A 70,288-nucleotide genomic window follows, 5' to 3' on the forward strand; every position below is an offset into this window, starting at 1 on the left:
ACAATGACAAAGCAGACAGGGAGTAATGATTGATCAGCAAAAGTTGGGCTTTTAATCGGTTTGTCACTGACATCCCTCCAGCGATGAGTTAAGGCAGTCAACACACAAAAAACAATCTCATATCTAAACATTGCCCAGGCATAATGGCAAATGGTGGTTGTTGTGACCAGGGTGGGAATTTCTTCCTTTTAGGGGCGAGGCCATTTGGCTTTCGGCGGCGCAAATGTTTTTAGGGCACAAGGCCACATGCCAGGGCACAAAGGCCGTTGCTCTATTGACATCGTCAAGAGTGATTTTTCTTATGTGTGTGTTAAAATGAGCCAATTACACATCCTTTGCACAGGGCAGCCTGGGCAGGCTACATTAAACTGAGACCACTGATGCTTTTAAAGCAAGCTTTTAGTAGCAGGGCACTGCCAAGGTGGCCTTAGTTATCTCAGGGCATCACGGCCAGAGGGAGGGGCACGATGGCCATGGCCTCATGACGTCTGTGTAATTTCCACCGCCTCATAATTTCAATGAGGCGGCTGTGGCTCAGGAGGTAGAGCGCGTCGTCCACTAACCAGAAGGTCGGTGGTTCGATCCCCGGGTCCTCAGCATGTCGAAGTGTCCTTGGTCACTTCCGGGGTGCATCTTCCCATTCATTTGCACACAACTGAATAATCTCAGTTATTTCCAATAAATCACTCTCTCTCTCTCTCACACACACACACACACACACACACACACACACGAGTTGGCAGCAATGTCCCAAGATACACGAACTGGGAATGGATACAGCCCCACTTTTAACGTTTCAACCAACTCCCAGAGGGTTTGGATACAGCGCCCTCTATGTGCCACATGGGGCATTACTTTAATCCATACGGTTTCTTTCAGCACTGAGAATGACGCAGGCGTTACGGTAGTCTGTCTCACATACTGAACACATACATGTGTTGCTTTGTCAAGTGTTCTTTGGCCTGCTTCCAGAGGCATTCATTCACAGCCATCTGTGAGCAGTGCAGAGGGAGGGCACTGTAACACGTTCCTGTAACTTCATTACAGAGAGTTGAACAGTGTTACCTTGTGGCTCCTTTGGCCAAACAGCAGAGAGGTTTGTGTGGACAAAGCTGGATCCTTCCTACGGTCTCATCACCTCAAAGACGATACCGTTTATACATCATAGCCGTCCATCAGATCTCATTCTGTTCTGGGCCGTGTCACTCTTGTTCACATTGTCTGGGACGTAAGCAACGAGTCAAGGCTGGTCCATTCCAACTTGGTTAGGACTAAAACGGTTTTACACCCATGTCCTGGATGTCTTCAGCTCCTCAGCATCACATCTGAGGACCCAGGTGTAACGAGGTTGTATCAACACACGCTTAAGAAAAACATTCTAAAACTACTACTACCGCATTCAGTCTGGCCCTTTCCACCTGTTGGCAGTTAAAAACTCATTTATTCAACTGACTTCAACGGTCCCAATGGTTCCAACACAGTAGGAAACGCCTACTTGTCCTCTCCTCCGGAGCGGAGTTTGTATTTCTTCAGGAACTCGGCGTGTTTCTGCCGCAGGATCTCCGTCTGCTTCTTAAAACCGTTGGCTCTGGGAACCAGCACAGACAATGCCTTCAGACCATTGACCTATATATAATGGACCAACATAGCTCATTGACTTTGACACAGCAAAATTAAGCTCACTTCCGGGTATTGTTTGATTTCGTTTGATTGGTTGAATGGATTAATGCTACACGGAAGTACGAGGAGAAGGGGCGGCTGCCCCTAGCGGCTGCCAGGGGAGTTTCCGAATTTGCTCTGTCTCGCTTATCGCCGTAATGCATTATGGGTAGTCAGCTACTGTGGCTAATGTAGCCGCTAACGCTACTTACTTTACATTGCAGTAAAACGGCACTGAATGACCAAATTGATTGAACTTTTAACCATTTCGAGAAACACTGTTTCCATACGGACCCCAAGCGTTGGTTAGTTGTTTATAACGTGACTCTATTTAAAACCTTATAACGTAGTCCGGTTTCTGTGCTGAATCCAATGGTCTGAATACAGAGAAGGCTTAAGGCTTTATCTAACGGTATAAATAACGTTAAATGGTCCGCCATGTTATGGACGTTAGATGTATGGTATCTATATAGTTACGTGTGTCTACTAACATTATTAAAATATCATAAAGTAACGCTATTTTCTGATAATTTGCTCAACTATACTTGCTACCTGATGCCTTGCGGCACATTGCTGCCTCTACCGGTCGGAAGTATTACTGTTCTTTTTATCCGATGTTTGTCGTCAATTTTCCTCGAAATGGGGCTATGATTTGGAAAACGGAGCGCGTTAGAGCATGAAAAAGACTTTAAATTGTTTTTTCAGACCATACACTAATTTGGAAAGTGTTTATTTAATACATAGACCGAGAGAGAAGTTGTCTCGTTTCCCATATAGTTGAATGGTGATGTTCCTGGGAGTGCTACACAAGCTGCGACCCCCACTGGCCATTTGGAAATAATGCAATTTCCGCATTGGCGTCAAAAATAGGCAGGCTGAAATGCCCACTGCTTCAGACTCTGCCCCATGTAGCACAACCAATCAAATATATGTTCAGGCATTGCAAAACCCAGGCAAATTGACTATGATCAACTGGCTGCACTATCTGAGGAAAGAAAACAGAAAACAACAATTGTAACTGGTTTCTTTCACACACCTGGCCCTCTCTTTGGATTCATTGTAGATTCCTGTGATGACTCGGTCTTTCTCGTCCATGAAGTTACTGTGGACATCTTCCAGTTTCCTGTGATAGTTAGAGAACTGCTTGAGTTAGACAACCTGCACAACACAACTTTGCATAACCTAAAAAAAAAGTTTTTTACACGTTTATGCAGCTGCTAAGCAGATTTTCAGATCACAAAGATCAAATATCTACAAAACAGTTGTGGAACCAAATGTGTGACAGCAGTTATAGATGGTGACAGGCCATAGGGTTGTGCCAAGGCACATGGCAGGGAGACATGTCCACAAACAACCCCCTTAATCTGGCCTAGGGCCGTGCCAGTTCGCCCCGCTCAGTGTTGCCAGGTCTGTGTGACAAAACCAGCACAATAGCCAATCAAAACCAGCCCAACGGCCAATAAAACCAGCTCAAAAACCAGCCCAATACCAGAACTCAAAATATTCATCTGCCAAACCATATAATGCTTTTAAAGTCCAACAGCACTGCTATCATTGCCAAATGTAATATCTACAAAGTAACACCATAAATGTTTAGTGTGCCAGCATTAAAAGCAGTTTTCCCTAAGCAGTTCGTTCACCTAGGTCCTAAAATGGCCTTGTGTAATTATCCCCCTTTTCCACAGAAGGGTAAAATAAAGCAGCAGATATCTGAAAGTACAAACAGAAACACAGGAGAGTCATCGCGCCCAGGGCCTTCACCTGAAGAAGACCACGTGGACTCCGATGCCGAGCACCATGGTGATGACACAGTAGACCATCAGGCGGAAATTCTTCCTCCTGGTCTTCTGCCACTCCTCCGCCGTCATCTCCTGTGCCTGGGTCTGGCGGAACTGCTCCCAGTAACGCATGCTCTCCTGGGTCTCCGCACTGACAGGGAAGGAGTGGAATAAGGACCAAGACATGGAAGGAAAGTAAAAAACAAATAGACACACAGGAAACAAGCTGTTTTTGGTTTGTGTTTGACAAGGTTTCACACCTTCTTAAACAGCAAATTCAAGAACGCATCACGGCGTAGTTTGAGACACAGTCAGATCAAGGTTAATTACGGTTTAGGGTTGGCACGATGGACGATGGCATCAACCATCGTCGATGGGCTGACCTCCATCGTCCTCTGAGCCTTCTACATCGGACCATAGTAATTACTAATTTAATTACTTTAATTCAATCCGACACAGGCTAAACAGCCTCAGCTCTGGTCACAGTTTCAGCACACACACCCCACCATCGTGATTTTTTAAATAATGAAAAATAGCAGGCTTTACACAGACAACAATTAGAAAGAGAGAGGCTTGAATGTGTGAACACTTCTCAACTGTGCTGTGTTACACCTATTTACTAATAGAGTACTGCAGGGATTATGTATTTCTGTAGGCTTACCCAGAAGTCCCTGCACTTCCTGGTTCCTATGTGTAAAAGTCAATGGCATTTCTGCATGGGAATTTCGTTTAAATGCATGAAATAAGGTCTGTGGTTAACAAAAGTTTATGAAACAGCGGACTTTGTCTCCACCGAGATAATCTTCACAAATGAGGACCACTTTTATGACTGTTGAAGCATTTTCTGAAAATTGCATAAAGAGAATAAATTTACGCTTTGATACAAGGATTTCAAGGAGCAGTGGGAAGCGTGGTTTGACTACTGTGTTTGTATCCACCTGGCTCTGTAGCTGCTATGGCTGGAGGTAGATCTGAAGGCCTGCCCTCCGCTGTAGTGATGTCGGAGTTTGAGGTCATACTCCTTCCTGCTCGGGTCCTTGCTCAGCACCCGGTATGCCTCGTTCAGCTCCACAAACTGGCTGTGTAGACCCGGGTTGGACAGGTCGCTGTCCGGGTGCAGCTGCAGCCACATGAGGAGGAGAGGCTGGGTTAGAGTGAGACTGAGATAGAACAGACATTACAGTGTATATGCACGTACACACATGCATGCTCGTTTTCTCCCTATTAAACAAACATGCGCATGCGTATGGTGTGCACACACAAACACACTCCCTCTCTGGAGGAGCTGGGGGATGAGATTAGGGATGTAACGATAACCGGTTTGAATGATAACCGTGATAAAATTCCTTACGATAACCGTACCATTTCAAATTTTCATTATCATTAAAACTGTGGTACCGTGATTACAGTGCTTTGAAAAACACGGTAAATACTGTCCATCATCAACCAAAGTTGGCAACAGTCTCCCAGATGCAAACGTGCAGCCTTAGAGAAATGATTTCAGTGAGTGTATCAATCCTTTTTGGCTCTGAGTTTTCAATATAAAACGTAAAATGATTTCAGTGAGTCTCTCAGTACTTTTTGAACATTTTCAGCAATTTTTTATGAATACCATGATAATACGATAACCGTGATAATTTTGGTCACGATAATCGTGATGTGAAATTTTCACACGGTTACATCTCTAGATGAGATGCACTTCAATAACGCCAAAACCTCAAGGTAAATATGCATGCACTTCCTTGTTAACACAGCTCACCACAACATCAAAACAAACACTCATGTCCAGGCAGCCCCAAATGAACCCCACTGCACTGTGGGAAATGTTGACAATTAGAAACTAGGCCGTGATGAAAGTTCACCCCCATGTGGCCAGAGAGAGAAACTACAGTACTAAGCGGTTGATGTAGAGTAGAAGGTCAATTTGTGTAACAGGTATTTTCTGTGAATGCACAGCTGATAGATTAGGTGTGGAGAACCCTACCTTTTTTGATTTGCGAAAAAATGCATTTTTAATTTCCTCCAAGGTGGCATTAGATTTGACTCCCAGGAGTTCGTAGTAGTTCACAGCTGTTCTGCATAGAGAAAACAAAGAACTCAGTACATGCCAGGCAGTCATGCAGAGCTGTACAAAGCTCTACCTACTAACAATCACTGACAAGTTCAACAACAAAGATGCGCTTGCTCTCTCTCACACACACACACACACACACACACACACACACACACACACACACACACACACACACACACACACACACACACACACACACACACACACACACACACACACAGTCTACCTGTGTGCTGAGCTCTGGGAGAGCAGACGCTGCCCGCTCTTATAGCACCATAGACAACTCTGGCACAGACGCAACTGGGCCTCCAACTGCATGACGGAAAATTGAAGGGCTTCCAAGCACAGGACCTGTGCCAAGAGGACAGATATGGCTGACACTAACATAGGTGCAAGGGAGACTGTAATGTGTGTAAACAAGTCTGCTGTAGTTAGATTGATAAGTGGTTCCCAAAATGGGGGTCGGGCCCCCCCGTGGGTCAAGGGACACCACTGGGTGGGTCGCAAGGTCCTCTGGCACCGTTATTTTGGGGGTCGGGGGCTGAAAAGTTTGGGAACCCTTGAGATTGATGGTGGAAAAACAACTAAGTAGGTAGAATACGTAGTAGGTAGTAAGTAGGTAGTGCTAATATTCAGATAGTGTTCCTGTCTTTACCTTTCAGTGGGTTTCCATGGGAAATGGTTGTGTCAGCACTAGCAGCTACAGTGAGAACAGTGTCCCCTCATCAAAGGACACATAACGTAACTGTGAAGCACAACAGAGGAAGCTATGAATGAAATGTTTTCAGATGGGCTTCAACACTGACCAGCCAACACAGCAGTACCTTCTAGGACTCCTCTCATTATCTGCAGAAAAACAAACCGTTACAGATGCAGGGGAACTCAAACTCCAACAACGAAGGGATGCTATGTTTGTACATGCAGCAGCAGGACATATAGTATAATATGGCCGGATTTGTCAAGTTACAAATATAATGTACAGCTCTTGTGCATTTGCAGTTTCTATTTATTTTTTAGCTCAGTGGTTAGAACACACTGTTCTGGCAGTCAAGCTAACGCTAGCCAGGTTAGCTAACTAAAGGTTAGTGGGATTTGGCAGCCACTATGTGATGATAATGTTAGATTTTGAATTTATTCAGCTAATGTTAACCAACAACTAGTTACAAGCAGAGAAGCAAAGTGACATACCAGCAGGAACTCAGGGTCGTTGTTGTTGTTGTTGTTGTTGTTGTTGTTGTTGTTGTTGCATAACACAACAAGTCCAGCCAGAGCAGTACTAGCCACTAGGCTAGCTAGTCCATGGTCCAGGTCCAGCACCGGAGTCTGTCAAGTTAACTAGAGTGATTCCGGGAACTACGGAGGCTTTCCTTCGGAATAAAAGTGCTAACTTTTCCACTCACGTGTCATTTTTCATTAGAATAATGTGTCATAGGTCATACATACTACTAGCATACACACAGTCGAAATCTTTAGTACAAGAAGAAGAAGAACCGTAGGTCAAGTTATGACTAGTCTCAACGCCAGACCATGAGAGTTCTTGAGTTCTTGACGCTGATACACTACGTTACTGCATGCTGCAGATCACCGATTCAACGTCTGGGGAGAGACTAAGTTATGACTGGAAGTGTAGTTTTTCTGTCTTGTTTTGTTGGCTTGACAGTACTGCACATTTTTGCATTTCCTGGACACAGCGTGGCAGTAATGAGCTTTATTTTGCCATCCGTCTGAAGAAGAAGAGGAGAAGAGAAACTGCATTCTTTTCTTCCTAAAACAAATATAAAATAACGTTTTTCCAGGTTCCACCAAGACTAGAAGCACTGGCAATGAATGGTAAGATAAATTAAGCTTTGGCTACTTTGTCCACCCGAAATGGTATTTCGTAGGTTTACGATAGCTCTTCCAGCAATGAGGTTTTATCTGTCTTCCGCAAGTACACGGAGGTCAGGATGCAACCTGAATATCCAACTCAACTTATTAGGTTAGTTCGTCAGTCAAACTTTGAGTTGTACATTTTGCTGTAATCAATTCACAAGCGAAAAGACCGATACATACACTGACATAACGTAAACCAACGTCGGATATTCACAAGTAACGTTATATAACCATTAACCTATATAACCATAACCATAGACTGTATATTGCTTGTTTAGTGACCTGTTAAACAGGTCCGCCGGCCCTCAGTTATGATTGGCTGAGCCGCATTAAAAGGCTTTGTAAACTCACCTGTGATTCACAAACACTGCAGCCTGGCGTTTTTTTTAATGACGTATTCAAGTAATGCCATGCTAGAATGCATGTCCTACCAATATGGGACTTTACCATATACACAGATCTCATTTGATTACAATCACCTGTTATTTTCCTGTCATGATGGGCCTGTGATGATGTAACAGAATAGGCCTACTATGACTTGCTTAACTGTCACTGCTGTTGGTATTAATTCCATTGAATGAGTGCACCCTGTTTTATGCAGACCTACAACACTGAATGGTGTCACTGTGCTGTGAAGAGATGGATGAAGAGGCCAATTGTAATCTCCAGTGTGAGATGGACCCCGAGGTGTCTGTGCTTCTGCACTGTGCAGCCTGGAGGGGGCTCCTGCAGACCCGGGTAAAAGTGGAGCTGTCTGAGAGGTAGGACCAGAAGGTAGAGGGTCCAAAATCATGGGAATGTTTAAAAAAGTAATCTGCATTTGAATCAGAATCACTTTAATTGCCAAGTACAATCAACATATTTTCTGGAGACAAACGTTTCCAGAATTCCACAGCATGTCTCCCTCTTACCCAGGTTTGACAGGCAGACAGATGCAGCTCTGGAGCGCCACATAGATGAGGTGTGGACAGAGCGGGTGTCCAGGGAGCCGTGGCTGTTCAACGGGGCTAAATTCAGGCTGCACTCTTTCAGCTTGGCCTCCTCCAAGTGTCCTCCCTCACCCGCTGTCTCCCCCAGACCCATGCCCTCATCCCAAGGCCCCTGCTTGGACCGGGATGGCCGATTACACAGCAGTCAAAGAGGGGAGGAGGGCAGCGACAATTGTCACAGAGAAAACAGAGCTGGTATCCAACAGACAGCGAGTGCATTGCTACAAGCTGCCTCCAGCTCTGGCTGCAGTGCTGATGACATTACAGCAGATCATCCTAGTCCTAAAGCTGATCCAGAGTCCAGTCCTCTACTCTCTCTGCGACTAGGCCTTACGTGCTACAAGGACTTCCTGGGCACCAACTGGTCCTGCCGAGCGACGGAGCTACGTAGGCGCGGGGAGGCGGAGTTCGGGGATCCTCTGGCGCTACTGGCCCAGCCTCTGGGGGTGGGCGGAGTCCTGTGCACACGTGACCACCAGGTGGTGCTGATCAGGAGGAGCCAGAGGGTGGCGGAGGCTGGCGGGCTGCTGGATATCCCAGGGGGGCACCCAGAACCTCAGGTGAGGGAGAAAGAGAGGAATTGAGGAGGCATCTCCCAAATCCCTAACCTTGCCTTTCATCAGTTTACTGCATGTTAAATTGCAGTGGGTGGGTTGAATAAAATGTCACCCATGTGTTCAGCGCTCTGCCCTGCCCCCCTCCCTCCCCCAGGCAGTGTGTGAGGAGCAGATCACCCTGGCCATGCTGCAGCAGAGGCAGGAGGCCGTGGTGTCCGAGCTCTTCTCCTCTGTGTGCGCCGAGATCAGAGACGAGGTGGGTTCCTCCGCAGTCCGCACAGGCAACAACAATTCTCTCCAAAAGCTAGAAAGCAGTAACCTGACGCTGCCAGATGGTTTGTTTCACATAACAACCTGGGAACTTGCTCGGGAAACTGTTTCAAAGGGGCAAGCACTTTGGTGAACCATGTGTCTATCAGCATCTATCACAGGATTGCTTCTAGCTGGCATCACACCTAAAGTCCCTCCCATAGCTGCCTCATAGGATGCCGATTGGTGCGAACAACTGGTGGTTCTGATTTTCATCCGCCATTTGTTTTCCCATACACATTTCGTAAAATGCTTATAAAATAGTTGTACTTCGTTGAACCAAACGGTTCAACTAACGCTATAATCGGGAGAGACCATAGAACATTTCACTCGGACCAAAACTAAAAAAACATCGAAAAAATATTTTCTTTAAACCCACATTTTTTTAATGTTTTGGTCCCACTGAAATGTTATGCGATCTCTCCTGTTTCTAAATATATCTGTACGTTTGGTTTGAACAAGTAAAACTATTTTTATACGCATTTTACGAAATGTGTATGGGAAAATAAATGGCGGATGAAAATCTCTGGTACAGTGCTGAAGCAGGAAGTAGGCGGTCACTTTGCCTCTCTATAGATTGAAGCATGGCAAGATGGATTTGTTGTGTGATCATGATCTTATGCAAATCCAGCTCTCTCACAAGGTTAAGAAAGCAGAGCCAAGACCTAATTCTAGTATATCAAGAGTTATGTGAGTACGAGGCTGAAAGAGTTGAACCCTTGATGGTTCACGTGTCTCCTGTCTGTGTGCAGGTGAATGTTCCTCTGAGTTTCCTTGGAGAGCCGGTCCTGATGGGTGTCGCTCTGAACCACACCAGCGCCGGCAGGCCGAGCGCCGAGTTCTACATCAGGTACTTCCTCTTCCTGTTTGAGTCAGTCAGAACAGACTGTGGCAATATTGTTGGATCTTACAGGATTCAGTGGTTTGTAAGCTGGGGTGCTTGAGGGGGTTTCTCAATAGAATGAGAGGAATAGTTTAATTTCACTATTATGGAATTCACTAGAAAATATTCCAATTGTAAGAATGGCTCTCCTAATCATAGGTTTCACTCTCACCAATATTATCTACCCACATACAGTCTAGACATACAATTCAATCAATCTTCCAATATGGAGTCCAGAGGTCATAACTGGAGCTCATATACAACCATATGGTCTATGTGTCTCCAGCTGCTCATTAATCTCAGATGAGATCAGAGAGCTGTACTGGAGAGGAGGAGCAGAGGCCCACGAGTCCACAGACATCGTCTTCCTCAGCAGAACAGTAAGGAATAAGCTTTCAACAAGTGTTACATTTATAGCAAGATCTAGATCTAAGAATTCTATCTTACAATTTAAGAAATTAAAGAAAAATATCTGAACACCTAAAAATACACGTGAAGGGGGACTAAACACCCAGATTTCTGGCAAAATGGCATTCTGCTTGATTTGAAAAAAAAGAAAAAGGAAAGAAGCAGAAGAGCGTCTCCTCTTGTCTCACTATACTCTTTGGCTGTGTTCAGACCGGAAATGGCGCTATGACACTTTTCCCCACATAGAGGAAAACAATGGGAAAAAATGTACATCAGTGTATCAGAGACAGAGTAGTTATAAATATAGGCACGTTATAAACAACTAACCAACGCTGGTGGTCTGTATGGAAAAAGCATTACTCGAAATGGTTACAAGTTATATCAATTTGGTCATTCAGTGGCATTTTACTGCCATGTAACATAACTAACATTAGCGGCTAGCATTAGCCACAGTACCGATTACCCACAATGCTTTGCGTTGTCCCAGCACCCAGGAAGGGCTTGAGCTACATTTGAATGCATAAAATAAAGCTGATCTATATAAAATTTGATTCACATTGAAGTACCCCACGTGCAAACACCACCGTGACGTAACGTGTACCAAATCGGCCATTCATTTGAGCCCCCCAAAAAAGCAGGTTTGAACCCATAGAGGGCACATTTTGGGGCGGCTTTAGCTCAGGAGGTAGAGCGGGTCGGCCAATGACGCAAGGGTTGGCGGCTCGATCCCCGCTCCCTCCCAGCTGCTGTCGTTGTGTCCTTGGGCAAGACACTTAACCCTCCTTGCTGCGTGGCAGCCTGCCGCCATCGGTGTATGAATGGGTGAATGTAGACTATCTACTGATTGTAAAGCGCTTTGGATAAAAGCGCTATATAAATGCAGGCCATTTACCATTTACCATTCACATTTGCTGCCTGAAATGATAGTTTGTACAATTGTAACAGTTTGGTCTCAAGTGTGGAGATTTTGACCAGAATCCTTTACACACCACCCCAAAAGCCACATATTGTTTAAAGCTGAAAAAAGGTGTTTTGGGGTTTAGTCCTGCTTTAAACACCTTAAAATGTAAAATACATCAATATTTGCATCGTAATGTATTTGTGTGATTTGAAGGACGTGTTGCGGCTGGACAGGAGCAGCCCTCTGTGGCCGGAGCTTTGTCCTTCAGCCAAGGGAGCAGTGCTGCTGTATCAACTAGTGATGCCTGACAGATAAGACATCCACAAACGATCTGACACTCAGGATAACACACCAGACTGCGGATCCAGATGACCAATTGTACACAAAGAAACTCTCTCATCAACAAAGCTCATGTCTTTATTACTCTTTGACCTGTACAGTAGTTCAAGGCTGTGCAAAACATTCTTCTTACATTTGTACAGTGTACACTAAAAGCTATATAAAATGTTGTAAAACTTTTGTTGAATAAAAATCCTAGAACTTGACTTTTTCTTTTGCCATTAAATTTATTCAGTACAGCAACACTGATTTAAAATTGATTGGTTCAAAGCAGGGAGTGCATAATTAAAATAACCTTCCTAACAAGTTGGTGCAATACTACTAACTTCATCAAGGTTTTGTAGTTAAACACATTCCTTGTAGATTGTAGTCTGTTGAATGTCATTTGCTGATTTAGCAGCCTGACCTCCAACTGGATACGACCAAACGAGTCGTTTGTACAAGCAGCTGAATACGACCTGAAAGCACGTTTCAACGTCAAACGTCCTCTAGCGGTCGTGTGAATAACAGCCCAGTCTCAGAGTTTGGTGAAAATAGAACCTGGAGTCGTGTGGGATTTGAACCTGTGGGATTTGAACCTGGGGCTGCTGGCTTGACAGCCACCTGTCGTAACAACTTGGCTACCAGTTTGTTGCTGTCCGTACCCCTAACCCACACCCTAATCCTATTTTTTTTTTTTAAGAAATGTCGCTTTTTCCACCTGCTTTTGGGCGGAAGTACATGGGAACGCAAATTTGGGTTCAGCATGATACTCTTCACAAACATGAATAACTTTTATGCCTTTTGAAGCGTTTTATACAAATTTAACAAAGGCTTAAAATCGCTGCACGCCTTGAGTCTCTATCCCTGAAGCCAAAGGATCAAGTTAAAAATCTTGGCGTTATTATTGATTCCGATCTCAATTTTTTTCTCCCACATTAAGTAAATCAGAAAATCAGCTTTCTATCATCTTAAAAATATAGCAAGAATTAGGGGCTACATGTCCAGACAGGATCTCGAAAAACTAATTCACGCCTTCATCTACAGTAGGTTAGACTACTGTAATAGCCTTTTCTCTGGTCTCTCCAAAAAAGAACTTTGACAACTCCAGCTCATTCAGAATGCTGCTGCTAGAGTTCTAACAAAGACTAAGAAAGCTGATCATATTACTCCAGTTCTTAAGTCCTTACACTGGTTGCCAGTGTGTCATAGAATAGATTTTAAAATACTGTTACTAGTCTACAAATCACTCAACGGCCTAGGCCCAAAATACATCGCTGAATTGCTCCCACGCTATGAACCATCGACCTCTCAGGTCAGCAGGGTCTGGCTTACTAACTGTCCCTAGGATAAAATCAAATCATGGGAAGGCCGCATTCACCCACTATGCTTCTGCTAGCTGGAACAATCTGCCTGAAGACCAGATTTGCCCCAACTTTACTTACTTTAAAAAATAGACTAAAGACGTTTATGTTTACCGTCGCTTTTAACTGCTGACAGATAGAAAATTAGTTTTATTCCTCTGTAAGTTTTCAACTATTTTTGCAACTACCGGTACTCTGTTGTGATGCTTTTAAATGTCTATTTTATCCTCTTCTTTTATTCTCTTATTTTCTTGTGTCGACCATCTTATGTGAAGCACTTTGAATTGCCTCTATCTGATTTTATGCAAACCCAATGCTGTGGCAAGTACGGGCAACAGAAGACGCAAGGTACCAAACTACAGTATAAAGTTGTTGTGAAAGCTGTTGTGAAATGTCTATTTTATCCTCTTTTTTTATTTTCTTATGTCGTCCATTTTATGTGAAGCACTTTTAACTGCCTCTGTGTATGAAATGTGCTATACAAATAACCTTGACTTGACTTATAGAAATCGCGTAAAAAACAAAAACAAAAAAAACTTGCTTACGTTCCAAAAGTCATAAACGTTATTCACGTTGTAAAAGATTATCATGCAGAACCCAGATTCGCGTTCCCATAAACTTTTGTTAACCACAGACCTTATTTTATGCATTTAAGCGAAACCCCCCATGTTAAATCCCATAGACTTTTCCACTGAAGAACCCGGAAGTATACTTCCAGACTCATTCCTGCGGCTCTCTATTGGTCGTATGAGTTAGAGGATATGTTGTGATTTAGCCAACTCTGTACAAAACAATGACCTCAATGGAGTTGGTGCCCATATAGACAGTGTGTCTTTCATCTCCATGTTAGTTCATCAGTAACCCTGATAGCTGCTGTAGTAGTAGCCCAGGTCTTGATAAGGCAAGTTCCACTGAAAAGTAAAGCATGAGACAAAAGGAGGATGAGGTTATGTTCATTACAAATCCATTTAAAACAAGGCATGTGAAGTTGAACTTTGGTATAGTCACAGCTACACTGCACTCACATATCTTGGCTGCAGGTTGAGTCTGGTTTCATTCCACCCTACAGAAACAGTCATGAAAGCCACTTCAGATAAGGTCTTAACAAGCAAACAGGTTGATTGAGGTGCTCAGACCTAGCCTGGGTAAACCCAGCCTCCACGTGACCTCTATCTATGCGCAATCAGTCACTAGTCTTTGTGACTGATAGCGCATAGATAGAGGTCACGTGGAGGCTGGGTTTACCCAGGCTAGCTCAGACCACCCAAACACTGCCTATCCATTGTTCCTACTCACCATTTTTACCATTCCATGGGTTCCTCCCAGAGGAGGGAGGGCCGTAGCGGAGGGGTCTGTTCTTATGAAGGCGGGGTTTCTTCTTCTCTGGTTTGGGGACGGGGGGCAGAAGTCTCCGTGCCTCCGCTCTGTAGTCCTGCAGGAGCACCTGTGCCTGTTCCTGAGGCAGCTCCACATACTGCAACTCCTCCAACAGCTCCCTCTGCTGCTCTGGAAGACTGCAGCTCACTGGGTAAAGAAGGGAAATCACTCCAAGTTATGGAGGCATCTTCGAATGAAAATTTAAGTCTATGAGGATTAAAGCAATGCAGCATGGAATACAATTATAGTGTGCAAAAGGGCAGGAGCATTTGAAAAGGGGATAGGAACTCCCACATCAGCAGCTTATCAGATGGTATCATTTCTCTAATATGTGTATGAGTCAGACCTTGGAGTTGATCATTTCTCTAATATGTGTGAGTCAGACCTTGGAGTTTGAGCAGGGCGGTGTCTGGGATCTGTGTCTGATGCACAGCCAGGCGTCTCTTCCACTCCTCTGCTGAGGGGAAGACCACCACCACCCGCCGCCTGAAGCCGCTGAACAGCGCCAGCTTGTGGCAGCGCGCGGAGAACAGCACATTGGACTGGAAACAGACAGACGGGAAGAGAGAAGACCATGAGAGAACTGGGGAGGCACCATAAAGACTAATGGGATTACAAAGTCCTATTGTCATGTCCAAGCACATTTTCAGTACTTCATTGACTGGTAAATTGTGACTGTGACTGAAGAATAGTAGTTATGGGGGGGGGGGGGGACATAGTTATGCTTCTTATGTGTCATGATTATAACTTTGGAGTGAATAGAAGGAGGAGGGAAATATTCAGAAATATTCCCAAAATAAGGTAAACATGGACCTGATGCAGCTGCACAACACATGGCTCTAAAATAACTCATTTGATAATTAGTTATTTTAGTTATCAAAGATACTGAAACAGCCCTCATGTCTCCATGATCCAACTTGCATTCATACAAAATGTACTATTTATCTGAACGAGTATACATCATAGATTTCACTAGATGATAACACTTTACGTACTGTAGTTAAATTAATTTTGTGTGTAATAGTGAAGTGTTACCTGGTCGAGGATGTAGTTGCCCGGAGTATGAGCAGCCATCTTGATCAGCTCAGTCAGACATTGACAGGCCTGTTGCAGCCTGCTCTCCCTCTGACCACCGCTCTGCGCACGCACGCACGCACGCGCACACACACACACACACACACACACACACACACACACACACACACACACACACACACACACAGGTCAATCACACTTGGCTGATATAACACCATCGGTCAGAAATGTAACGAGCATCATCCAGGCATCTTGAAAAGTGAGCATGTAGTGTTGCTAAACAGACTGGAGGTTTGACTGACCATCATGCAGGCGAGCAGCTCCTCGCTGCCCAGGAGCTTGAAGCGTTTCTCTGGCTGCTGCCCCATGAGCACCCTGGCCCAGTGGCTCTTCCCAGAACCAGGCAGACCCACCATCATCACCACCTACAGAGAGACAGAGAGAGGAGTGATGCTTCCATCTAGGTCACATGTCTGTTATTAGCAACAGGGTTGAAGCAAATAAATAGGCTTTCTGCACATGGAAATAGATGAAAAACCACATCCACAAGAAACAATGGAGGGAAGCTTTTAAGAATGATTAGTAGTGGGCAAGTTTTTGTTGTTCTGTTGTGTCGGCTTATGTCGGCCATTTTTCCTCCTGTCCGAAGGAGAGGAAAAAAAGCACTTGGTATTATTCAAATATACCAACTAATGGGCATACAACTGGACGGTAGTGCTGGAAAGACATTTTTCAATCAGTTTAGCTGCAGCAGTTCATAATTTCCAAAGCAGATATTAAATTGTTCTGCAATGAGACCAAACCATAATATCGGAGTGATCATGGCAAATCTACATATTTTATTCATTTATTCCACAAATTTGTTTCCATCGCTATTTATCACAATCTCTTTATAACCATATCAGTTTCAGCCACAGGAAAGCAGAAATACTTCCTTGTGATATTGAGGAAATGCAATACACACTTCTCATACAAATAATTAAAAATAAATTATTTTTTAAAACTAAAATAATTGGATGGAAACTAAGCTATTGTCACAATCTGTTCACTCTTCCCCCAGCAGCAGTGCCGTCCGTAACTCCTCTCTCTCACCTCACACTGCGCTCTGGATCTAGGGGCCAGCGCAGCGCGGAGCCTGTCCCCGGCGGGGAGGGCCACCAGTGGGATGAACCCTGGAGGGCTGGGGTACCAGGGCGCGGTCGTGGGGTCCAGCAGGAACCTGACTGAGCAGCTCTTACACAGGGCATGAGGGAAGAGAGCGCCACCCTGCAGCACCGCCGCACCCAGGATATACGCCACACCCACTACACGACCGTTCTTATGGAAGGACAGCTCAGCAGCGCCGTCTGTGGAGAAAGACTGTGGGTGTGCATGCACACACACACATACACATACACACACACACACACACACACACACACACACACACAGGGACAGTCAATGTTAAAGCCCAGAAGAATACAAAGAGAGAGGAATGGAAAAGAGGCACAAACAGGTGTCACTCACAGCATAACAACCAATGATATCACCCTCTGAGAAGGGTTCTCCAAACTCCTCCTCCTTTCCACCTGATACTTTTTTGCCGTGTCCATCATAAGCGTAAGAGACGTCGTCTTCACCTGGGGACAGGACAGATGGAGAGCCGGGGGGAGGAAACAAGCAAGTGAAAAATTAAGGACAAAATTTAAGAAATTAGAGGAAGACAGAGGAAAAGTGTGATTGAATGTAGCTATAACAAGGAAAATAGTCACATTTCCCAAAGGAATGCTATGCAGATGAACAAATAACAGTAATGAAACATGTACGTATTAACAATGCAGCAAAACAGCCTTATCCTCCTTATGTATTTTTGATGTTCTATACATTCTCTTTGAGGTGAGTGTACAGATTCAACTTGAATATATTTCCATTCAGTCAGACAACTTGGTAAAACAGAAAATGCATTTGTTTGTATGTAGTCAAGCTCTCATTTCAGCATTTTAACAAGAGCCAAATACCAAATACAAATATGACTGAGAAAACAAAAAATAGTACATTTTTAATTTTTTCTATTAACAAGAATCTTAATGGAAAGTGAATGTGTTACAAAACCCTCCAAATCCTGAAACTAATATGAAATACAATAATCCTGGTTATTAATCCTCACCCAGCAGCAGGGAGCTGTTAGCCGCTGACCAGCCTACTCTCAGGCCATAGGGCTCCAGGCCTCGACCCCCTTCCTGCTGTTCCTCCAGGTCTGCAGCCAGCAGCTTCCTCTCCAGCCTCACCTCGAAGCCCACCCTGCCCCGAAGTACCCCGTGGGTGAGCCTGCAGCCCGACCAAAGCAGGGGCGACTGGGCCCAGAAATGAGGCTGGCCGCTGGCGCCGTCAGTAGCCACCTCAAAGTGGAGGTCAGAGCCATCTGTGGAAACAAGGACACAGGGATTCAAAATGTCTGAATCGCTGATCCAGCCCGGTGCTTTTATTTTATCCTAAGAACCACTGGGACAATTCTCTTGACAAAATAAACTGAGGATAGATTAAAATAAAGCTGTAGCAGTAGATGAGGTATGTTTGATATCCCATCTTCATCAAGTTAGTGTTTGCCATAGACTTACATGGATCTAATTTGACTTTGTCTTCTTCATCCTCCTCCTCTGCCTTTTCTGGCAGAGGCTGTGGTAATTTGGCTCTGGGTGGAGAGACAGAGAGAGAGATATCAGACATTGAAAAAAGTTACTTAATACTTATCTTCTTTGTGGTTTTCTGCACTGAACCCCAGGCTTTAGGGTTATAATGGCTCCATCTGCCTGTCCCACCCACGTGCAGTAAGTACCTTTTATAGCGGATCTCCTCTTTGAACTCGTAGAAAGCCCTGCCTCTGATCCTCTCCTCCAGTGAAACAAGATTCCTGTCATCTCCTTCCTCCTCTTGCTGCCTTCCCAACTCTCCACCCTCGGCTTGGGACCCCGGGTCGTGCCCCGAAGCCGTCCGTTTGGACCCAGGGGCTTGTGCAACTTTAATGTTGTGGTGCTGCGTGTTTTCTCGGCCTGGGAGCTCGGCGCTCTCCTGTGGGCCTTTATTTACTGTCTGATGCTTGGCGATAAGCTCAGAGTCTAGCAGCGGTGTTGACACGTCATCAGTATCCGCCTCTGTCTGAGTGGCGGTGTCCGTGTACTTTCTGGTAGGTTTGCACGGTGACGTGGAGAGGTCGGCAGCTGGAGGTAGGTCACCGACTGCTGGGGAGAGAGATGAGGCGGCGGCGTCCATCTCCATCGGTATAGACGGTGTCTGTGGGCTGTCATTTGGTGTTTTGAGTCCGTCACTGTCGTCAGAAACAGGACGGTCTCCGTCCTGTGGACTTTGACTCGTTTGTATGAGCAGCCCTGCCTCAACAGCGGACCACAGCCTCCCCACCAGTTCAGTCTTCAGTCCCGCGGTGTCCAGCCCGAGTTCCCCCAGTCTGGCCCGTAGCTCCGCCACTTTACACTTTTTGATTTGCGCCAGCTTCATCTTTACGCCTTGAGTTGTATTCCGTTGTTTTTGGCTTCTGCATGCAGGCTATGCTCCAATATAAAAACAAAGGGTTGTGCAATGTGTTAAAAAAGCTGTTACTAGTTGGACCAAAAAACACAAACAAGAATTCAATATGGTGCCCTTGATTGTGATTGGTTAGCTGTTCTGCCATCACTTCTTCTGCTGCTGAAGTTTTCGGGAAATTGTACGCTTGCATGAGCCTTACTGCCACCCAGCGTTCAAACATGTTACTTCAACTTAACACACCGGATGCATGATCCCACAGGAATTGTCTCAATTTATGTATGTATGTATGTATGTATGTAGGCTATGTAGGCTATGTATTTATATGTATGTATGTATGTAGGCTATTTATGTAGGCTATTTATGTATGTATGTATGTATGTAGGCTATGTAGGCTATATATATATATTGTAGCGTATCGGGTAATTACGTGTATTGGGGTGTTTCCGTGCTTGGCTAGGAACTGATATGTGTGGGTGTGTTCCTAGGGGGAAGGGGATATATGTGACCAGCGGCCGGGGCGGAAGTCAGTCAGGCCATGTGGGCGAGCTGACCGGGTGGTTGCAGAGCTAGCAGCGAAGCTAGCTGCTAGGAGCTATATTGTGAAGACAAGAATAAAAAGCCTGTACCAACTTCAAGTCTCCAGTTCCTTGGACGAATACCCGATTCGTTACAATATATATATATATATATATATATATATATATATATATATATGAGACAACTGCTCCAGTGATGATGAATGGCAGCTGAGGATGATGGCACAAATGTGAGTAATGACGTAGTAGCAAGGGCTCTATATACCACCACCACCGCTTAGGTGATTGGCTCAGCAGATTAGGAGAGACAGATGTCCTTAGCTGATTGGATATTGGGAAATGGAGAAGGGGCAGTTGTGATGTCACTAGTGATGTCACTCGAGCAATTGTGATGTCACCAGTGATGTCACTCGAGCAATTGTGATGTCATCAGTGATGTCACTCAAGCAATTGTGATGTCATCAGTGATGTCACTAAGGAGTTACACACCCTGAATGACGAGGGGCATGTATGCATGGGTTGCTTTAAACCAGTGGTAGCCAACACGGTGCCCGCGGGCGACCAGGCGCCCGCGGGGTGGCGCTGTGGCGCCCGCAGGCCACGTTCAGAAAAATGTAAAAAAAAAAAATTTTTTTTTTTTTTTTTTTACACAAACAAGACAAAACAGACAAACAGGCTCAGACACAGGGGAAAGAAAGGAAAAACAAAACAAAAAACAAAAAAATATATAATCAGAAAAATTTCTTTTTTATTTGTTTTTCTCCTCCCTTCCCACAATAACACACAAATGTAGAAAATAATTGGTTTAACAATGCATATGTTTTAAAAACGTTTATTGTCCGTCTATAATTTATTGTCCGTTTATAATTAATTATTGATTCACTATTTTGATCCGCCTGGGCTGGGGTCAAAGTTTAGTTTTACGTTACATCACTACGTCATTCACTCTGCGACAGTGCGACTGCCAGCTGCCAATGATTATATCAGTTGGCTAAGCTAAATGATGGAAAGCAAGAACAATGGCAGAAAAGCGAAAGAAAAAAGATTACCAATTTCACGAGGAGTGGGAGGAAGAGTTATTCTTCACAACAGTGAAAGAAAAGAGTGTATGTCTCGATTAAATGCATAATACTCATTATTTAAAGGTATATCGAGCAAATTTCAACAGGTAGCCCCCCACATGACTCTCTACCCTTCAGGTAGCCCTCGACCTCAAAAAGGTTGGTGACCCCTGCTTTAAACTATGCTGTAGAGGTTTAGTCTTCCATGATTGAAATTCAGTCAAAGACCACACTTCAATCATGAGAGACTCGTAGGAAGTTTTAACAAGCTTTATTGAACAAATAACCAGTTTAAGTGTGGCGTATGGCTCCATGATATGATGACGCTCCTCTTGAGATGAGAGGGGGGGCATCAGTGACGTATAGGATAGATAATCCCCCAAATATATATATATATATATATATACATTATATATGTCCTTTTGCAAAGCAAATTGTCCCCTAATCTAGAAAATACATTATTTTACATGTAATGTGATACTAATTGTGTGCATAATAATTAATTTGATTTATGTGTCCGCCCTAGTGCCACCGTTGGCCCGACCGTGTATGCCCAACATTTATACAACATCAGTCAACTTTTGCCAAACTCGTGCCACCCTCGGCCCAACCATGTACAGTATATCCAACCATTTATACAGCTCATCCAGCCAACTTTTGCCAACCTCGTGCCAACGTTGGCCCAACTACGTTTTCAGCTGCCGACCAATGCCAACCATTGCCAATCTATTGCCAACGTTGTGCCAACGTGTCATTGCTATCTGGGATGTATGTATGTATATTGTTGTATTGTTGTTGAGTACATGTAGAGTAAATGTACAAAAACAGTAAATGCTCCCTAAAACCTTATCGGTCTATCAACACAGTCACATCAAATTCTAAACTTCGAACAGGAGAACTAATTCACAATCAATATGTAATTGAATGTACCCACAAATGTAGGTCTATTTCTCCCATATTTTTTGTACGTGGTAGGTAGGACACTAAAAAAAAAGACTATTCTTTCACGATTGGAAGGTTTTTTATTGGAGAGACAAATGCAAAAACGGGAATATAAATTAGCACAAAACAGGCATAAGTGGTAAAAAAAAGCAACAGTCAGTCATAATACAAAAATATTTCATAAATTATATTTCATTTCAATTCAATGATAATACTGTCTCATCTCTCTTTACTTCAGATTATTTTTGCTCCGCCATCTGTGTATCATTACAACTGCTTGGGTCAAAGGTTAAGAACAACCTTTTGGCTCAGCAAAGTTAGGATTGCTCCCCTTATATTCCCCATCTTTTGACCCTTTTTGGCTCAGCGCAAATCTGTCTCAATATGACAACTATCCACTGCATGGGACAAATACACAGACTGTCCATAACCACGCTGCATGGGACAAATCCTACACAGACTATACATGGCTAATTTCTAAGTCGATTTGTCTGCTTCATGGGATGCCTTGAGAGCAGTTGCATCCACACACATGGCTTCATCATGAGAATCTTCACAAGAGAGGAGGCAGTGATTTCCATTGAAGCCATGCTCACACAGTGAGCCTGTTTCAGCTACATAGTGGCTCAGTCACACTCTTACCACATGCGTCACAATGACAGCACCTCAGTGCTACATCTGAATGTTAAGATAGTAAACAAAGGTGTTTTCTCCCAGACGACAGGCTTCCAGTGTACAACTGTGCCAAATGTCAAAACCCAGCAGAACAATGTACAACCATGCATATGAAAGTGATTCAACAATGACTATAGCAAAATCACCACGTGTACAGCAGCAACCTGAGGCCACTGGCAGCATGTGATGTCGTCAATGATGTGAATAACACATTGCACAAGAATGACAATGTCAGGTTCAAATCACAAGGATCAGCTTCTGAATAACACTGTGGTCGTTAGATCACTGAATACGATTGTTTCAACTATTCTGTTTTGTGTTTCTTCCGTCTGTTAAATCCCTTTTGACCTGAAGAAGAATCTGTTTTTCCGTCACAGTTTAGGAGCTGGGTGTTTGGTGAGATGCAGGGTGAACTGGGAAGGCAGTACCATGTCATTTTTGGGGCGGGAGGTTTGACCTTGATCAGACCTGATCTGGTCTTATATGATATTGCAATAATGTTTCAATAATAACATGCCATTATATAGTAAGTATTATGTCCTGGACCATACTGAGATGTCTATACTCTACAAGCAGTGGTAAGAAACTTATTTCACATTATGATGAGAGCAAAAATCACTTTGGGGTTTCAAAGAGATAATTTAGATTGTATCTCATATTATATCACTGCCTAATTCCTTTTTAGTCCTGGCTCAGTTACTCACTGAAATCCTTTAGTTTCTATTATTTGTTTTAGTCCAGTGGTTCTCAAATGTTTTCACATGAAGGACCCCTAAACATGCTTTTAGATGTTTTATTACATAAAGTGTATAAAACCCATGACCAAAATAGTCATTGTGTTACTTATGAATGGAATTATAGCGAAAATAATTACCCCCCTTTTGGCTGGGGACCCCCTGGAACCCCTGGGGGTCCCCGGACCCCCATTTGAGAACCACTGCTTTAGTCTATCTGCTGGAGTGCATAATTGGTAGTTTAAACGTTTGAGGCAATTTATGTTCCAGTCTAAATCTATCCATTTCTGATAATTGTTATATCCTTTTTAAAACAGTTGTTGAAACCAGCGCTGTTCTAAGTAGCATAATGAGGAGACATCGGATCAGATTAAGATGGTGGGAGTCGCCGGGGGGTGTGGAGGTGTGGGGGAGCCGTCGGAGGGCGTGTGTCCCAGGAGCAGCTCTTTCTCCCGGGGCAGGCATGGCCCGCTGATGTGCTGGCTGTGGGAGTGGTAGAGCCGCAGGAAGGACAGGATGGACTGGGCCAGCCACAGAACCGTCACACACCACAGAGACGCCTGGGGGCACAGACACAGTCAGACACAATGTCACGGGGGCGTCTGGATAATGGAGAGGTAAAAGCACTGTCAGGTGAAAAGAAACAGCTGGCGACTACTCCACATGAATCGGAGGAAGCACGTGCTAGTCTACTCTCTACCCAGATCAGCGGAGGGTGTGGAGCAATGACAGCAAGGGGAATTGCGCAAGTACAATTGGGGAGAAAATGAGAGAACAATCGGGAAAAATATAAAAAAAAAACACACACGGACACACACAAAGGCTCTTAAGCCATCTTGTTTCCCTCTGTACACGAAGCAGTCATAGTGAAATGTGTATTAATTTTTGTGCAGAATAGAAAAGTAATATCTAGATATATATCTCTATATGTATGTGTGTGTGTGTGTGTCTGTGTGTATAAATTTAACATTTTCTCTATGGATAGTTTACAGCAAATAAATTGAGTGCTACTTTACAAGTAGATATTGAAGTGAAGTCAGCAGAGTTAAGCACAGGATAAACTACATTGAGTCAGTCATTATTACAAAAAAAAGCCCTTACAAGGTGAGTCAAGACCCCGACGCAAAGCAAAGAGGCTTATTTTGACTCGCTGTACATTATCCCACTTATTACATGGCTACTTGCCAAAGACATCTCGTTTGGCACAAAATATTGATTTCAAATTACTCTCAAGCTTCTGCCATAAAACTAGTCCTGCAGGACCATCTGCAGTATTGATGGTGTAATGCATTTTTGCCACAAAGATTCACGAGTTGTTGGACCGGACTTCTTGACTGCAGAGTGATATGATTCAGTATTATTCAGAAATAACAAACCACAGAATGCATTCATTGGTCAATCTGAATTGAGTATTTAGCAAGCCAAATTAATGAGGGGAAATAACATGAATGAATTAGGGGCGTGTGTGTGTGTGTGTGTGTGTTTATGCATGCATACAGTACTTCTGAGCATGTACACTTATGTTTATATATCACATATCAGCCCCACCTGTGCCAGGGTGAGCTCTGTGTAGAAGGAGGAGCTGTCCACATCCAGGTAAAGCGGGACAGACTGCGACTCAGCACAGCTAAACACACAGACAGACATAAAGGGACGAGGTAAGCTACATGAGCAGAGAACACAGACAAGCTAACACTATGTAACACTCTGTAACACTGTTGAAGAATGTTCTGAAACAGCAAGAGGTATTCAGTAGCTAGCTATCATGGGCAACAATGTGTTCCACCTCTCTGTGCTGCTGCGTCCTTTTAGAAGAACAATATCAATATTGGACCAGCTGCTCCCTACTGTTTTGGTTCTCAGTGGCTGATAAACAGAAAGACAGACAGGTTCTGGATACAATATGGCTCTCATTCAAAAAGCCAATAATGGAACTGAGAGTGAGATAATAACAACATAATGATGTTAGACCATATTGATTACTGTAAGGAAATGGTGCATAGAAACCTCTCTGGGACTTAGAGTATATCCACCGGTCAGTCTGATGAAAGGAAGGTGGGGGTTACAGTAGGGCTGGGCGATAATTCAATATTATTGCTTATCGTCTTTCACTGGAATCATATTGTGATGATATGGTGATTTTGGGATATCGAAATTGAAGATAACAAGCAAATTTTACTCACTTTGCTTTGACAAAATGAAATATAGGAAAAACACACAATGTGTGGACCAAAACAGCTCAGCAGGCACAGTAGAATATCAAAAATTGAAGAAAGGAGCTGTTAGGAATTTAAATGACGAAATTGAATTGGAAGTAATTGTACCTGTGTACTACAAAGAGTTTAACAAACCGAGTACATCTTCATGAAGGTGATACGGTACAGATGTACTCTGTTAAACTCTTTGTAGTACACAGGTACAATTACTTCCAATTAAATTTTGTCATTTAAATTCCTAACAGCTCCTTTCTTCAATTTTTGATACAAAATGAAATATGAAACATTTTCTATGGAATATTATTTTAATATTTCTATTTCTATATTTTTGTTTGACATCACACCTAACATTACCATTCAGTTCAACTGGATTTAACCAGATTTAGCATACGTGAGCCATATTGTGATATGTATCGATAAAAAAAATATATTTGTTATTATCGTGATATTGATTTCAACCATATCGCCCCACCCCAAGTTACAGCCACCACCACTACATCATAATGGAAGGTTTAGCAGCAGGCGACCTACCTGTATGGGCGCGTGTTGTCATCGGTGACGGTGTCACACCAGGAGGCCAGGCCCAGGGACAGGGTGACACTGGCCCCCACAGACAGGAACAGCACACACAGACTCAGCAGCACCGTCAGGAAGGACGAGAACAGGGTGCTGCACACATGAAAAGCATCCACCAATGGCCATTTGTTATGTATAGTATGTATATAGCCTACTGTATGTGGGCAGACAGACAGCTGTAGAGTGCAAACCATGATTACAACTCATACTCTGGCTAAGACTATGCTGCAGAGAAGGACATAATTTCCATGTTCAATTGATGAGGTATTTAAGTGCAGTGTTCATGCCTAAACACAGCAGTACTCAAGATAGATGTGTAGAATAGAAATAGTGAAAATACACTTCACTCAGATAGATTATAGAGATGAGTTTCAAAATAAAATAAAAAGTTGGTCAAAAAAGTAGTTTGACATTCATTCTAAATCTATTTTGAGTGGCCAAAAATATATTTGGACATGCTTTCAGAAGATACAACATAGCATATTTCCAGTGTCCACCTTTGTTAAACGTTACTGGCACTGCTTACGTTGCAACTTGCGACTACTAGCCTACTGTTATGTTATCATTACGTAGTTGCAGGGTTGTAACAGCATAGGCAGATTTTTAAATATTATCACATTTTTGGCGTTTCCAATGTTAATTTCATGATAAATGTGTGTGTTGCTGGTTGTGGCCAGCTGCAGTGCTTACTCGTCGTGCCGCCCATGCAGATAGAAGAGGCACCTCCAGCCCTGCGCGGCCCCGTACAGGACCGTGAAGATACCGACGAAGGTGGCGAACTGGCAGGCTGCCGGCGGCCCCCACTGCTTCACCACCAGGTGGGACACGTCTCCCGGCTGATCCGTCAGCTCGCTCCGGTTCTCGGTCCTCCAGTAGCCGGTGGAGAAGAGGGCGCAGCGGCCTTTGAAAGCGGACCCGTTGAGAGCCAGCGGGACGACCACCAGTAACCCCGCCAGGACCGACAGGGTGTGGGCGGCGCAGTGAGCCAGCAACAGCCGCCGGTCGAGCTCCATGTCTGAAGTCAAATAGTTGGGTGAACACAAAAACTAAACTGCATATACGATCCTAAAGCATTATTAAAACGCCTCTGTTTATTTACAAAATAACGGTTCGCCGTGCCGCTGGGTATTTAAAGAAAAGGCGGAGACCGAGAGTCATGCTCCGCATTCCGAGAGAGTGGTTATACAACGGCCCAGGCTACTGGGTGCGTCCAAAGAGCAGAAGGAGCGAGAGCTCTCACTCTGACACAGACACAATGTCCTGTCCGGGACACACAAAATGAGTCTGCCTCACTCAACACACACACACACACACACACACGTCCCTAATTCATTCATGTTATTTCCCCTTATTTAACTGACGTCATTTGGGCAACTGACGTCACGGTGACGTCATAGAGAAGGTGACGTCGGAGATGGTGACATCATTTAGTATATAATATATATATATATATATATATATATATATAGGTTCAAGTATACATACTACCGCATGCGCTGGGACGCGTCATCAGTGATGTTAACTGGGGTCGTGGCGTGTTTCGGGTCTGTCAACATCATACACCCTCGCCCAGTAGACCCAGCCGAGGCCGATTACGACCCCGACCCGCGTCCCAGAAGCAGCCACTCACGGATCAGCCTTCCTACTCTGTCTGCAACGTTGCCCGTGGAATATATATATATATATATATATATATATATATATACACACACACACACACACACACGTGTGTATATACTTTACTATACTATATACTATTAGTGCATTCCTTTATAACTGGGGACTGGTAATCTTACGACTTCAAAGGTCATGAGCTGGGCGGTGACATCATCAGAGCTGGTATTTCCCATTCCAAACTCGTAGGAGTCTCAGCAGCCCCAACCTCAAAAATCCAAGATGGCTGCGCCACGCAACAACAGTAGTAGTAATCGTAGTAATATTGTGTAGCACTTCTGTTTTGTTTTTTGTCTCATTAAATCAGCTGTACACACAGCACTGCCTAACTTCTATCTGTGTGGACATGAGGCTGCAGTGTTTGTATGCGCAAAATGCCGCGAAATGCCATGTTGTCAATTGTTATTGCTAACAATGGCTAACAATGGCTAGCCTGGCTAGCGACTGGATCTGACCAATCAACAGTGAACTTCCCAGCTCAAGTTTTTTGCAAATGGAACGCTAACAAAACGGATGTGATGTCATTTAGCCTCCACATCCCAGTTATTTTGCGATAAAGGAACGCACGATATATATATAACTGAGTATGTCATCTTCCTGAACATACAATCTTTGGCACTACAAATCCCCCTAGTAGTGACGCATGTGTACTGTTTTGAAGCCAACTGTTCTATTTTTATGCATTATGACATGTGTTCAAAGAGCCTGATCAAACATTAGCCCTGATCACATAAACTATAATAAAGATACCCTACTGTCCATTTCTCAGGGGGGGGGGGGGGGGGGGGGTCGGCAGTGGAGCACGGTACTTCCTGCGTGCAACCGAGGTGTGTACCACTGAACCCATTCCGGCGGAAGTTGGGCTCACTCACGGCCTTGTTGTAGTAGCAGCCACAAAAGAAATGGCGAGCGGTATCGGGAGTGAGTAATATTTCCTAATTCTCGATTTTGTCTATAATAGCGTCGAAAATGAACACTAAACGATCGCAAGACATTACAGATACATTCCTTTTGGTTCGAGTCAGTAGCGTATCTGCTTGCTTGATAAAAATGCTGCAGTGTGTTGCTGCGTGTGTCTCATGAATGTGTCCCCCCTCACAAGAGCTAACGTTAGCCAACGCTACTAGGCTGCTATCAAATATTAAATTGTATGTTACTGGTGCACACAATCAATAAAAGCTGACGTATAGTTGTTTCATCTTGTACTTACTGGAGTAAACGTGTTTGTGATCATGTCTTACAAAAAGGCGAATAACGTTAAACCCACCAACGTTAGCTTTTACTGACTAAATAATGTTAGCTGGTGAACTACCTGCTCACTCAGTGTTGTTTACATTTACAAATCATATCATTTGGGTTTTATGGGGATATAGTCCAGTGGCTTAATGCTCATATTCAAGCTTACCGTTACGGAGCGGATAAAAGCACCACATTTTCCATGAGGCTTCCTGAGGGCCCACTTAAGGATTTTAGAGTAGGAGCCCAACCAGAAATTTTGAAAATCTCCATACAGAGCACCATATTCTCTTGCTCAACATGTATGAAAAAATGTGACGTTTTCTTGAGTCTTAAGAAGAACATTGATGGTAAAATGCTCTTTTTAGGCCACTGAATAAGCTGAATCTGCTTTCATTTGTACACAGACTAGTAGACCTTCCAAATGTAAGTGTAAAAGTGTAAAATAGAGTGCCATGACACCTGGTGCACCTTCCATAAGTCCTGTACAGTATAGACGGAATTATGAACAAAAAGGAGAAAAACATTTCCTATGTTAATATCACAAGTTTTCTCTATTTTCTTTTTGGCTTTAGACTTAAACATCAAGTTGCTCACATAGCCCTACCTAATTACAGAGTTCATATTTTGTATGCACAAAAAGGATCTGTCATATCGATAAGTCATGTGATATTAAGGGCTAGTCATGTTGTATCTTTTTTCTTCTTCTTTATTATTATTATTGTTTTAGCTTGCGACATAAAATCCAATCAATACCAATTAAAGAAACTAGCAATTTAAGAAATTAACAGTTTGATTATAAAAATAATTGAGATAGAACAAAATGTTTTAGCCTATCTAATACAGACACGGCCCACAGAGAGAAGAACTTTCCTCTATACATGTATGTAGAAGTACTGGAAGAACTTGCCCCTCTCTTCTTTGCATTGGACCATGTGAGCTATTCAAGATGGATGTCTGTCCATATCAGGGACATGAAGTCTTTGCCCAACACTATCAAGGATGAGTTTGAGAAATGTTCACACTGGGTTCTTTCAAAGACGTACAACAAGTTCTCTGTGATCCCTTTTGACCAAGCTCATGAACAGGAGAACTAGGGATGGGCATTTCTAGCAAAAACACTATTCGAAATTCGCTGGCCAAATTCGAATTTAATTCGAATTTCGAAAATAAATAAATAAATGTAAAAAAAAAAAAAATTTTTTTTACATTTTTAATTTTTTTTACATTGACATTTTCGAAAATAAAAAACAGTTTTGACAATCATGAGTGGTTGTGGTTCATTAAATATTTAGTAGGCTCAGGTCTGAGTGCCAAAGGGGTGCCAAAGTCACCCCCTCTCCCTCTTCATGGGATTTCATCCGCCATTCATTTTTCCATAAACCTTGCTTAAAATGCTTATAGCGATTTGACTATACCGGTACTTAGAATCAGGGGAGACAATGCAACATTTCACTCAAAAAAAAAAAAAAAAAAAAAAAATTTTTTTTTTTCGAATTTCGAATTTCAATAATAAAAGTCGACCTTGATAATAACAACGATTATTCGAAAATTCGAAGTTCGATGCCCATCCCTAAGGAGAACAAGATCGTGAAAGGTTCAGGTGGTGCAGTTGGCCTCACAGAAAACCCAAATGCTTTCAGACGATGGATGCTCTCGGGACCAGATATGGGAAGATTGTTGAAGGAATTTGAAGAGGAATATCTCCCTGGAGACGACATGGAAGATCCCAAGAATTTCCAGCACCATGAGCAGGGTGTTTCAGCACAGAAGAGGTTTCAGAGACATGTTGTCAGCCTGTCTGAAATTATTAAAAGCATGGGGAATCCTTTCTTGGACGATTTCAAAGATCTAGTAACTCTTGACAGTCGCAACTGCACAGATGAATCAGTTGTAAATACAGTGCAAATCTTGGAGTACACGGGCAAGAGACAATACGAGGAGTTTGTCAAGAATGTGCTTGATGAGCGCACCCACTCCATCCATGATCCAATCAAGAGGAATTCATTTGCACTCTTCAGGCAACCTCGACGAAAGACAATGCCTAAACATGGGAAGAAGATCAAAGTCCTTCAAAACAATGTGGCACTCTTTGGGCAGCTATACATTGCTATGCAGAGCCGTGAGAGTGACTTGGATGAATTCTTTGCACATGAGGTACAGTCCTTCCCTCCTTCCCTCTCAGATTTTGGCAAGCTTCACCTGCCAGGCACACAATCTGACCTACTGCAATGTCTTGACCAGCCTGGGCAATCAGAGCCACCCTCAAGCTATGACTGCAAAATTCTGGATGGAGCAGTTATTGCAGCAGGGGGGTTCCTCCGTATATAACCCCCCCACTAAAAACATGCAGAAGATCAGATCGTCATCGTCATCCGACCAGTGATGACAACATCCGAAGTCGGTCCCCGGGCGCTGTAAGAGAAAGCGACCACTGCTCCTGGCCTGCCCCAGGAGGAAAGGACAAAGCCGGGATGGGTTAAATGCAGAGGACAAATTTCACCGGCCACCGTCAGCATGTGTGTGTTGTGGCCCTCCGTGCATGTGTTGTAGTGTGTTGTGTGACAATAAAGACGGGCTGCTGTCTGAAAATCGTTTTTATTGTCCACTGCCTGCCCACTATTAGAGTCAGCACGTTTGATGAGTATGCAGATGGAGTTTTCATCCCCTATCTGCAGAAGCAGCTGCAGCACCAAGCGGTTGGATGTGTATGGGACACATACATCCCAAGCAGTTTGAAGGAGTCCACCCGTGAAAAGAGAGGACAAGGTGTTCGCAGGAAAGTGTCTGGTCAGACAAAGCTACCAGGCAAATGGATGGATTTTCTTCGTGACCCAATAAATAGGACGGAACTGTTTGCCTTTTTGACATCCAGGATTGAAGAGTTCAACTGGCCACCAGACAAAGCTTTATATGTCACATCAGGGCAAACTGTGTCATCTTTTGGTTCCAGTAGCACCATGAACAGTTGCAATCATGAGGAGGCAGACACCAGGATTGTGGTTCATGTACAGCATGCACTGGAGCAAGGAGCAAAAAGTGTCCTTGTGCGTACTGTGAACACTGATGTCATCATGGTCCTTGCAGGCGTATTTAATGATTTAGTTGTGATTCAACCTTTGACTGACATCTGGGTCATGGGCCACAAATACAGATTTGACCACATAAACAAGATATTTGAAAATCTAGGGGAGCCAAAATCTCGAGCACTGCCTATGTTTCATGCATATTCAGGTTGTGACACAACATCTGCCTTCAATGGTAAGGGTAAGAAGTCAGCTTGGCGGGCCTGGCAGGCCTATGATGATGCAACAGAAATATTTGTTACCGTAGTCTGGCCAAACATCCCTTCCAGCTGCTGGATGTTGACTGTCAGCAGTTCCAGCAGTTCGAGAGACTTACTGTTATCCTGTATGACAAATCCAGTCCTTTGACCTCCATCAACCAGAAGAGAAAATAACTCTTCTGTCATGAGAATCGGGCAATGGAGAAACTGCCACCCACCCAGGATGCGCTACTTCAACATATTCGACGGGCAGTGTATCAAGCAGGCATCTGGGCGACCAGCACACAAACACAGCAAGTGCTTCCTTCCCCACAGGACTATGGATGGACCAAGGAGGAATTGGGGTTGTGGGTGCCAGTTTGGTCAACAATCCCAGAGGTCTCCAGAGCATGCAGAGAGCTGATCAAATGCTCTTGTAAAGGGGACTGTTCACACTGCAAATGTGGCAAAGCCAATTTGGACTGCTCCAAATAGATATCTGCACAGCAAAATAGCACAGCAACAGGTATGACAATTATCTCATATAGAAAGTAGAAATTTTGTCATTTATTGTAAATATGTTTATTTTCACTGGCCTAATGATGTTAACTTTGAAATACTTTCCTTACACCTTATGATGCAGGTCCAAAAAAACACCCAACGCGCTTCAGCCAAGCTTGGAATAGAAGAGGAGTCCTGGTGCTCAACAGTGAGGAAAGACTCTGAGGAAGACAGTTCACCTGTCAAAACATCAGTCAGACCCTTTTTCCCCTAATAAAAAAGAACGTGCAGACCTAAGAGTGCTCCAGTTTTCCTTACTTCGGGTAGTCTATGCCCAGGTAAAACCTTTTTTCTACCTTATGATGCATATTCATTTACACTTTAATCATGTCTAAGTAGATATAGGATACATGTATATCAAAATTAGCAATTTTGGAAATAATCTGAAATTTGATTATGCCTAGGGACTTGAATATAGCAGTCGTTTTTCACTTATTTTATTGATATTGATGGTGTTGCGATTTCATATTTTGCATGGCCATTTTCTCAGGGCTCCTACTCTAAAATTGTATAATAGACCCTCAGGAAGCCTCATGCAAAATTTGGTGCTTTTATCCACCCGGTAACGGTAATTTCACTAAGCCACCTGACTAATAGGGGAGTCCAAAATTTTCTGACCAAAATCTGAAACCAGACAACCAATGATGCATCAATTGTTTCTCCGTGAATGGAAGATTTATCTGAATTTGTACAATGACAGTTTTCAATCCTTCACTTGACTACGACCACCCCTTGGAAAAAAAAAAAAAGATTTGAAGCACACTAATAAACTGATCATTGTCTGAGTTGTAAACAGCATAGTAGTCCGCTGCAGGATATGGAAACACACGCGCACACACACACACACACACACACACACACACACACAGCAATTATACTTTAGTGGGATTTTTTTCCCGACAGAAATCTTTTATATAAAAATGTGAAGTGATTTTTAATGGGGTCTGTACTCTGTACCAAACACGCATGTTCCCTTACATCTGGAGAATATAATTTGTAGGCCGGGGTATCTCTATAGCACCAGCACAATCAATGCTTGATTTAATATGTATAAATGTAATTGGATAAAAGCTGTTATCGGATTATGAGATTTTCATTCAGATTCAGTGAATGGTCCACTGCCTCAATGTCCACACTCACGGACTTGCGGCGCACTTACTAAAGTGCATGAATCAGATTACTTGATTATTCCCAGTTAGCAGATTACTGTGTGCATGTAAATGCACTCATTGAAAAAACGCAGTGATGTCTCATAATTGTTTTAACACATGTGGTAATTGGTTCTGTGACTGAGGTTTGCTATTATCATGTGTGAACAGGAATTGCTCTATATCTCTATGTTAGAGGGTAAGTGACTCAAGTGAGGGGGATACTGTTTGCTCAATGAATGTGAGGGAAAAGACTGAAATGCATGTTACTTTTCTTTTGCAATGAAATTAAGTTAGTTGTGCCTAAAAGTGCAAATAACTTGCTGGTGTACACACTACAGCCAATTGCAGCAGGGAATAGCACACACAACTCCTGGTTTTTAAGCAGCTTAATAGGTGCAGGTTGCAGGAAGATCACAGTTACAGAGGTAGGCAACAGCACTCGCATTAGAAGTATAGTTCTTGAAGTTTTACTACATGTTCTTAATAAATATGTTCTGTACAACAGACGTGTTTCAGCCTTAAGCCATCATCAGTGTAACCACACTGATGATGGCTTAAGGCTGAAACGCGTCTGTTTTTGCCCTACATGTATTAAAACTTCAAGAACTATACTTGTAATGCGAGTGCTGTTGCCTACCTCTATTCTGGTGTATGCAGCCAACCACCTATGCTTAAAGTAAAAGAGTTCAGTTCGCCAGTAAATGGCCAAGACTAACTAGACACACTGTCAGGGAGTTCCCCAAACTTCTGAGTAGCCAGACAGCTAGAAAAAGTAGATAAGATGTTTGCTTGATGCCATCGTCCATCGTGCCAACCCGAGTTCTGTCTGTATATTCATTCATGCATTTTTCCTCTTTAAAGAACACAAGATACTGAATGTGGGGCCGACGGAGCCATGGTCAGTCAGGGAGAAACTGTGCCTGGCCTCCTCTGTCATGAGGAGCGGCGACCAAAACTGGTAAAGTGGAAACCTACTCAAAAATACCTGACATTTATCATTCATCCCATAGGGGCCACTATGCCAGAGTACTGCCCGGCATTTTTTGCTTCCTATGTTCTGTACAAAACCATGGCTTTCTCCCTTCTGTCTCCCATTGCTTGGCCCCGGCTGGGTGAATGAGTTCCTACATGGATTTACTCTGATTCTTTTCTTAACGTGTTAGGCAGACCTTGATATGATAATGTCTTCTTTGTGTATTGATTGTGAGGAATCTCTCTGTCTTCCAGGGTGTCTGTAAGCAGAGCCATCAAGCCTTTCTGCGAGCCCGGCCGTCCACCTGACTGGTTCTCACAGAAGGTGAGAGAGCAAGTGGACTATCATATTTATTTTCTCTCTTTCTCTCTCTTGTTCACCACCACTTCAAAGTCAATTGTCCCATTAAGCCATGTGGATTGGATGCTAATTGTTGAGCTAGTAGCTGTGACTTACTACAAATTCTCTCTCCGTCTTCTACAGCATTGTGCCTCTCAGTACTCTGAGCTGCTGGAAGCCACAGAAGCCCCTAAGTCAGTATTTCAGCATACACACTTTGTTGCAACACCATAAGAATGCGTTGTATTTTTTGGGTTGTTACTATGAGTGTTTTGTGAATAGATCAGCCACCAGACATTAAGTGTGCGTGTGTCCCATGCTCCAGGCGTAAGCGCGGCGAGAAGGGCGAAGTGGTAGAGACCATTGAAGATGTGATCGTTCGTAGACTGACTGCTGAGAGGATAGAGGAGCTGAAAAAACTACTGCGAGACACACAAGAGAAGTACAGGTACGCACACGCACACACACACACACACACACACACACACACACACAAAGAAAGAGCTTTGAGGACTGTGAGACATGACCTTTAACCCCCATGCTTCCCGGCTTCACAGGAAGTTGAAGAAGGAGGTGGATCTGATTCAGACGGGTCACATGGACTCCCAGCTGAAGGAGCTGTGGGCAGATATCGCACTGTAAGACTTCGCTTTTTCTGTTTGATCATATAATTATTCTATTACAGTTACTGCATGACAAATGATTGTCAAACCAAGAAAGTGACCGTTTTTGAATACAAAACATCAGCATACAAAGCCCCCCCACACACACGTGTAATCTGACAAATTTGAAGTCTCCTGGAATACATTTTATTTTGTCTGTTCATACATTTTTACTAGGGCTGTCAATCGATTAAAATATTTAATCGCGATTAATCGCATGATTGTCCATAGTTAATTGTGATTAATCGCAAATTAATCGCATTTTTTTTAATCTGTTCTAAATCTACCTTAAACCGATATTTTTCAAGTTTTTAATACTCTTATCAACATGGGAGTAGACGAATATGCTTGCTTTATGCTGATATGTTTATTATTATTGGAACAATGACAAATACTGTCCAGAGTATTCTTCAGAATAACCTCAAGGGTGTGCATGCTGAACCATACTGTATAGTGAAGTAGAAGCATATAGGCTACTGTAGTAAGCTGCATAATTAGCCTACTGGTTCATCTGAAGAAAAGAGCACAGGAGCAGCTGTGTGCCAGCTCTCTCCCCCCCTCTCTTTCTCTCTCCATCTCTCCCTGACTCTGGTCTGATCGCCCTCCCTCCCTGTCTGTCTGTCTGTCTGGCTCACTTTCTCTGCCTCTCTCCCCCCCGCGCTCCGTTGCGCTGATGCGCCCTCTCTCTCACCCAAAATGTGGGACATTTTCTCAATTTTAAGCTGAACTTGCCAACATTATACCCATTTTCTTCCTCCTTTTCTGCTCACGGGGGTTTCTTTCTGCTTGCTATCAACCACTATCAACGTTACTGCTTCCTGATTTCCCAAACTACGGGTCGGACCAAGGCTCAAACTTCAAAGAAAGTGCATGCGTTAACACATTGAGTGCCAAGGACGTCTGTGGACGTCCTAAAAAAAAGTAACGAGAAGTGCCAAGGACGTCTGTGGACGTCCTAAAATCATAATTCATATTATTCCATAATTCTGCTGTTTAAGGTCGTACCCAGCCAGTGAGCATGAATCCCTTCAAGGGATCACACGGCGCCACCTTAAAAATCTACATGGGAGCTGCGCCACCCACCTCAGATCCTTTACTTTGTGCAGGAGAAAGCGGTGATCAAAGGGGAAACCGATGCATGCTGCAGCCAGAGCCATATAGATTGCTCTGTCTGCAGCTGACAGTTGGCTGCGATCCGCGCCCACAACTGAGCTCTTCTGCCTCTGTCCATCCGTCTGCATATAGTTCCTCCACACGATTACCTGCCAGAAAGGCAGCACCCGAAGCCGAACGGCCAAACCTCTTCCTTCAGTCCCGTTTGCCATTTCCTTGTTGCGCTGGGATCCGCCCGGGGCAAAAACGGAGGCCGCGAAAATAGACTGTGTGCGTGTGGGGAGGAGCCCGCAGCTCAGGGGTGGAGAGGGGGGGAGAGGGGGGTGGGGCACGCAGGCTGCACAGAACCACGCCACCACATCAGAAAACACCAGCCAGAGTCAGTGAATGCGCTTGAAATTAGAGTGCAAAAAGTATTCATAAAAGTGACTTTATCTTCAGCAGAAAACCCTTGAAAGTGCTCTTCTTTCAGAGGCTGTCATTTCATAATGGAACTGTCTAGAAACAAAATTTCTTCTTTGAAAGAAGCAGGAGTGTCCAATGTTTCATTAGAGTCCAGCCCTGTCCATATAGCCCTAATAGAAAAAATTCTATAGCTGTTTTCAACTGAATGGAAGTGAATCTGGCACAGGCTCCAGACAATTTTACTGAAGCGCTGTGGGACTCAATGTGTTAATCGCGCGTAAAAAATAGTGGCGTTAAAAGGAATTTGAGTTAACGCGCGATTAACGCGTTAACGCTGACAGCCCTAATTTTTACACATTCACACCTGGAAGTCACAATTCTCCCTCTCTAACATTTGGGCCACCATCTTCTCAAATTGGTAGTTAAAGGGGGGGTACGGTGGCACAGTCGGTATCGCTGTCGCCTCACAGCTAGAAGGTCCTGAGTTCGATCCTCGCCTGGGACGCTGTGGGCGCTGGGTTTGTTTTCCCCCCCATATCTTCAGTGCCTACTGCCCAGGTGGGTTATCTCGTCGAAAGGGCCTTTCTGTGTGGAGTTTTGCATGTTCTCCCCGTGCTCCCCAGGGGGGTTCCTCCGTACATAACCCCCCCACTAAAAACATGCAGAAGATCGTCATCGTCATCCGACCAGTGACGACAACATCCGAAGTTGGTCCCCGGGCGCTGGAAAGAAAAAGCGACCACTGCTCCTGGCCTGCCCCCCGGAGGAAAGGACAAGCCTGGATGGGTTAAATGCAGAGGACAAATTTCACCGGCCACCGTCAGCATGAGTGTGTGTTTGTGGCCGCATGCATGTGTTGGGTGTGTTCGTGTGACAATAAAAGATGGGCTTGTCCGTCTACTAACTGCTTAAAACTAACTGTTAAACAATTTCCCCCCCCCCCCTTCCAGAAAGAAGAAGCAGGACGAGGAGGAAGCAGAGCAGAAGAGGAAAGCCACAGAGACGGCCTACCAGGGTAAGTAGTCACTGCTAGACTGTTAGACCTACTGAATTATTATCAATGATAATTAATACCAAAATGTTGGTATATGGTATTCCGGAGGTCTTTTGTGCCCACTGCAATTAGCATATATAATAAGTCGCGTACATGCAGGGAGAGCAGACTCCTCCTTTCACTCCCTCTCCCTCTCTCCTCCACACCCCTCCCATAGATACGCTGGTGAACCCTCATTTCATCATTGCTGTTGCTGTATGTCACTTTATAATTATAATGATGTTGCACAATGTCCATTTTGGCCACATAGAACATAGAAGTGTGCTTGCTACAGCTGTAAATTACAGGTGCAATTTCTTTTCTTTTCTTATCTTATTTTATTTAACGTTATTGTAGATAGGATAACTTAAATGCTGTGCTTTCTTTTTTCCAACATTGTATTTATTGTTTTTCATTTATCACATTTAGACATTTATACAAATTACAATACAAACATCCCATACCTATCCCACCTCCCTCCCCTCCCCACAATAGCACAACAGAAAAATAAACAAACATACAAAACAAAAACAAAAACACACCGACATACAGACCATGATTCTTCTGGGGGCTGACTAATTTAACTTGTACTTTTTCAGTTACATCTTGACTCATGTACAGGTACTTAGAATGGAATACAGAGAGCAAATGGAATAAAGAAACAAAAAACAAAATGCAGATGAAAACAGAAACTGTCAATCTTTCATCCCGTCCCAGGCTCTTCCATCATGTCGGCCACATCTGTCCTCTCTAGTTGCTGTGCTTTCTTGACATGTTTCTGACATTTTTGACATTGTCTTTTTCTTTTGTGTGTTTTTTACTGAGATGTGCTGACATTGGCTTCTGCTGTAACACAAGAATTTCCCCCAGGGGATTAATAAAGTATCTATCTATCTATCTATCTATCTATCTATCTATCTATCTATCTATCTATCTATCTTTTAATAATCTTTCTTTTCTTCTTTCTTTCCATGCCTCCCTCTGTACCTTCCAGCTCGTCAGGCAGTGAAAAACACTCCTAAGCGCCTGCCCAGTGTAACGGTGCGCTCTCCTCTGGGTGCCAGCCCCCCCGGCCTGGAGTCTCAGGCCGACTCCTCTGTCCCCACACCACCCATGGACACAGGGAGCACCGCCCCTGATGACACCAGCACCCACAATGTCGTAAGAACACACTTAGACACACTTAGTCTTATTGTGAGTGAATGTATAAATGTGATCGTACACCAAGGTGTTTTTGGGGACCCTAGCTCCTGTTAGAAATAATTGTTTGAGGAATTGCACATCCCTCTGACAACCAGTGTCTTTCTCTCTGTGCTTCGTCTGCCAGGCCCAGGGGGTTGGAGTGTTCCTTCCTGCGGCGGACCCTCCAGGTGCGGGGACTAAAGACGGAGGTCTGGCCGCTCTAGTAGACGACTCCCCGCAGAAGAGGCTCATCAGCCAGAAGGCCACGCCGCCACCCTCCCCTCTCCTGTCAGAGCTGCTGAAAAAAGGCAATCTCATCTCCGCCAGCCCCCGACTGGTGAGGAGGCAACTTAGTCTGGATTTAAACCTTTGTTACTTAATTGACACATTCAGTCCTCAACTCTCCACCGTGAGAGCTGATGTGTGCTGAGCGTTCTGGCGCAAACTGGCTGCCGTGCATCACCCAGGTGGGTGCTGCTACACATCGGTGCCGGTGGTGGATGAGTTGAGTTCCCTCCCACTCCCTCCCCTGATATGTGAAGCGCTTTGAGAGGCTTCTTGAAAGGCGCTATATAAATCCAATCAATTATTATTATTATTATAAACATTCAACACTACCAGAATACAAGATGGTTTAAATATGATTTAAGAAGTGTGTATTTAAGTCTGTCTGTGAACATTTCAAAATAAAATAAAATAAAATGTAGTCACTTTTCTTTTAAAAGCAGTAATGATTCAGAGGCAGCAGATCATTGTGCAATATTGTAACTGAATATTGCTGCCCTTTCACTGCAGATAGCATTATTGCACAACCACCCTTTACCCACAAAATCTACTACTTTGTGCTCATTTCCTGTATTTATTTATGTCAGGTAGCGGAGGGAGACTCTACCACAAACCTCTCCAATGGACTCCAGACGGCCACCACAGCTGCTGCCTTACCAACAGGCCATGAGGTCACCACAGGTAAATATGTTTACCACTTAACATGCATGCACGCGCACACATGCACCCTCCCCATTTGCTAGTACTGGCAATCGCTAACCTGACTCGAATGTCACTCGATGTCTGTCTCTAGTCTAAATCCAACGGTGTAACCAAAAGTTAAATTGTGCACTTCCCTTCACAACTTGGATCTTGCCTGTGCTGTTCGTCTGTTTCTTTGGGTAGAGAAGAAGATTCTGTTTTAACGACTGAATAATTACTTGCGGTGAAACACCGCAAGTGTGTGATTGTTTTGCGTGTGTGCTCGCGTTCGTATTGATCCTTGTGTGTGTTTTCAGAGGGCGAAGCGGAGGCTGCGGTGAAGGCGGAGTTCGCTGAGGAGGTGGGGTTAGTAGAAGAGGACCTGGTGGCCGTGTCTTACATGGGAGACGAGTTGGACCTGGAGACTGTCGGAGACATCATCGCCATCATAGAGGAAAAGGTACACACTGCGTGTGTGTGTGTGTGTGTGTGTGTGTGTGTGTGTGTGTGTGTGTGTGTGTGTGTGTGTGTGTGTGTATATAGAAGGATCCGTATTGGTTAGTTGATAAATCATGCAATAGAGTCGAGCAGAAACCCAAGTTTTGTGTGTTTTAATTAACAAAGTATACAAACAAACAAAGCACATCAAACATCACAATATAACAATCATAACCAGCAGTATGAGCATTCAGGCAAGGACAAAAAAAACGACTATTAAGAAAAGAAAAGAAATAACTACAATGAATAAAACATATACCAAAATTAAATAACAAGAGGACTATCTCAGATTAACTTAAGCCTATCCAGCAAGGACAGAAACTTCAGAGCTTTCTTGTCCTTCATGACTTTCAAAGACTTACTCAGAAGCTTAAGCTCATCCAGTGGCACAAGCTGGGTTTAGTCTTACAGTATCTACACTTAATCGATCAAATACTTTCCTAGTAGCAGAATAATATTCTAGCAGGAACCCAAGTGCTTTGAGGATGAGCAGCGGAGACTTCCGTGCGGCCGTGCCATTTATATTTTTTCATTTGCAGTGTGTACATCTAGATGAGTACGTGGCTGGTTTGTGGTGCAACTCAGGTCCACATTGTCAACCTGGAGTAAATACAGGGAAATACATTTTTAATCCACCAAATACACAATTGATCTGTCTGTCAGAAGAAGTACACCATTAAAGCCCATTTAGGTAGCAGGCTCCTTTGTGGCATACCAATGCAGAGAATACATTTATATTTTATTTATTTATTTATTTATTTATTTATTTATTTATTTATTTATTTAGCATTTATTTATACAGGGGATATCTCTTGAGAGCAAGCTCTCATTTGCAAGAGTGCCCTGTGTACAGAAAACATATACAAAGAGGTTACAAGTTTACAGACATATAGAACAAGTGAAAATATTTCATGTAAAACACGAACACTCCTCGTGTAGGGCGCTCTCTAGGAGCATTCTGAAAGAATTAAGAGGGATCAATCGCTCCAATTTTAAATGGTCCTGGAGCTCATTCCATTTGTTAGGAGCATAAAAAGAAAAAGCAGTCTTTCCCTGCTCAGTCCTCACGCGTGGCACAGACAGTCTGACATAAGACCGCGAGCGTGTTTGATAACTTATACTGTTATGAGTGATAGTTGAGGACAGATAAAGTGGCAGCTTCCCAATCAAAGCTTTATAAATAAACAAAAGACAATGTTGCTCTCTGCGACCGTCAGGGAGGGCCAGCCCACATTTTCATATAATATACAGTGATGTGTAAGAAAACGGTCACCTGTTATGAAACGCAGAGCATTATTATACACAGCATCAAGCTGCTTCAAAATGGTGGGTGAGGCATGCATATATATAACATCTCCATAATCAAAAACAGATAGAATTAACGATTGAACAATAGATTTTCGAGAATAAAAAGAGAAGCAGGATTTGTTCCTGTACAGGAAGCCAATCTTCCTCCTCAATTTCTTGGTAAGGTGTTCAACATGTGAGTGGAAGGAAAGTTTAGTGTCCAGCCAGATACCAAGGTACTTGTATGAGTCCACACATTCAATTTCCTCACCCTGAAGTGTGCGTATACCAAGGTTGTTGTAAGTAGATCTAGAGAACATGATCCACTTGGTTTTATTTGAATTCAGGACTGATTTTAGTTTGAAAAGGGACCGTTGAAAGGCATCAAAGGCGACCTGCAGACTTGTAGCGGCTTGCGCTGGAGTGGCCCCGAAGCAATATAAAATTGTGTCGTCTGCATAAAAGTGGACGTTACTGAGCCCAGAGGGGGAAAAAATGTTATTAATGTAAAGAGTAAATAAAATTGGACCGGAAATGGACCCTTGAGGCACGCCCTTACCGATCAACAGAGGGCTGGATTTGATGTTGCCAGCGACAACAGATTGTTTTCTCCCGGTTAGGTAGTTGGCGTACCACCTGACTGAGGGATCATCCAGACCAATGTCGGACAGTTTACATAACAAAATGTTGTGATCTACAGTGTCAAAGGCTTTGGATAGGTCTACGAAGAGAGCTGCACAATGCTGCCGATTGTCGAGACCATTTAGAATGTTATTTATTACAAGAGAAGTGGCTGTGACAGTACTGTGTTTGGGTCTAAATCCTGATTGGTGGGATTGGAGGATATTATAAGTGTCTAAAAAAGCCCTTAGTTGCTCGTTCACTAATGTTTCAAGCACCTTGGCTAAGCAGCACAGTTTTGAAATAGGACGATAGTTATTTAGTTCGTTCGGATCGCCGCCTTTGAAGAGGGGCGTAACCAGAGCTGTCTTCCATATAGATGGAATCTCACCAGAGATAAATGTCAAATTAAATATGTGGGCTATCGGTGCGGCAACCAGGTGGGCACTAAGTTGTAAGAGAAATGTTGCAAGATCATCTTCCCCTTTGGACTTCTTTGTATTTAGTTTTAAGAGCGCCTCAAGGACTTCGTGATCGCTTACAGGTCTAAATGAAAAGCGGTTGGCGAAAGGGGAAGGGTCTGAAGAGCCCTCAGCTGAGGGATCAGCAGAGGCATCATGAGTGTGACCTGAGGGAACTGTACTAGCAGAGAGCTTCTCAAATAGATACCCGGCAGAGGCAAAGTGCTGGTTAAAAGCATCACACATCTCTACTTTATTGGAGATTATATTATTCTCACAATTAATCTGAGGGGGGAGAGCAGAGGAAGTTGAAGATTTCAGTGACTTTACAGTTTTCCAGAAGCTGGCTGTATTACCTTGAGTGTTCGTAAGAGAGGTTAAATAATAATCAGATTTGGCTTTTCTGATTAAGCTGATGCATTTGTTTCTTGTTTTCCTAAAGTGTAACCAATCTACAGGATTACCAGATGATCTGGCATGTGACCAGATGGAGTCTCTGGTTCGCAGGGCAGATTTGATGTCCTCTGAGAACCAGGGACTAGAGCGATTTTTTATTCTAAGGTTTTTGTAAGGGGCATGTTTGTCTGTGATTAAATTAAAAACACTAGAGAAATAGTCTAAAGCTAGCTCAGGATCAGGGACTGAGCATAATCTCTCTAGGTCCGAATGAAATAAATCGTGCAAAAACCCCTGATCCGAGAAATTCTTAAAATTGCGTTTTCTCAGTCTGATGCAGGCTGTGGGACAGTGATCGCTAATGCCTTGTGCAAAAACCCCACTCTGAGGGTATTTAAGGGGTCTGTTGGTTAAGACAATGTCTATCAGAGTGGATTTAGATGGGGTTTTTACGTTTGGCCTAGTGGGATGGAGAATGAGCTGGGATAGGTCTAGTTCTAGACAAAGATGTTTTAGATTAGTAGATGCCTCTGAGAGCCAATCCAGGTTCAGGTCACCTAGCACTATTAGTTCAGTTGAGATAAATTTTGACAGCACTTTCCCAAAATCGTCAAGAGCCGATTTCGACGCATTTCGACGATTTCGACGATTTCGACGCCGATTTGCTGCAATGACCCTGATTATGAAACTGTTGTCTCTACTTAAATAGGTGACCATGAGCTTTATTGCTTATCATGTGATCTGGTGTGTGTGTGTGCTCTGAGTGCACCGTGTGTCAACATGTCTCTGACCTCTTAGGGCAGTAGGTCAAAGCTGTACAGTTGATGAGTTTGCACATTGATGAAACGTGTGTGTGTGTGTATGCCTGTGCATGTGTAGGAGTGCGGCCACCTTTATGCACATAATAATCTGTTTTTGCTTGTCTCTGTCTCTCTCTCTCCTCCAGGTGGATGACTCAGTGGAGGCCTTGGATGCGGCAGCAGTGGAAGCGGCCCTCTCTCTGTGCGAGGAGGCCGTCTCAGGGGGCCACCCTCTCCCGGGCCCCTGGGAGACCCAGGAGCTGAAGGCCTCGGAGCCCGGGCTCGCGGTCCAAGTCCTGGACCCCACGCAGGGGTGTCAGGACGTGGACACGACGCCGGCCCCCGCCCCTGTTGGCCTGGAGCCCCAGAGTCAACCGCAGATGAAGAGAGAAGAGCAGCTCAAGGGGAACTGCGAGGTGCCCGAGGTGACGGGCAGCGACGTCACTTCCTCTGTCGCCTCTGACGACGGCGCGACAGGAAGTGAAGTTACGGAAGAGGGGGCGGCAGGGAAGGAAGGCACCGAAGTAACGGTGAAGAGTGAAGGGGAGGAATGGAGCCACCCTGAACCCAACTTGCCCTGCCTAGGTGGGTGGCATACACACGCATGCACACAGGCGCGCACACACACACACACACGCACACACACACAGAAATCCAGCTTGTGTGTTTTCTGAGCCACTTCTCGTTTTATCCCACAGACTCTGAGGACAGCTCTGTGTCAGGAAAAGAGTCTAAGGTAACCAAGATATTCCTGCACACACCCGGTATTTTACAGGGTTCCCATGGGTCCTCGATGTCGACATTCAAGCCACTCTCGTGGCTTGAATGTGGTTTTAATTGTGTTAAGCCTAATAGTTCTTCTCATTATAAAAATTCTATGTGTTGTAATTAACCTTGATCTGTGTCTCAAACTATGCCATGTTGGGTCCTTGAATTTGAGGGAATTGGGTGTGGAAAGTCCTTGAAAAGTCCTTGAATTTGATCTTTAAGCGGGTGTGGGAACCCTGATTTGAGTTCACTTTGCTTACTTTGGCCACGTGTTCTTTGCGTCCAGGAGGTGAAGGAGGAGGAGGCAGGGAGCGAGGGGGACCCAGAAGAAGGGATGGAGATGAAGGAGGAGTGCGGCGAGGGGGAGGGGCCCTACCTGTCGGAGGTGGAGCGGGTAGCCAGCGAGAGCGAAGACGGCTATGGCCCCCCCTCCCAGCGCTACACAGCCGATTCGCTGGCCAGCAGCCCCGCCTCTTCCTCTCAGTTGTGAGTGTCCAGTATGTTTCTGGTGGCATCTTTGATAACAATTATGTTAGAAAGTACCCACAAAGAGAGACGTTTAAAGGATGGCTTTACCGATAATCAACCCACTTTGTATCATCATATAATCTCGGTAATAAAAGCACATGGGCACATTGGGCAGTGTTTACCTTCTCTCTCTTTTTACCTCACGGAGAAAAATCCTCCTGCAGAAACTCTGCCCCCATGGATGTGCGCAGACTTAAAAAAGAAACAATAACAGCCACCCTCGGAGCAGATTCTGCCTCTTGAGCAGAACTTCCGCAGCTCTGTTGTGATGCGTTGTGACGTAAAGCGCTTTGCCAGAGGAGGAAATGGGAGATCTCTGTGAGCAAAACAGAGCGAGAAGGTAAACACTGCCCATGTGCTTTAACAAGATTATGAATGATACAAAGTGGGTTGATTATCGGTAAAGCCATCCTTTAAATACTGCAGAATGTACTGGATACTAGATAGTGGGAACAGGACAGGGCCAAGTACTGAAATGACCTCAGGCCTCACTGCAACAAAACATCTGGGAGAAAGGCTGCTTTCAGTCTACTCTAGATAAAGCTTAGTTGGCATTAGTCAGGGATATTTGGCTTGTGACCTCTGAATCAGATTGGGACTCCATTTCTCTGAGTTAAGCAGTCTTTGGCTGCTGACTGACTGCTAAGTATTTCTGTCTCTGCCACCCATGGTTTCTCTCTCTTGCTTACACTTTTCATATCATCTGCACGTTGAACTCTCCTCTTCATTGCTCTGTCCCACTTTTTCCTGTCTGCCTCCCCCTCTCTGCTCTCTGGGTTAGCTCGACATGTGGTGAGGACCAGGAGGCTGTGCAGGCCCAGAAGATCTGGAAGAAAGCCATCATGCTGGTGTGGAGAGCCGCAGCCAACCACAGGTGAGCTCTTTGGCATACCTCAACCCCATTAGCCAATCGGAGTTCTCAATGCTCTCAACACTTGAATATATTATCTCCCAATCAATCAATCAATAATTTTTTTTGCCTCCATGTTATAAAACAACCAGTTTGATAGACAATTAACTGGTGTTTGTCATTAACTCGCAGGTGATTTTTTTCATCAGGTGATGATCAGTTATACTGACAATTTGCGATATTAGTAGGAAATGCGTGCAAAGAACACAGTTTCCACTGGTCATGGAATTGGTCTGGGATCTTAAGAGGTGAATCCCAGACAGGGAAACTCAGGGAATTTGATCTATTCTTTGGGGAAGTCAAGTCACGGGATATCAGGGAATTTAACAAATGGTTAATTTGACAGAATGTCTTTTGCTGTTTGTTTCACACATCCATTGCATTAGCTGGTGCGTTTCAGTTGATTGAACAGGCCATGGAAGCGCTCATGCTTAGTCATGGAAAAGTCGTGGAATGGAGGTGCTATAATGGGGAAGTTACTTTTAGTGTCTTACTGTTGCTGTCTCAGGTATGCCAGTGTCTTCTTGCAGCCTGTGTCAGACGACATCGCCCCCGGTTACCACAGCATCGTACACAGGTCAGACCACACACACACACACACACACACACACACACACACACACACACACACACACACACACACACACACACATTCCCTCAGCACTTTGTTTGACACTACCGATGCAAAAGCAGGGGAGCTTTATTCTTTAGCTTTATTATTTATAAAAATAAGACTCAAATCTAAAACAACCTCTTTCTGCATTAAATCTTCTCTCGGTCTCTTCTTGAATCCAACTCTGCTGGTAATTGAAACTAAATGTTGTGGAAGTCCCTTCCAGTAGGTATTTTTAAGGCAGCAGATCTGAATTTAGGCAGGGCGAAATTACCCTTCCAGACTCGTCTAGTGCCATAGTCATGATCATCACTAGTAAGCGACAGCTGAGAAGAGAGGCAAGCAGGTTTACGTAGCGTATAAACGTTTTCCATAAACAGAACCAGGCTAGAATCAGCTTATTCATTGTAGGGGGAAAGCCTGCTGTATGCACATGTCTAAATACCCCCTCCACCCCACCTCAGACCCATGGACCTGTCGGCCATCAAGAAGAACATCGAGTCGGGCGTGATCCGCACGACGGCCGAGTTCCAGCGCGACATCATGCTGATGTTTCAGAACGCCGTCATGTACAACTCGTCGGACCACGACGTGTACCACATGGCCCTGGAGATGCAGCGTGACGTCCTGGAGCACGTGCAGCAGTTCCTGGCCACCCAGCTCATCATGCAAACCTCAGAGAGCGCCATCTCCACCAAGAGCCTCCGCGGCCGGGAGGGCAGCCGCAAGCCGGGGGAGCCCAACGAGAAGGTGGGTGGACGGGCCGGCCGGCCAGTGTTGTAGTCAAGTCACTATAGACTGTTTTCACGGAATTGTGATGTTAGAGAACAGTTTGAAACACAGCTTATTTCCTGTCAGCTATTGTATTAGCAAACACTGCAACAGGAAGTAAGCTAGGGACAATTTAGAGTGTTTGTGTTCAGTTAAAGCCGTCTATATGTAGCAATGGCTGTCTATGTAGCAATGGCTACATATACAGTAGCCCCGCTGTCCCAGTCCAAGTCTGAGTCGATCGAGAAGAGTCCGAGTCTCCTGATTACCTGAGCCCAAGTCTGAGTCCGAGTCTGGAGTCACTGAACATGAGCGTGAGTGCACATGTAGGTGGAACACAAAATCGAGAATAATGTGATATATGAATATAGCGATCAATATCTTATGTCGCATTATTAGGGCATATTACAAAAAACTGAACAAAAACAAAACAAGTTTTTCAATTATCAATCTTTATCAATTAACAAGTCCGAGTTCTCGTCTCCGACTTCAGAGTCCGAATGCATGAATGCTCGAGTCCGAGTCATCAGGGCTCAAGTCCAGGTCGAGTCACGAGTCCTGAAAATGTGTCCAGGACTCGGACTCGAGTCGAGTGGGACTCAGACTTGACGACAACACTGGCTGGGTGAGTGGGCGGGGCTGTTGTTGGGTGAGTGGGCGGGGCTGCAGGTGTGATGTCTGGAAAGTCTGCCAAAGCTTTGGGAAGTGGACAAATGTGTGGAAAGGCACATGGATAAAACCTGTTTGTTCCACATGTCGCTAGACGTTCTATGTCGTCTACTGCCATTTCACAAACTGGAGCATTTAGTATGCTGCTAACAGCAGAATAATGTTCTGCTGTTGAGCTTGATGGCAGTCGTTTTGTCCAACTTCCATCAGCATACATCATATTAAACACCCTCCAAAATCTTCATATCCAGGAGGGCTGGGCAATATATCGATATTATAACGATATCGTGATATGAGATCTTAGATATCGTAATTTTGTTATTTGGCATAAGTGTGGTCTTTTGTGTGTGGTTTTAAAGGCTACATTACAGTAAAGTGATGTAATTTTCTGAACTTACCAGACTGTTCTTGCTGTTCTATTATTTGTCTTTACTCACTTCTTATCCACATTACTGATGATTATCAAAAATCTCATTGAGTAAATATATTTTGTGAAAACACCAATAGTCATCCCTACAATAATGTCACAATATTGATATTGAATTATTTAGATTTTGTCTGTATCGCCGACGCCCAGCCCTTCCGTTCTATATATAGAAAGGAAGGGCTGGGAAAACTTTAGAACACGGGCCATACATCGGAACACGGGCCATACATCAGAACACGGGCCATACATCAGAAACGAGCTTGCCCCCCAGAGTTTTGTTTTTTGTTTTTTTAACCAATGGATTCCCAGATTGGCATGGGACAGACTTCAGACCATGTGTTTAAATCTAGACGGAACTGCATCGGGGCATAGGAGTACGTTTTCTTTCTGGGTTTTTTTCTGGTTTCTTTACTGCTCTATGACAGTAAACTGAATATCATTGGGTTGTGGACAAAGCAAGACATTTGAGGATGTCATCTTGGGCTTTGGGAAACACTGAACGACAGTTTTCATCATTTTCTGACATTTTATAGATAACTAATCGATTAATCGAGAAAATAATCAACAGATTAATCGATAATGAAAATAATTGTTAGTTGCAGCCCTAAATATGTGTCCAAATCTGTCAGTTTTGTCTAGGGCAGGGGTTCCCAAACTTTTCAGTTTGAGTACCACTATGCACCAAACCACATTTCCCAGTGACCACTTCCACTGTGGATACCACACACACACACGCACGCGCACACACACACACACACACACACACACACACACAGAGGACCCCTTCGAAAATATTTTTGTCCTCGCCAAAATTTTGCCTAACTTTGTTTGGAGCATTATTTAGCCACCTTCCTCACAGTGCTGACCAATTTGGGGCCCGCGGGCCAAGTTTGGTTTTTGTTTTTGTTTTTTCCCCCCGATTTTTTATCCCATTTTTTTATCCCCCATTAGTGCTAACTTAATTTATTTATCCTTCACGCTATTCCAACCAGTTCCCCTCCCTCTGAACAGGCGCCCTTAACGACCAGAGGAGGAACCACATTAGCAACCAGGATATTGCATGTTTTTGGCAAATTGTCATGGCAAATTGTTTACAAAAGATGGACAATAAAGCTGATTTTCAAAGTACCTTGAGGATTTTTCAAGTTGTGAATTAAGTCAAATTTTTCTCTTGATTCCAAAGGTGGAAAATACAACTGTTTTTAACGGGGTGTTTACGGATTAAATGTTTAAGCTCCCCACAAATGCAGATGTTTTTTTAAATATATATAACCAATTGCAAATTATTACAATTACCAAACAGATAAAAAGTAGATTATTATATTTAAATGTTATTTTAGATTTAGAATGTTAATTTTCTATAAAACACAATACATTTTAATGTAATTCCACAACGTTTATTTTTGGCCCTCCACCCAGATTGAGTTTTGGCCCTTCATGGGAAAGAGTTTGGGCACCCCTGAGCTAGGATGACCTGGTACCAATCAATGCCTTAGGTCTTCCACTTTCATAACAGAAACTTCACTCTGGCTTTAAAACTGAGCCCGCTACAGCCTCTGTAAGTAGATTTTCAAAATCGTGATATTTCCCAAATATCGTGATATTTATGAAAATTGGCCCAAGCCTACTCCTCATTGGACCAATCCCTCAAAATACTTGCTTAATTCCTGTAACAGTATGTAGATAAAACCAGTAATTTAGTTAAACACATCCGTGAGCATTATTCACACGCACATACGTGATTTCATGATGCTGTTTAACACATGAACACACTCCAAACACACCCACATTCGTGCTGCTGTCCCCATATCTGCTCTTCTCTCGGCCCGCTATAATGTGCTTTTAATAGGTGGAAGAACCCCTGACCCTAACTTCCCAGCCAAATCATCTCCTCGCTATAATGTGCTATTAATCAGTGGAATAACCGCTGACCATTAACTTCCCAGCCAAATCATATCCTGCATGCCATATGTCTCTCCTCTCACCAACTACTGTCTGTCTGTCTGTCTGCATCTATCTGTAACTGACCTTACTGTCTGTCTGCATCTATCTGTAACTGACCTTACTGTCTGTCTGTCTGCATCTATCTGTAACTGCCCTTACTGTCTGTCTGTCTACATCTATCTGTAACTGCCCTTACTGTCTGTCTGTCTACATCTATCTGTAACTGACCTTACTGTCTGTCTGTCTGTCTGTCTGTCTGTCTGTCTGTCTACATCTATCTGTAACTGACCTTAGTGTCTGTCTGTCTGCATCTATCTGTAACTGACCTTACTGTCTGTCTGTCTGCATCTATCTGTAACTGCCCTTACTGTCTGTCTGTCTACATCTATCTGTAACTGACCTTACTGTCTGTCTGTCTACATCTATCTGTAACTGCCATTACTGTCTGTCTGTCTACATCTATCTGTAACTGCCCTTACTGTCTGTCTGTCTACATCTATCTGTAACTGACCTTACTGTCTGTCTGTCTGTCTGTCTGTCTGCATCTATCTGTAACTGACCTTACTGTCTGTCTGTCTGTCTGCATCTATCTGTAACTGCCCTTACTGTCTGTCTGTCTACATCTATCTGTAACTGACCTTACTGTCTGTCTGTCTGTCTGCATCTATCTGTAACTGACCTTACTGTCTGTCTGTCTGCATCTATCTGTAACTGCCCTTACTGTCTGTCTACATCTATCTGTAACTGACCTTACTGTCTGTCTGTCTACATCTATCTGTAACTGACCTTACTGTCTGTCTGTCTGTCTGTCTGCATCTATCTGTAACTGACCTTACTGTCTGTCTGTCAGCATCTATCTGTAACTGCCCTTACTGTCTGTCTGTCTACATCTATCTGTAACTGACCTTACTGTCTGTCTGTCAGCATCTATCTGTAACTGCCCTTACTGACTGTCTACATCTATCTGTAACTGACCTTACTGTCTGTCTGTCTACATCTATCTGTAACTGCCCTTACTGTCTGTCTGTCTGTCTGTCTGTCTGTCTGTCTGTCTGTCTGTCTGTCTGTCTGTCTGCATCTATCTGTAGCTGCCCTTACTGTCTGTCTGTCTACATCTATCTGTAACTGACCTTACTGTCTGTCTGTCTGTATCTGTAACTGACCTTACTGTCTGTCTGCATCTATCTGTAACTGCCCTTACTGTCTGTCTGTCTGTCTGTCTGTCTGTCTGTCTGTCTGTCTGTCTGTCTGTCTACATCTATCTGTAACTGCCCTTACTGTCTGTCTACATCTATCTGTAACTGCCCTTACTGTCTGTCTGTCTACATCTATCTGTAACTGCCCTTACTGTCTGTCTGTCTGCATCTATCTGTAACTGCCCTTACTGTCTGTCTGTCTGCATCTATCTGTTACTGCCCTTACTGTCTGTCTACATCTATCTGTAACTGCCCTTACTGTCTGTCTGTCTACATCTATCTGTAACTGACATTACTGTCTGTCTGTCTGTCTGTCTGTCTACATCTATCTGTAACTGACCTTACTGTCTGTCTATATCTATCTGTAACTGACCTTACTATCTGTACATATATCTTCTGTCATCTTCCTTCTGTCATCTTCCGCATATGAGAGTCTTGAGTGTGTGCAATGTTTTGTACTCTGTCTTTGTGACTGTCTGTTCTGTCTGTACGCGTGTATGTGACGTGCAGCTGGTTCCTCTGCGTGCTCTCTCTTGTGTGTGACACAGTGTTTTCTCTCTATTTTCTCACTGTAATGTTTGTCCTCCTACAGGACAGTGTCCCAATGGCCTCTCCTGCTTTCCTTCTCTCTCTCTTTGTAAGTATTCAGGTTCTCCCTCAGATTTCACCAGAACCCTGGCCACGCTCCGTACACTCTTGTCTCAACGCACACACACACACACACACACACACACACACACACACTTGTGAACACACTGCCCGTATCACCCTCATACCTTCTTCAGTTCTGTATCCTCGCCACATTCTCACCACATACACACACACACACACACACACACACACACACACACACACACACACACACACACACACTCAGACAGACTCCAGTAACCTTCCATCACTCAAGCTTCAGTCGACCTTGGGTTAATGAGCCCATGGTGTTTCCTGTGTTTTTCTGTTTTCGTGCGCTGGTTCGTGCAAAGTCCTTCTTTCTCTGCATGATTTTGTCTCATTTATTTTCTCACTTTTTATTTGTCCTTCCTTTTCGATCATCGTCCATTTTAATTTCCCTTCTTCATTTGGGGAGGAAGCCTTCCGAGGTGGACTGGGCTGTGTTTTTGTGCGGGTCTCGATCGCATGGGGAGGCCTGCCACTGGGCCTTCCATCACGTTGTCCAACTGACCTTTGACCTTCCCCCCCCTGATGTCGACCCCCCCCTATCCTCTCTCTCTCTCTCTCTCTCTCTCTGTGTCTCCATCTCTCTGCTACAGGACGGAGGCACCAGGGGGCGCCGCAGTGCCATGGAAGCTGACCTCAAGATGAAGAAATAGAGATTTCAAAGAGCAAGACGCTTAAGTCCAGAACAGCCGCCCCTATTCTTTTCTATGCACGGCCCCACACCGGTGGCGGCAGGTGCACTTCACGCCACTGTCCTATTTCCACCGTCGCCTCATTGTCCCCATTGTCCCATGCTGTGTGTTGTCCCCATTGTCCCACGCTGTGTGTGGTTGGTCAGACTTCCTATGTGTGGTGGGGGTGTGGTCACATGACGCGGCATTTCGGCGCCGATGTGTTTTGAACTGTAGAGAGAGAAGATGACTCTCCGGGATCAGAGAATGTGACGCCGTCATTAGATCACTTGTTGTTTTCTGAAGGGAACTGTGCACTCTCTGTCTAGGTTGATGCTAGATTGGATCGGCCGGATGGACATGAACATAGATGATTGGTCGGGTTTAGCGTCAGAGGCGGGGTGTGTGTGTATACGCGCATATTCGTTTGTGTGTTGGGTAAACAAGTGTGTGTGCATACATGTGTATGTTTGTCCCTGTGTCCGAGAGAGCAGCACTGAGCTTCCTCTTCTCCCGTTAATCTGGTTGGTTAATGTGCATCGTCATTGGATTCCACTCCAGGCAAAACAGGCCAGCACACCACTTTTCCTAAGCCTCATTTCACAAGCGAAAAGTGGTTTGTTGTTTGTCATTTCGCTCTGATGAGAAGGTGCAATGAAGAATTGAGCGGCTAGAGTGTGTGTGTGTGTGTGTGTGTGTGTGTGTGTGTGTGTGTGTGTGGGGGGGGGGGGGGTCATTTTCACCAGCAGAAGTGTTTGGGCTCTGGTGCAGAGAAAGATGGTAGGGGGAGTAGTGTTTGTCAGATTTGACTGTGTCCTGGTGGGTTTGGAAAGGGGCTGAGTTCCTGCGACCCACTTTGTTCTGTTGAATTAGGGATGCATTGGTACTGATACCACAGACTGGACCAACACCAGGCAGAAATAGGGTATCAGAATTTCACCTATACTAAAATTTGAAATGTGTCATAAATCAAATCCAAGCAGCTCGATTTTTCTCCTTTTTCTCAAATGGAAGGATGTCCCTTATTAACTCATTCTCCGCCATAGACGTCCATTTGCGTTGTTTAGGAGACGAGGGTTCCCCCGCCATTGACGCAAATTAGCGTCAATCCGTCTTTTCACTGCCATACGATAGATGGCGCGCTTGGCCACCCTTCATGGAGGTAGCACATAAAACACATCCAGCCTGGATCCTCAAAGCGGTGTAAGGACATGTTTACCCCCGGGCAAGGTGCGTTGTGACACGGGCTCGTGACAGACTGACAGTCACTCAGCGCTGGATAATTTCTTTCACTAGAGAAGCATGGTAAACACACACCAAACATTTCTCCTGTCACTTAGATTAGTAATCTGCTTTGTAAAGCCCTCACATAGTGTCAATTTCAGCGGTCAAATATGTCCCCAGACCTCCACACACTGAGTACCAGGAAGCACCAGACCTCCACACACTGAGTACCAGGAAGCACCAGACCTCCACACACTGAGTACCAGGAAGCACCAGACCTCCACACACTGAGTACCAGGAAGCACCAGACCTCCACACACTGTACCAGGAAGCACCAGACCTCCACACACTGAGTACCAGGAAGCACCAGACCTCCACACACTGAGTACCAGGAAGCACCAGACCTCCACACACTGTACCAGGAAGCACCAGACCTCCACACACTGAGTACCAGGAAGCACCAGACCTCCACACACTGAGTACCAGGAAGCACCAGACCTCCACACACTGTACCAGGAAGCACCAGACGCACAGAGAACATGAGAGCGCAACCCGCCCCGTCCGCTCTCCGTGTGGGGTGAATTTCTCATCTCGCTTCGCTGCAGAAACAGGCATGTATCTCGGCTTGCCTGTCAGAGATGGGCGTTTTGGTGAAAACGACCTACATTCCTGTGTCGATAATTAAAGAACAGAAGAAGGCAGAAACAAACTATTTTTTTCCATGAAAGTAGAGTCTTTGTTCTCTCTTTTGGGATATTCGGCTTCGGTGTTTACATACTGTAGTCATAGAAGAACATATTCAGTGGGTTGTGGAAAATCACTGAAAATGTTCACAAACCCTGGCGGTGGCTGGTGACTGTTTCTTTGGAACTCTGGCGTGGAATGAGTTAATAGAGAATAATTGATTTGATCATTTTGTCCATTTATCCCAAACCAGTGGGCTAACTTGGCATTCACACTGGGGCGACTTTTCGCAAATTTGCACAACGAGATTACAAACAGTCAATCCAAACAACGAGTTACATACAAAGTCAATCCAAACAACGAGATTACATACAAAGTCAATCCAAACATGTTAATAGATGTGATTTCACCCCGGGCAGCGCAAATGAGGCGATTGACGGAAATTTCCATGGCGCCAACGATGCGAATGTTGCCTCATCGCCAGTTCGCTCTAGTTGAAATTTATCAACTTTGGCTAATAATGCAAGCAAACTCGTGCGAGTGAACCCCCCCCCCCCTTGGTGTGAACGCACGGTGAGTCTGTACTGATCAGAATGGTACTTGGTATTGGCCAATACTTAATACAGTATGTAGTAAGTATTGACATTTAAATAGACTCCAAGTCCCTCATTATCAGGATGTAGCCAGGCAGTGCTATGGAATTAGGCAGTGTAAGAATCATGTTTGTGTAGTACGTGTTAGATCGGAGTACGGAAATATGTTTTGTACCTCTGTGATGGACCATGTGTAAAGTTTTGTGTTTAGGTAGCCGTTACATACATGTGTTTTGTTTTGTTGTACATTTGTTTAATAAAAGATTATTATTTGAGCTTAGTCAGTTTACCTCTCTGATCTTAATTGCTGTTGAGTTTTTTTCAGTTACATGCATGGTCATTCACCTTAGCATTATGCCATTTACTGTGGTTTCACTTCAGTAGAATGTTTTCCTTTTTAGTATGCACTCCAACAGCTGCCCTAGGATGGCTGTCACCACCTGCATTCAGTCTTTTCCTCACAAATTGCAAACTGGAATATTGATCATATTGATAAGTGATCTGATCTCAGACATGGAACCAACTTACATTACATGATACTTTTCCTTGTTTGTAGACTACTTATAAGTATGTCGTTTCACTAAGATTTTCACAATGTGTGCAAGAAAGTAGCAATGACCAATTTTTGATGGCTATTATAGATTACGTCTATACTAAGTGAATTGAACAAGTACACTCCAAAGATGGGCGTGAATTGTACAAGTAAGGACAAGACCGAGAATTTATGTGCAAAACATTTATTTTACAATCTATAAATAAAAGTACAGCGCACCACAGACAAGACAGGAGAGAGACCGGCTCACTCCTGGAAGAAGTTTCCATTGTTTCCATTCAACAATCTATTTGTGCAAAATACTGTAAGTTACAGTGTATAAGACAATCAGTTTTGACCTTGTGCTGCAAGTTAGTCTTATTCATATAAGAAATAAGGAACCACACGCTTCCTTAGAGCTCAATATAAAATTGGTGAACTCCAGTGTGTTTTCACGTCAGTGCGTGCCAGGCAAACCTTCTGCATGCAGCTTGACATTTAAGAGTTCAGATGAGGGGAAAAAGGCATACAGAGGAAAACTACTGGGCTTAATGAGGAATGTGGAGATATTGAGACTATCTTAACTTCACCCCTAGCTGAAGTCATGGATTATGGGGCTGGCGGAGGAGTACAGTTTCCTCTTCACCAGCCGGTACTCTGGTCTCAGTTTCAACACCTTGTCGGTAACGAAGATGCGCTTGAGCGGCGGCCAGCCGTCGTCGTCCGCCTTGAAGACCACGGACAACTCGAAGGTGGGGGTGACGCTGGGGTCTGGAGTGATGCTGCCCAGAGCCTTCAGGCCATCTCGACTCTGCAGGTACACCTTGATGGAGGCGCCTCGCAGCCCGCACGGCTCGTCGGCCGACGAGTGCAGCACGTCGCGGCCCACTCTGGAGGACATGTGGCGGGGCAGCAGCAGCACCTGGCAGTGGAGGGTCGAAGCCTTGGCCTCCGAGAGACAGCGCTCTATCTGCCGGGTCATGTCCTGCTGGAGGAGCCTCTCAGTCTCTTCATACGCCAGGCCCGTGTCCAAGTCCGCACCTGTTGCGAGAAACCAAGAGCATCGTTAGGACAACTAGAAATATTGTGTGCTTCGCATGCTCATCTCTAGCGTGCTTCAGTGCTCGTCCACTCAACGCCTCACCTTAATAGTAGTGACTGTGAGATTGTATCTCATTGCATCAGATGTACTGTATAGCGTTCATAGGCTACAATGTTCCATCCATTGGTAACTTTTACAATAAGGGTACATTAGTTAATTGGCATTAGGCCTAACTAACCCTTAATTAACTGTTAACTACATTAAGGGTTAGTTCATGCTTAATAAGTATTAAGAAAGTGTATAACCATATAGCATATTATAAACTATTAAATAATGTATAAAGTAATACCAGTTCACAAACACAATTAGTAAGGGTTAGTTGATGCTTATTAAGCATGAACTAAGCCTTAATTTAATGTAGCGACCCTATAGGCTAAAATGCCTGGTGGATGGTAAAAACCCACCTTTCTAATGATCAAATGAATATTTCTGACATTAATTCATACATGGTAAAAGTAAATCTGTAAATCTAAAAAATAAAATAAAAACTACATCACTGTATACAACAATAAATGCTGATTTGTTTGCCCCTCGACTTTAGTCATATTTGCTTACATAATGCGATATAGAGCGTGTTTTGTAATAAAGGTAAATGAATCCGAGTCATCATTCAGAAATAAAGTTTAGTATCAGCAGCCCAGCCGACTCACTCTCACTCATCAGCTGATTCAAGCTGCGGCTCAGTTACATCAGAAACATTTGTTGCCGTCAGAAGCAATATTACAAAGCAGGACCTGCACTCTTAATTCACTTTTCAAATGCCCATTTTTATTTGACCAGCCTAATGTCTCTGTCTATTTTTCCCTGTCTGTGAGGAACTGTAGCAATTTCCCCTCGGGGATCAATACCGTTTTTCTGATTCTGTTAATAATGAGACATTTCAAACATGCATCAGTCAATCAAAACAGGACCAAAAAGTGTATAGGCTACGTTTTAAAGATATGACTTTTGAATCTAAAAATAAAAAATACACAAAACTTTCCAAACAACTTACTCGACGAGCTCTTCTCCATGTCATCGCAGCTGTCGACGCTCCCCCTGCGGGCAGAGCTTGTCTTCAGCCCCGGTGAGGGTGAGCTGAGCTGGAAGAAGTACTTTCCTATCATCTCCACGACGCTTTCCTCCTCCGACAGCACGGGTCCGACGAGCAGAGCCGCTGTATAGACCATTCTACTTGTATTGTGAGTAGCTCCAGTCTCTCTCCAGTCTGTATCTTTATCTTATCCATGTGTAGAAGTCGGGTGAGTGAGCTGCGAGCTGAGCGGACACGCGCTTATATAGCGACTGCCTGGTTGCATCAGCTGCGCTTGCGCTGGCTCACGTGTGGGCCGTGCCTTTTCTCTCTCTCTGCCTGGCCTGGGTGAGTCAGGTCTGCCTCACGCAACATGTCCGGGCATTGCACAGGGACTGAGAGGCCCGGCACGTAGACCTGGCCCTCCACGGTTCTGGGGCTGGAAGCAGAAGTGGAATACGGCCTATTGTTATTTTTAAATATTTTAGACTAGCCTAACTTTTTTTTTTTTTCTTTTTTTTTTTTACTATTATTATCATTATCATTATATTATTCTGTTTTTAATATAATGGAGGTTACTATATGCTATGACTATTAGGCTAATTTCAATGCAGAACATGCATAGGCTAGTCTATAGCCTAAATGCCTATAATTTAGCTAACCTAGTGTAAATAACATTTAGTAGCCTGCATACATTAATAGTTGTTTACTGTTGTATACTACTACTACTATACTACTAGGCGGCTACTGCTACTACTACTACTACTACTACTACTACTACTACTACTACTAGCCTACTAATAACTTTGTTATGTAGCCTAGTCTACATAGAGCTTATCTAAAAGCTTACAGTTTACAATGTGCTTTACAAGAAGCCATAAAGTAGGCTACCTACATTCAAGAGTGAAACAAGGTGATAAAAATATGAGACACAGAGAAGAAAAGAAAATATGACATATTACGGATTCCCAAATGAGGTAGGCTAATGCCGCAGCAAAAGTAGAATAGGATTCAGCAGAGAAAAAGAATATAACAAGCAATAAAATATAGAATAAGCAATAAAACAGTAGAAATAACACAGGCAATAAATAGAATATAGCCGAATGGATTTTGGGATGATAGATATGGCTGCTGACAAGACTGAGTTGAAAATATGGGCAAGAGTATGGATTTACTTTAAAACTGGGGAAAGTCAGAACACTACATAAAGAATGTGATTTTCCTTCCTCAGACAGGACAAGTGACAGAGCATTGCACAGTGGACTGCCTGCTTGCATCAGCTGCGATCAGTGGTAGCTGATGCCTGAATGTATTTATTTATTTGTTTACCTCGTCCTCAACATATAACACATCACCATGGAATAATGTGCCCCAACTGTTTTGAAAGGATTTTAATAGTTATGTGGAGCTTACACAATTTTGAGGAAGACATTAAGACAATGCATATTTTGTATTGATGATTGTATATCGAGTGACATTTTCCCTATGGACTCACATAGCCTACAGCATTTTGTAATTCAACTTTTATTTTCATTTCTCCTTGATAGAGATCAGTCATTCCTGTAAACTCCTAAATATGTAGGCTATGAATCCTCTCCCCAGATATTATTCCAAGAAATTAAAAAATATTTCCAATGGGTGACCTTGACTGGACTGTAAAACCTCAAAAGCGTTTTCACATCACTTTCCTGGGAATCTCCTTTTCATTTCCAGTGTATTACGGCTACCAGTCTCCATCTATTCCCGAACAAACTGTGTGTGTGTGTGTGTGTGTGTGTGTGTGTGTGTGTGTGTGTGTGTGTGTGTGTGTGTGTGTGTGTGTGTGTGTGTGTGTGTGTGCGTGCGTGTGTGCGTGCATGCGTGCGCATTCGTGCACGTGTGTGTGTGTGTGTGTGTGTGTGTGTGTGTGTGTGTGCGTGCGTGCAGATAAGCACAACAAGTCTAGACAGGGTGGTGTGAGTTCTGCTTTACTCACAGGTTAGTCACATGGTCTGACCATAGGGTCTGACACACGCCCCACACAAACTCACCTGATGCTGGGGGAGTATATAAGGCTGCATGGGCGATAAATCATATCTGTGTATATTTCGGCTGAATGGCGATACACAAATCTTTGTATTTTCTACAAACTGGTGTAAATGTTCAGTTAGTCAAAGCCACATGTGAGATGTCACAAAATCTTTGATTAAAACAAGACTGTGAACATAATAAGACAGGGTTTCCTTCCCTGACTATTGGTGCTTCACAAAATATTTAGACAATGAGATTTTTTATAAATAATCCTCAGTAATGTGGATATAATGACTACATGGGTAAAGGCAAATAATAGAACAGCTTGTCTGAACATACCAGAACAGTCTGGTAAGTTCAGAAAATTGCATCACTTGTAATGCAGCCTCATGCCATATCACGATTATACAATATCCAAAATCTAAGATGGATATCTAGTCTCATATCATGATATTGATATGCGGTAATAGGCTCTCTTTTCTTGCTATTCTCTTCATCAATTTCTTAAGAAATTCTTCTGCCCCTCTGTACCTGTTTTGTTCTCTCTCCTCTCCCATCTTTAGGTCTCCATCCTGTGTTTAGAGCTTTTGTCCCATGTGACACCCATTTTAATCATTTGAGGAGATGTTTATTATTTTTGGATTCATACCCTATTTATTATAGGTTTATTACAAAAATACATATCCGTGCTGTAGATGGTGGGATAAGTGCGTTCCTAGATTCCACTTCAGCATTGCAACCCTTCAGAATCCTCTCTCCCCTCCCTCTGCCTCTCTCTCTCCCTCCCTCCCTCTCTCCCTCCCTCCATCCATTACAGGAGAGTCCCTATATGTCAGGCCAGACAGTGAGGAAGCAGTTATGTTTCAGGTTAATCCTGAGTAGTCTCACGTAGTCAGACCCACCATCGACGTCATCAAGCTTCCAGCGACGGAGATATATCATCTACGGCTGGCACTGCGAGACATCCTGAGTCACTTCTTGGGAAATCTCCCTGCTCTGACGCTGACCTCACCACTGCTGCCAGCCAATCACATTCAGACTCAATGCTGTCGTCACAAAGACCGTGCAACCAAGGAGGAAGTGTCTTTCTGTATAGAGTGACATGCAGGGAATTTACCTTGTGTGGTAACTGCATTCTCACCATCTACAGTAACCAGCACCGCCTCTCTCTTTGTGTAGGTTATGCATGTGAAGTTCTCTCTTTACATTGTGGTTTTAAAAGTGTATAGACTATATTAAGCCTACACTTTTAAAACCACAATGTGAAGACAGCTTCCTGCAAAGTCAGAACACGGCATAAAGAAAGTCTTTAGTCTACTTCTTGAAAGTGGAGTTCCTGTGACAGGGCATTCACATTGTGGTTTTAAAAGTGTAGGCTATTCAGTATGAGGTTACAAAAGGGCATTTTCTTTCAACTGGCTATACTGTATATCACTTTGTTCAACTAAACATAATCCCCCACTAAAAACATGCAGAAGATCGTCATCCGACCAGTGACGACAACATCTGAAGTTGGTCCAATGATGGTCCAATGATGGTCCCCGGGCGCTGGAAAGAAATAGCGACCACTGCTCCTGGCCTGCCCCCCGGAGGAAAGGACAAGCCTGGATGGGTCAAATGCAGAGGACATATTTCACCGGCCACCGTCAGCATGAGTGTGTGTTGTGGCCGCATGCATGTGTTGTAGTGTGTTCGTGTGACAATAAAAGACGGGCTTCCGTCTGAAATCGTGTTTAAATCGTGTTTAAAGTCATGCGTGTTATTCATTATTATTTCAAGTGTTATTTTTTATTTATGAAACTATATAGGCTACTTGTTGTAGCTATATAATGCTTAATTCTGTACATCTTTAACATTTGTTTTAATAAATTCAACCAGGCAAAAATAATAATGAAAATATTCTCTGTGCTGGATTGAGGGAATGACAAGACCCACGAGAAATAAGAGAATGTTGAAGAATATGCTAATGACCTGATGTTATATCAATAACTGTTGTATATCTGGCAAAAATTATCAATTTTGGTGATTGCCTGTAAATGGCTCACAAAGACAACCTTACCTTAACTCTACAGACAAACTTAACATTCTCTGAGTAAAGATGGTCTCCAATGTTCTGGTGTAATGTTTCATGAGGTTGTGGATATCCTGTAAACCAGGGCTGTCCAAACTTTTTGGACTGGGGGCCAGATTAGATCATGTGAAAATACCAGGGGGCCAGCTGCTTCTTGCATCATATAGGTTATTTTAAAAATAAATCACATACAATACAATTGTACTCTAAGGATATTGTTTACCATGTGAAAACATTAGTTCCAACTGCATAGTTCTTGGTGCTTGTTTACAAAATGTATGATAGTGCTGTCATCATTAGGTGAATGGAAAAAACGCAAAGTGACCTTGCTTGATTAACCAATAGCCTATGTGTTTAGGGCCACATACTATATTTTGAGAGACAAGCCGGGGGCCGCTTAAAATCAGTCCGCAGGCCACAATTGGCCTCTGGGCCAGACTTTGGACATACCTGCTATAGACAGTCAAACTATATATCCTGTATCCTGTAGACAGTCATGTCAAACTATATATCCTGTATCCTGTGTAGACAGTCATATCAATCTATATATCCTGTATCCTGTAGACAGTCATGTCAAACTATATATCCTGTATCCTGTAGACAGTCATGTCAAACTATATATCCTGTATCCTGTAGACAGTCATGTCAAACTATATATCCTGTAGACAGTCATATCAATCTATATATCCTGTATCCTGTAGACAGTCATGTCAAACTATATATCCTGTATCCTGTAGACAGTCATATCAAACTATATATCCTGTATCCTGTAGACAGTCATGTCAAACTATATATCCTGTATCCTGTAGACAGTCATATCAATCTATATATCCTGTATCCTGTAGACAGTCATGTCAAACTATATATCCTGTATCCTGTAGACAGTCATGTCAAATATCCTGTATCCTGTCAGACTAGTTTGGGTATATTTCAAAGACCACTCACATGCATCATGCAGGAATGCTAATGAGTTCTTCTCAAATTTATCCTGCTCCTGTAGGGCCAACAGTATGTGGATTTGTGCATTTTTATGATTTCAAAATGCATCTTGTATCCTATTACTGTAGGGGGAAAAGCACAGGTAATATAGATCAACATTTGATCCATTGTCAGTCAGCAATGAAATGGCACATTAAAGCAGGTATTGCATCCTCATTCAGGGACGTATTGAGATTCCCCATTTCCTTTTATTTTATGATGAACACTTTTCAAAATTAAAAATCATGAACCCTATTCATAAGGCCAGAGGGTAAAAACATTGTCAAAATCAAGTGAATAACACGTGAGTTATGACATCACGTGCACCCTCACCCCTCCCTGTACTCACTAACCCCACCCAGCAACACCCAACACCACTCCATCCCACACACACACACACACAACACAGGCATATGAAGCCAAACATGCCATCTAATAAGAAAATGTAAGAGGAAAATGAAAGAATATTTCAGACAGAGATTGGAATTGCATGAGAGATCAATGTGGTGTCAAAACATTTTCCATATAGGCCACAATTCTGCTGAGCATCAGAAGCCATGGTCTAATGTGGGAGGATGATCTGTTATCCATTGTGAATTACCTGTCTGAAAAACACTAGCCTGGTATTTGGGTTGGATACCAATAGTATAGATAGTGTTTTTCAGTATGTAGACAATTTGATTATCATAGAAAATGTTTCTTATACAGACCATATCAGCATAATTAAATATCAGTTATTGGCCATAACAATATAATATCCATTATTGGTATCAGCCAAAATTGTCAAATTGGTGCATCTCTACTTGATACTAGTAAAGTCTCCAGGATCCAGGATCTCTAGTTTCTCAGGGCCAGTAGGAACGGTGGTGGATTGGAAATAGTTGAAATAGACTCTTGCCTGTGCCTGCCTTGCCCTGCTCGTTACATCACGTTAGCTCAGATCATTGATATTGGGTGTCATGAAGTCAACAGCGGGACTCGGGAGCCCTGTCCCGTCTCTGTGTGAACCTGATCATGCGGGTTCGATTGTTGCTGTTGGTCTTGTGTCAGCAGGCTGCCTGGGAGCCGCTGCACAGTGGAGAACAGGCCAGACCAGTCTGCCACTCTCACCTGTCAGCACGAAGCTACAGCAAAACAACACTTCAAATCTTCAGCAGCATGAAGGCTGTTTTCCTTTGACATCATTACTTAACCAATGGCCTGGTGAAAATAGCAGTAACCTGCATGCATACATGCATACTGCACATACTGTAGCAGTGTAGGAATTTAGCCAGGGGCAAGAGCAAAAATGCCCCGAGAATCTCATAATTCCCCCAAAAACCATGATCCAGGGGGCAAAACGTGTCCCCAAGATTTTGATAATTTTATTTTCGTTCAATTCATTTAATTTCCATTGCCATCTCTAACACACACTCAGCACCTGCAAGCTGGTTACCAGAAGAAGATGAAGAACAACAACAACACACTCACACAAACAGTGCTGTTGTTCACACTACACTTTAGCAATGTTATGCACTAATGTTTTTTTTAAGTGCCCCCAAACTTGTGTAAATGGCCCCAGTTTTTAGACAGTGGGGGCAAAAGTTGCCCCAAAAATAGTTGCTGTTGGCCACTTATGAGCTCCACATGTGCCTTGCTCAAAGGTACATTCCAAGGTAATTAGGTAATGTAATTTCCAATTAAAAGAATCTAGTCTGAACTCTGTCCTCTCCTTTCAGAATTGCACAGAAAAATAGATAAAATAACTAACTTTTACTGTGAGTGGGGTGAGTGAGGACATTTTAAATTAAAACACTTTACTTTTACTTGATTAGATTTTGACACCGGTAATATTACTTCTAATAAGTAAAATATCAGCAAAGTAGCAATATGCCAGTCAGTTGGGGGTGTAATTGGTGACCTTGTGAAACTGGACTGTTACAGGATCAATGGTCTGGACAGGTGGGATGTGCACACAGTCTTGGTTTGGCCTCTTGAATATCATATCATCACTTCTGTTGTAACAATAAGACAAGTGAACTGCAGACCTATTGAATTCCCATAGTCTGGGAGAGTGACCTCGATACTAAGATATCTGCTTCATGCACGGTGCAGCTGAAGTTGGGACAAAGCTCCACTGTTGCATTTACATTCTGTCTATATATATTCACCTTCTGCATTTGCACACAAGTTGTAAATTAAAATTGTTGATAGCGCAAGATGATTTATCTCCACCTTCCTATCTAATGCCTGTGTGCATGTCTGATGCACAGAGCTGTTTCAGCACTGCGGGTCATGAGGTGTGTGTGTGTGTGTGTGTGTGTGTGTGTGTGTGTGTGTGTGTGTGTGTGTGTGTGTGTGTGTGTGTGCATGTGACAGCCAGAGAGGCAGTGTCAGGTGGCTCGTGACTCTGCCTCCTGTTTACACAGCTGTAGCATTCTCCCTTCTACCCGTCCCTCTCTCCTCTCCTCTCTCAGGTACCTACATCTTCTCTTGTCTATCACTCCTGACTTCAGTTTTCCAAAGTTTCTCTCTCTCCTTTTTCTCATTCTTTCTCTCGCCTCTAGTCTTCCATTCATCGCTCACAAACAATCCTCCCTTTTCCTTCAATGTGTCCTTTTATATTCTCAAAATGAGCTGTATTAGACCAGCTGTGATGGCGGTGGCTGGCTGGTATTGTTTTCACTTTGTGTGTGTGTGTGTGTGTGTGTGTGTGTGTGTGTGTGTGTGTGTGTGTGTGTGTGTGTGTGTGTGTGTGTGTGTGTGTGTGTGTGTGTGTGTGTGTGTGTGTGTGTGTGTGTGTGTGTGTGTGTGTGACCATGGCAAAATGTGGTCCTGGAGACGCCAATTGCAGTGGGAACTACCACAGAAGCCGTTTTGAGTACTTTACCACGTGTTTATATGTTCTGTCTGTCCTCCCCCACTCACTGTATTTTTAATCTCAGGAGGCTAATGTCCTCTTCTAGTATTATAGAGAGCTATACCAGCTTCTAAAAGCTGTACTCAAAAGCTAGGTGACATCCACACTGCATTTACACATCACTGGTCCAGTGGAGCTGCAGTGGCCAACACAGAGAAGTATCCAGGTGTGAATGGCTACATACGTTTCACTGTTTTAAGACATACTAAATACATACTATGTTGGAATCAAATGTATGGGTATTTATTTTAGCTAAAATTGTAGTTAGGAACAAAATGTATTTTTGTTCAAGTATTTTCACTCATTTCTGCTCTTATCAAGCTGCTAGCTCCTGACCTGTGACCTGTGATTTATAGTTTGCCTAGTCTCGCTGGCCAGCCTCCTCTGACGGAAGGGAGAGGAGGCTGGCCAATGAGACTATAGTTTGCCTAACTGCAGTTGTATATATTATTCCATCTCAAACTTCTTATAAGGCTCAGGTCTTATTATCCAGCATATAAGAGACTATATTTTACCAACCGGCACACATTGTTCTTTACAGTTCTGTGCTGAGGGACAGGATCCAGGCAGGAGACGCATGGATCAACAAACTTTGCTCAAATGTCTGGCGCTCCTGTGCTGGTGCCTGTCTGTACCAACTGTCTAGGGTTTTCCACTGCACCACTGCTGATGTCTAGTCTAGTGTACATATTTCTGCACACCTTTCTATGCTGCCCCCAGCTATAAATAAGTTGTGATAATGAGTTCAGACGACACTTTTCTACTTTTCCTTTACATATGGTTGCCGTCGGGTGAAAACCTCATATCTCTAAATAAAAGTTAAACTTTGAGGAACTGAGGAAAACGGCTTTGCTTTTACCTTGATTACAATCCATTTCTGGTGTTGTCTTTTTATATTTGTGGCCTACTTGCCGTAATATGTTCTAGTGTAATTGTCAATTGTGTTACGTTTAATATCCCCATTTTGCTCTATTCTTATTAATATCATATCTTTCTTTCATGTATCATATTACTGATTTCTGCTGCAAAGACCCAGTTTCACAGTGAGGATCATGACTGTAATTTCATCTTGTCGTATCTTTTCTAATCTTAAAAGTGCAGTTTTGATGATGATGATGCTCATGAAGATGACGATGATCAAGCAATGTGCCATCCTCTGAACTGGCTCTCTCCCTTTCATTGGTAGCTCTTCAGGTGAAATTAAACGCAAACAAAACTTCTCAGAAATGTTTGCATTTATTTCCTAAATTTAATGCACAGACACATTTTGCTATTGGTTACACACACAACCTATGCAACTAAATTCAATCATCACTACTCACACAGTTCAGCAGTTGTAAAATGCACTACATTTTCTTTTCCTATTCTGAAATCTTGACTGTATGCTTACTGACGAAGAGCGTAATGCTTTGTACCATACATTTTATGCTGGAGACTGTGTGTGTGTGTGTGTGTGTGTGTGTGTGTGTGTGTGTGTGTGTGTGTGTGTGTGTGTGTGGTTATGTGGTTCTTTGGTAATGGTCCGTGGTCTCCACAGCCTCCCTGAGTGGCTGTGGCCTCTCCAGGCTGAACATGAGTGTGGGCTCCCTGCTCATTGAGTCCGGCTGGTGCCAATCACCGTTCATGGGCGCCGTCTCTTGGTGTGGGGGCGGGGTGATGCAGAACTCCTCCTTCTCCTGCTGCAGCAGGTGTCTGAGGATGACTCTGGACAGGAAGTGAGGCTGTTCCTCATGCTCGTCTACAAGGAGAGAAGAACAGCAGGAAGTTGCATAAATAGTTGGGTAATATCAAATTCTGTGACCGTGGAAAGCAAAGGTTTGTTTCTGTGTGTGTGTGTGTGTGTGTGTGTGTGTGTGTGTGTGTGTGTGTGTGTGTGTGTGTGTGTGTGTTTGTGTGTGTGTGCATCTATGGAGGTTAATAAACAAATTTAGCCTCATGCCTCTGGCAAAAATGCTGGCAACTTTTTGAGAGCCCTAAAAGCCAAAAGCCAAAATGCTACCATCGGCTATGTTAGAGATGACCTTTTCAATTGTTTGGCCTACAGTGCTGTACATGGTTTCTGGGACTTTTTGGGACAATTGATGACGTTTTGATTATTTGGCCTATTTCTAACCTTCAAAACCAAGATGGCGTCCAATTCTCAGCTCTGCACCTTCTTAATAGGCTCTAATGAAAGCTAGTGCAAGTTAAGCCAAACCATTGAAAAAGTTATTTCGAACATAGCCGATGATGGTGGCCATTTTGGTTTTACAGAGTTACAGAGGTCAGACACACACAGACAAACTTCCCACCGTTGATCAGTAGGAGGTGGTAGCGGTTGCGGCACTCCAGCGACTGCTCCAGGACGTCCCGCAGGGTCCTGTAGAAGAGGAGGACCTGCTGCCTGCGCTCCGGCTCCCCAAACCCAGAGCCACTCTCCTGGGACATGCTGTACAGGGTCAGCAGGGGCGTGGCATACTCCATCACACACTCATGAGCCTACACACACACACACACACACACACACACACACACACACACACACACACACACACACACACACACACACACACACACACACACACACACACACACACACACACACACACACACACACACACACACACACACACACACACACACACACACACACACACACACAAGGGCAAATGAGACATCCAGACCGAGCTAGATCCTCAAAAGTTTCTAGGACCTAGGCCGGCTCAGCTGGGACTCAGCTGTTGTAGTTCCAGAAATTTTTCAGTCCCATGTTTCACAGGTAGATGGTGCTATTGCTGTGTTTCTCTGTTCACAAGCCAGTTCTAAGGTAGTCTCACTCCCCTATCCGCCTCCCCTCCCTTCCGTGAGAGCGTCTGGCTGCATGGAAACAGGCTACTGGGATAAGTCCTCCCTTGCTCTACAGCTGCTACCCATTGGAGCGAGTGGTTCAGTCGCTGCCGGATGTCTGCTCCCCGCTTATTACAAGCTCTGTCATTGGCTCCGACCATGTCAATCAGAGCTGCTTCCGCTCCCTCCTCTCTGTGTGTCGCTGTAAATAGTGCCCTGCCGCCTCAGTGAAAATAACAACGCTAACTAGCTAGCAAGCTAACGGCAGAAACCTACACGCTAGCTCATTGCTACAGGCTGAAAATGACAAGTTGGATTGTTGGAAACTATTTTCCAAGGGCACTGCCGCTAAGCGCCGCCCATCGCAATTCCACAATGGAGACCTGCGCCGCCAGACTCCTCTCACGGTAGGGAGGGGAGGCTGGCCAGCGAGAATAGTTGTAAGGTTTAACCAGTAAGTGGTACTAATGATGTGTTGGAGAAGGGGGTCAAGTCAAGTTTATTTATATGGTCCTAATTCACAGGCTCAAAGGGGTTCACAGAAAATAGTCTAGCTAAATCTAACTAACAATCAATCCACAGAAATTCCTGTTTCATGTGATTTGCAATCCTCAACCCTGACTTCCAATCACCTGTATGATTCCGGCCTACCTTCCTCTGCTTGTACCTTCCTTGCTGCAGTGTAGACACTGCGCTTGTAAACACGCCTACCTTCCCCTGCTCGTCCAATACACTGTAGACACTGTTTTTAGACACGCCTACCTTCCCCTGCT

At 43.8% G+C, this 70,288-nt stretch overlaps 7 protein-coding genes across 8 annotated transcripts in view; 2 read left to right on the plus strand and 5 right to left on the minus strand.

Moving 5' to 3' along the window:
- Positions 1-1,468: 1,468 nt before the first annotated feature.
- Positions 1,469-5,858, minus strand: dnajc4 (DnaJ (Hsp40) homolog, subfamily C, member 4). Its single transcript, XM_083652152.1, has 6 exons — positions 5,738-5,858; positions 5,422-5,512; positions 4,376-4,557; positions 3,421-3,588; positions 2,696-2,782; positions 1,469-1,588 (listed from the first exon to the last, which is right to left on the minus strand). The coding sequence occupies exons 1-6, from the start codon at positions 5,827-5,829 to the stop codon at positions 1,492-1,494; spliced, it is 717 nt and encodes a 238-aa protein (XP_083508278.1). The 5' UTR covers positions 5,830-5,858; the 3' UTR covers positions 1,469-1,491.
- A 1,309-nt stretch (positions 5,859-7,167) lies between these two features.
- Positions 7,168-13,760, plus strand: nudt22 (nudix (nucleoside diphosphate linked moiety X)-type motif 22). 2 transcript variants are annotated; one of them, XM_083652141.1, is made up of 7 exons: positions 7,168-7,341; positions 7,985-8,144; positions 8,299-8,932; positions 9,054-9,185; positions 9,991-10,088; positions 10,408-10,501; positions 11,644-13,760. In XM_083652141.1, the coding sequence occupies exons 2-7, from the start codon at positions 7,999-8,001 to the stop codon at positions 11,743-11,745; spliced, it is 1,206 nt and encodes a 401-aa protein (XP_083508267.1). In that variant the 5' UTR covers positions 7,168-7,341; positions 7,985-7,998; the 3' UTR covers positions 11,746-13,760. The 2 variants fall into 2 exon arrangements, with proteins under 2 accessions (XP_083508267.1, XP_083508268.1); XM_083652142.1 differs by having other exon boundaries at positions 9,084-9,185.
- A 206-nt stretch (positions 13,761-13,966) lies between these two features.
- Positions 13,967-19,016, minus strand: LOC310790111 (heterogeneous nuclear ribonucleoprotein U-like protein 2; the record flags this gene model as incomplete). The annotated part of the gene is made up of 11 exons (XM_083651804.1): positions 13,967-14,023; positions 14,138-14,175; positions 14,409-14,636; positions 14,875-15,031; positions 15,525-15,626; positions 15,827-15,949; positions 16,617-16,883; positions 17,031-17,143; positions 17,671-17,925; positions 18,122-18,195; positions 18,340-19,016. The coding sequence occupies 11 exons, from the start codon at positions 19,014-19,016 to the stop codon at positions 13,967-13,969; spliced, it is 2,091 nt and encodes a 696-aa protein (XP_083507930.1).
- Positions 19,017-21,661: 2,645 nt separating this feature from the next.
- Positions 21,662-26,922, minus strand: LOC310790459 (transmembrane protein 179). Its single transcript, XM_083652151.1, has 4 exons — positions 26,477-26,922; positions 25,742-25,879; positions 24,543-24,621; positions 21,662-23,554 (listed from the first exon to the last, which is right to left on the minus strand). Exons 1-4 carry the CDS (start codon positions 26,797-26,799, stop codon positions 23,360-23,362), a joined length of 735 nt encoding a protein of 244 aa, XP_083508277.1. The 5' UTR covers positions 26,800-26,922; the 3' UTR covers positions 21,662-23,359.
- Positions 26,923-28,336: 1,414 nt separating this feature from the next.
- On the plus strand, positions 28,337-54,281 carry brd8b (bromodomain containing 8b). Its single transcript, XM_083652133.1, has 18 exons — positions 28,337-28,381; positions 34,535-34,631; positions 34,901-34,970; positions 35,130-35,179; positions 35,311-35,433; positions 35,543-35,623; positions 38,116-38,180; positions 39,193-39,359; positions 39,526-39,717; positions 40,253-40,346; positions 40,664-40,806; positions 44,556-44,994; positions 45,108-45,145; positions 45,464-45,663; positions 46,487-46,579; positions 47,124-47,192; positions 47,693-47,978; positions 53,507-54,281. Exons 1-18 carry the CDS (start codon positions 28,363-28,365, stop codon positions 53,564-53,566), a joined length of 2,286 nt encoding a protein of 761 aa, XP_083508259.1. The 5' UTR covers positions 28,337-28,362; the 3' UTR covers positions 53,567-54,281.
- A 2,531-nt stretch (positions 54,282-56,812) lies between these two features.
- On the minus strand, positions 56,813-58,950 carry LOC310790465 (DNA damage-inducible transcript 4-like protein). Its single transcript, XM_083652158.1, has 2 exons — positions 58,714-58,950; positions 56,813-57,658 (listed from the first exon to the last, which is right to left on the minus strand). Exons 1-2 carry the CDS (start codon positions 58,886-58,888, stop codon positions 57,210-57,212), a joined length of 624 nt encoding a protein of 207 aa, XP_083508284.1. The 5' UTR covers positions 58,889-58,950; the 3' UTR covers positions 56,813-57,209.
- A 9,029-nt stretch (positions 58,951-67,979) lies between these two features.
- sting1 (stimulator of interferon response cGAMP interactor 1) overlaps positions 67,980-70,288 on the minus strand; it is a 9,597-nt gene continuing 7,288 nt past the window's right edge. Inside the window, exons 5-7 of the mRNA XM_083652143.1 lie at positions 70,278-70,288; positions 68,981-69,167; positions 67,980-68,427 (exon numbers count right to left, since the gene is read on the minus strand). The exon at positions 70,278-70,288 is cut by the window's right edge and continues 231 nt beyond it. Of these exons, the coding sequence (XP_083508269.1) occupies positions 68,189-68,427; positions 68,981-69,167; positions 70,278-70,288 (437 nt within the window). The 3' untranslated portion in view covers positions 67,980-68,188. The remainder of the gene's footprint in view (positions 68,428-68,980; positions 69,168-70,277) is intronic.

Source organism: Poromitra crassiceps, assembly GCF_964638095.1.
Source record: "Poromitra crassiceps genome assembly, chromosome: 15".
Classification (NCBI taxonomy): Eukaryota; Metazoa; Chordata; class Actinopteri; order Beryciformes; family Melamphaidae; genus Poromitra; species Poromitra crassiceps.

Bases quoted from the DNA above. Each gene is read 5' to 3' on its own strand.
- dnajc4 (XM_083652152.1), bottom strand. From the start codon at position 5,829: ATGCAGTTGGAGGCCCAGTTGCGTCTGTGCCAGAGTTGTCTATGGTGC. The intron at 5,513-5,737 runs GTAGACTGTGTG...TTCTCTATGCAG, and splicing joins TCCCAGAGCTCAGCACACAG to AACAGCTGTGAACTACTACG. The intron at 4,558-5,421 runs GTAGGGTTCTCC...ATGTGGCTGCAG, and splicing joins TTTTTCGCAAATCAAAAAAG to CTGCACCCGGACAGCGACCT.
- nudt22 (XM_083652141.1), top strand. From the start codon at position 7,999: ATGGTGTCACTGTGCTGTGAAGAGATGGATGAAGAGGCCAATTGTAAT. The intron at 9,186-9,990 runs GTGGGTTCCTCC...GTCTGTGTGCAG, and splicing joins GCGCCGAGATCAGAGACGAG to GTGAATGTTCCTCTGAGTTT. The intron at 10,502-11,643 runs GTAAGGAATAAG...TGTGATTTGAAG, and splicing joins TCGTCTTCCTCAGCAGAACA to GACGTGTTGCGGCTGGACAG.
- LOC310790459 (XM_083652151.1), bottom strand. From the start codon at position 26,799: ATGGAGCTCGACCGGCGGCTGTTGCTGGCTCACTGCGCCGCCCACACC. The intron at 25,880-26,476 runs GTAAGCACTGCA...TCATGTGTGCAG, and splicing joins CTGCATGGGCGGCACGACGA to CACCCTGTTCTCGTCCTTCC. The intron at 24,622-25,741 runs GTAGGTCGCCTG...CTGTGTGTTTAG, and splicing joins GACAACACGCGCCCATACAG to CTGTGCTGAGTCGCAGTCTG.
- brd8b (XM_083652133.1), top strand. The intron at 35,624-38,115 runs GTAAGACTTCGC...CCCCCCTTCCAG, and splicing joins CTGTGGGCAGATATCGCACT to AAAGAAGAAGCAGGACGAGG. The intron at 39,360-39,525 runs GTAAGAACACAC...TTCGTCTGCCAG, and splicing joins ACACCAGCACCCACAATGTC to GCCCAGGGGGTTGGAGTGTT.
- LOC310790465 (XM_083652158.1), bottom strand. From the start codon at position 58,888: ATGGTCTATACAGCGGCTCTGCTCGTCGGACCCGTGCTGTCGGAGGAG. The intron at 57,659-58,713 runs GTAAGTTGTTTG...TTCTCGCAACAG, and splicing joins CATGGAGAAGAGCTCGTCGA to GTGCGGACTTGGACACGGGC.